The sequence below is a fragment of the Papaver somniferum genome, chromosome 4, assembly GCF_003573695.1.
Source record: "Papaver somniferum cultivar HN1 chromosome 4, ASM357369v1, whole genome shotgun sequence".
NCBI lineage: Eukaryota > Viridiplantae > Streptophyta > Magnoliopsida > Ranunculales > Papaveraceae > Papaver > Papaver somniferum.
The window spans coordinates 81,777,381-81,849,469 of record NC_039361.1 but is presented as its reverse complement, the minus strand read 5'-3'; the positions used below and the strand labels follow the sequence as shown (position 1 = coordinate 81,849,469).

At 37.7% G+C, this 72,089-nt stretch overlaps 2 protein-coding genes across 2 annotated transcripts; both read left to right on the top strand.

Annotated features, from left to right (window-relative positions):
- Positions 1 to 30,419: 30,419 nt before the first annotated feature.
- Positions 30,420 to 34,024, top strand: LOC113274031 (protein PTST homolog 2, chloroplastic-like). The gene is made up of 8 exons (XM_026523574.1): positions 30,420 to 31,080; positions 31,179 to 31,309; positions 32,161 to 32,349; positions 32,438 to 32,631; positions 32,873 to 33,018; positions 33,106 to 33,253; positions 33,484 to 33,552; positions 33,641 to 34,024. The coding sequence occupies exons 1-8, from the start codon at positions 30,536 to 30,538 to the stop codon at positions 33,734 to 33,736; spliced, it is 1,518 nt and encodes a 505-aa protein (XP_026379359.1). The 5' UTR covers positions 30,420 to 30,535; the 3' UTR covers positions 33,737 to 34,024.
- Positions 34,025 to 34,583: 559 nt separating this feature from the next.
- On the top strand, positions 34,584 to 38,334 carry LOC113276030 (LRR receptor-like serine/threonine-protein kinase FEI 1). The gene is made up of 13 exons (XM_026525623.1): positions 34,584 to 34,938; positions 35,035 to 35,170; positions 35,266 to 35,337; positions 35,436 to 35,507; positions 35,601 to 35,672; positions 35,753 to 35,824; positions 35,905 to 35,976; positions 36,150 to 36,265; positions 36,385 to 36,558; positions 36,650 to 36,982; positions 37,086 to 37,340; positions 37,490 to 37,623; positions 37,709 to 38,334. Exons 1-13 carry the CDS (start codon positions 34,857 to 34,859, stop codon positions 37,925 to 37,927), a joined length of 1,809 nt encoding a protein of 602 aa, XP_026381408.1. The 5' UTR covers positions 34,584 to 34,856; the 3' UTR covers positions 37,928 to 38,334.
- Positions 38,335 to 72,089: the final 33,755 nt, after the last annotated feature.

Sequence of the window (72,089 nt, the reverse complement as noted above, 5' to 3'; positions counted from 1 at the left end):
CAAGGATCAATCAATTTCAATCAACAACCAAAGGTTGGATTTCCCAATTGATCGATTCAACGCACAACCTGTGATATTTCAATTATATAACAAAATATAATGCGGAAAAGAAATAACACAGATACCAGAAGTTTTGTTAACGAGGAAACCGCAAATGCAGAAAAACCCTAAGACCTAGTCCAGATTGAACACACACTGTATTAAGCCGCTACAGACACTAGCCTACTATAAACTAACTTCGGTTTGGACTGTAGTTGAACCCCAATCAATCTCACACTGATCCAAGGTACAGTTACGCTCCTTACTTCTCTGATCCCAGCAGGATACCATGCACTTGATTCCCTTAGCTGATCTCACCCACAACTAAGATTCGCTACGACCCAAAGTCGAAGACTTTAATAAACAAATATGTATCACACAGAAAAGTCTACGGTAATAGATAAATCTGTCTTCGACAGAAATACCTACGAGTTTTTTTTTCCGTCTTTTGATAAATCAAGGTGAACAGGAACCAATTGATAACCCGGACTTATATTCCCGAAGAACAGCCTAGAATTATCAATCACCTCATAATAATCTTAATCGACTAGCGAAAGAAGATATTGCAGAATCACAAACGATGAGACGAAGGTGTTTGTGACTTTTTTATATCTTGCCTATCGGAGAAATCAATCTCAAGCCAATCTTATGATTATACTAAAACACGATAGAAACATCAAGATCAAATCACGCAACTACAAAGAAAATAGTTGGGTCTGGCTTCACAATCCCAATGAAGTCTTCAAGTCGTTAACCTACAGGGTATCGAGAAGAAACCTAAGGTTAAAGGAGAATCGACTCAAGATAATACAAATAGTATCACACAGAAGGTGTGGGGATTAGGTTTCCCAATTGCTAGAGTTATCCTTTATATAGACTTTCAAATCAGGGTTTGCAATCAATGTTAGCTTAGAACCAAAGCATTCAATATTCACCGTTATATGAAAACCTGATTAGATTCAAGCTAATATCTTTCAACCGTTAGATCGAAACTTAGCTTATTACACACAAACGAAATGCACGTTTATTTAGGTTTGTGTAACCGTACCCAAACATGTAAACTTAGTTGGTTCAACAGTAGTTAACCAAATGGTTAGCCATATGAGCACTTTCATATCAACCATATTCTTCTTTACCACAACTAGTTCAAATGACTCAAATGAACTAGTTAGAGAGTTGTTCAATTGCTTAGATCTTATAGAAGTATACAAGACACAATCGAAGCAAAAGCGATTTGATTCACTGGAATCAATTCATGAACTTTATAGCCACGGTTTGCAAGTATGCATTCATTAGTTTATATAAGTTTAAGTTCACGAATAACCGTTTTTAGAAAATAACCAACTTAAGTACGCATACTGGTACGCGGACTTAAGTACCCGGAATAAGTTTTTTTTTCAGTTCACAAACTCCAGCAGAAATTCACGGGACGGGAACTTCCGATAGTGCGCGTACTGGTACGCGGACTTTAGTTCCGGTATTCCAGAGCATCAAAGTACGCATACTTTTGTTCAAGGAATAAGGACTTACACACGTATGTGTTACCACACGATGTTTATATCCTTCAAAGGTTATATATTTGAAACTCTCAGTTCAATCATTGAAACATTCTTAGAGGACGTTGTATAGTTGTTGTTCACAAGCTATTTTTCGTCAAAGCGATTTTCAAATAATTGAAACTAATATGAATTTCGTCACTAGTAAAGATGAACTTGGCCAAAGTGAAAGCTTACCAACACATATTTCGAGAAATAGATAAGCTAGATAAACTCGGCTCGAAATAGCAATTTGTATAATCAAAGTCTATATAGCAATACGACTTTTTTCTCAATATAGGAGATAGAGTAGACAGACTTTTGATTGATAGATAAGTTCAAGTCTCCACATACCTTTTAGTCGATGAAGTTCCACCAGTTCTTTGAGTAGTTCTTCGTCTTTGTATGATGATCGCCATGGAGTCTTGATCTCAACTACACTTTCTATCCTAGTCCGAGACTTAGATATAAGTAGACTAGAAATCAAGACTTACAGTTTTGATCACTAACATTGACAAACATGCTTGAGATAGCAACGCATGCGAGTTCGACCGAGCAGTGCTTTAACACTAAATTGATCATACCATCTCAAGTGATTACTTAAGATCGGTTTCACTAATAAAAGTCATACAAATACAAAAGTCGGGACTTTATGAATAGTTTTACCAAGAACATAAACAAGTCATGAGCGGTTATACTAATCACACATATTGGTAGTTCAAAAGATATGCAATGAATAACAATACCAATAATGCCTGGCGATTTCTCTTTCCATTTACAAAACAAGTTCATGAATTTACTTCCTTAAAAAAAATGTAAAAAAATATTTCCTAGGATGATATCTTCACCTTATACCCATGCATAATCACAATAGCATTCAAACGACTATGTCGATGTCTTATCTACAAAGTTTAATGGTTAAGCAATAAACCTCGTATTGTATTCCTTAATACTATGTCTAACTAGAGTATAACCATTCATGCTTCGCAGTTTTGTTTTCAATATGCACGACTTGAAAGATACGTTAGGGAATGAAACAGTTCAAGTCAAATATCACTAACCTCAAGTGGAAGAATGATGTTGTCGTTGTAGCTCCTTACTTCTTGACTTCTTCAAGTCTTCGCAATACTTGTAATTTCTAATACTTTCAAGCTAACATGTACGAAGTTGACTCTAGTACATAATCAAGCGACTCTTAAAATGAGTTTTGGCTCACTAAAATATGACGACCAAACTTGACATACAAACGCTTAGTGGGTTCCACCGAGCTATGCTCTAACAGTCTCTCCCTTTGTCAATTTTAGTGACAAAAATCTTACATCATATGGATAAACAAATTAGAAGAATTCATTACACATACGCTTGATTCCCGAATTCAACAACACAATAACCTGTATACATTCAATCCATAAATGCCATTGTTGACATTATAATAACAAAGCTAATACTCCCCCTAAAGGTAAGATAGGCAGATTTTATCAATCCGCACGTCTTTTTATTCCCTTGTAGTCCATATAACTACAACCATCATATGATATGCTACTCCCCCTTAGTCTATGCTTTTACTCTTTCGTTAGATAAACGTTTAAGCACCATTGTCCTTTCCCTTAGTGATACCAATCAATATATCACTTGTTTACTCCATATATTTCTCCCCCTTTTTGTCACAAACTGACAAAGAAACGAAAAAATAAAGGACAAACCGAAAGGATCCTACAAATCTTAATAGACTTGCAACCTATAGAGTTAAGCACGAGGGTTCCACACACCATTTTTGATAACCAATATCAAAACCGAAACTACAAAGTAATTTTATTTTGATATGTTACCAAGAAAACAATTTCCCGAAGAAATTTTCCCTAATAGTTTAGCAAACTAAAAATCGACTAAGCACCTTAGTTTCTTTGCTAAACCGATTGTTCAAATACAATCGCTTGTTCGATAAAACCAAAATAAAGATAACTCTATTTTTCTCATCAGGTTCTAATTATCCATATAACTTAGACCTTTAACTTTTAAACAAGACAAGTACTAGGTTAGTTAACTAGTATTTCTTGTTAAGGAATTTGATTAGACTTGAATAACTGAAACCTCCTCTTTGATAAGTCTAACTAAGATCAGAATTAACTTAGTTTCTCTTATCCGGAATCGAATTGGACTAAACAATTCATCCCGTAAACCTTTTCTTTCGTTAGTCCATAAACAATTCATACAAACCAAATAAATCAACTTGCATAATTATTCACCTCAAACGGAAGCAATTGAAACAACAAAGACATTAAAGCACCGCAATTGCACCGAAATTTTGTACGCCTAAACGATTGATACCAAACAATAAAGCAAGGTAACAATAGTTTTTCTTAACTGGAAACAATTGAATCACACACACATCCATACACAAATAATAGAATAAAACATCAATTGTACCGAAATTTCTTTAAGCAAAAGTAATAAATATACGCAATAAAATTAGGCTTTTCTTAAACAGGAAAACGATTAACTAACAAACTCGTTACCTCGAATTTCGCATCCTCTTCTCCAATATGTTTGCATCTTCTTCCAAGGAGAATTGATATCTAAATATCATTATGTTGTCATCCTTATGCAAAACAAAATAATAACAACAACCAACCTTTACCAGAGAAAGGTTGAAAACCAGTTTTTAACTATTGCAAGAAAAAGTTGAAAACCCCGAAACATATATGCTTTTATGCTAAACCAAACGATTCAACATATTGTGACTTTTTCACATGTTGTTTATATCATAGCCCCTCATGATCCTTTGATAAATCCTACCAACATGGGCTAGAACTTAATCCGGATAAACAAAAAAGTCACCCAAACCATAAGGGTTCACAACATATGAGATCGAATATTAAGGTTATGAAGACCGAATGCATACATCTCATAAATCAATTTGCAATACACCATAAATATTCAACATAAAATCAAGTATTGCAATTACCTCAATCTTGTAAGGAATTGAATTACGAAACCAACGCAAAAAGAATGAGGTCATTCCGAGTTTGGACGAAGAAGTTACGGCAAAACAGTTTTACACTCCTTCGTATTGCACCTCTCACCTAGGATAGGTACACATGTGTTGCACCTCTCACTAGGATCGGTACCCATGTGTTGCTGTTGAAGGATCACAATACTAAACTTTTTTTTGGCATAGCTTTTGCATACGATGTCCGAATTCAGTGGGTTTTTTTTGGCTCGTTTTAACCGTAAAAACAAGAGCTACACATATATGATCAGTAGATATCAAAATCATAAACTCGAAAATATCGTTTATATCAAAGGCCAAATATAGATATAGAAGGTATGAGAATGGAAGAAGAGAAACCTCCTTAAAGATGTTAGTTAGTCATATAATAACCGAGAGATCATGTGCTCAGTTTTCATGTGCTTCCTCACCTTTCAAAAGATTGAGCACCAAGGTGAGCATGCACATTCTAACACAACTAGGTTGTGTTGAGTTGAGCCTTGCCTTGTTCGTCACGAGTGACTAATACAGAATCATCATTCTTGACCTCCTGCTTGGTTTCTTTTCTCTTGTCCCATCTCTTGTTTTTCTTCTTTGACTTGTGATGAAGAGTGTCATTATCACAACGTCCACTAGTACAAGAGAATTCAGACATGATGTCTCTCTTTAGTCTTTCAAGAAAACTCTTGTAATTATTGTCACCGACAATTAACAGCTGAGAGTCATTCTTGTGACTAACTTTTGGTCCCTTTTTGTCTATGGAGGATTTTGGGACCCATTTAGAGGAGGGTTTAGCTGAAGCAGCTTTCTCCTTCATACCATCAGGACGATTGTCCTTTTGAATACTTTTGTGAAACAAATTTTCTCCAATTTGGAACATCAGATCTTGTCTTAGCATTTACAAAGTCATCTCTCTTTCTATATTCAGATCTTTTATAAGATGACCTTGTCGAGCGATTTGAACTATCATTATAATAATTCTTTTGTCTAAACTTTGGAAAATGTCGATCTGAGTTCTTTCGGGGAGCAAACTTAGCCAATTTGTTTGATACAAAAGAAAGTGCATCTTGCATCTTACGAACTTTGCATCCCCATTGCAAGTGCCTTTTATTACCACAATAATAACAATGCTTGGTATAAATATACGAAGTATGAGTTTTAATGTTACCTTTTTGTGGATCCTCTTGCATTGGAGCTCGAAGAGTTTTCTTCTTCTTATCTTTGTTCAACGTTGTTGCTTTCTTGACATTGGCAGAAGTGCCTTCTTTGATTACTACTAGTTGAACATTATTCTTAGGCTTGACAGACTTTTCTTCTTTACAAGAAATAGTAGCATCTTTGTCATTAGTGGAAGCCTCTGATTGAGATAATTTGTATCTTTAACAAATTTTACCTCTTTGCTAATATTTGAAGCATGTATTCCCTTATAGCCCAATCCTCGTGTATCATGATAATTTCTACTTGCTTCTAACATTGAGGTTAACTTGTTTGAGCTTTCATTGGATTTTTTCAGTTCCAAATTTTCTTCTTCCAACGTCTTGATTTTATCAAAAACACCGGCTAGATCAGCCTCAAGGTGTTTTTCTCGTGAGAGATATACACCTTCTTTCTCTTCAAAACTCTTTTGTTGAGAGTTAATCCAACAAGTTTCTCTTCCAACAAGTGAATTTTTTCAAGAGCAACATCACGTTCTTTCTCTAACAATTTTGTTTGAGCAAGACTAACACTTGTGTTTTCTTCAAAACCCTGTATTTGTCGAGAATTAAACATTGCTTCCGATTCAGCAAGTTTCTTTTCCGACAAAAAAAATTCTCTTCGAAGATTTTCACATTCTAATTTCTTAGAATTTAGATCGTTTGTACGATCTTTAAGAAGATATTAAGCGGTGCGAGAACCACAATATTGTCCTTGAAAAACTTTTCTCAACTTCTTGTTCTGTCGACATAGAGGAGTTAAGAGATCAATGACATCAAAAGTTTTGAGTTTACTCTTTCCCAAAGGCTTCACTATATTGGAGTATTTTGAGATATCATCATCCACATCTCGACTGAGTCACCATCATTGGATATTTCATCCAACTAATTTTCTAGGCATGTTTTCCCAGTTATCACCAGTTTCTACATCATTAACAAGATGAACTTGTCTAGTAGATTCCCTTTCATGAAGGTCTACAGATAGTAAATCGTAGATGCCATCATCAAGTGTTAATTCAAAACTATTGATGTTTTTCTTTACGTTAACTTAATCATTATCAGGTTCTATAAAAACCATTTCAAGATTCCAGTCTTATAGGTTGGATCGCACCAAACACAGATTGTTAGACCTTTTCGTGTTTTCCTGCTCTGATACCAATTGAAAAGACGAGGGTACCCAAATACCTCAAACTAAATTTTTTCCACCTATAAGTCCTTTCTCTGAAAGTGATTGTCTATGGACTTAGTCGAGACAATACAACTGATCGTTTCACACTTCGTGTGATTGTCTATGGATACGAGATCGAGACAATACAACAACGAAGTATGTTTACTTGATAAACAGTTCGGACTTAACCAAACACAATAGGATCACTTATCAAGTAAATAGGAATTAATGTTTGTGTAATTTACTTTAAATTATAATAACAACAATTATAATTGCGGAAAATAAAAGTAAATGACACAGCAAGATTTTGTTAACGAGGAAACCGCAAATGCAGAAAAACCCCGAGACCTTGTACAGAATTGAATACTCTCAGGATTAAGCCGCTATATAAAATCAAACCAACTTCGTATAGTTGAGACCAAGCAACTAAACCTATAGTTCACCTAGTTCTGTCTGTATTCCCACGCCTCCGACCTGTAATAAGTCACGTACTTGGAACAATTTCTTTGGTTCGTATTCCAAACAGTAAAGGAACAACAAATATGTTTGGTGCCAACTCTTTTCAACCAAGTGATGTGAGTTCGACAAAAGGATCTTCTGTGTATCTCAATAAAATCTTTTGTCAGGTTCTTATATCTATCTTATTATCAACTAACAAAGTAATTTTTAAGATTTTGCAATCAATACTTTTAATCACAAAGAATTGTATTGATTCCGATCTACACAACTGATCAATCTAATATACCATAAGGATAAACCGATTATAGTTGGATCCTCTTTTACCGAAACAAGTATTGTGCACACCAAAGATTATGAACCAAATCAGAAATCTTCAAAGTCTTATTTGTATTCAAATCTTCTTAGATCTTCAATAAACACATGCACACAATCAACTTGAATCTCTTGTGATCAATCACGCACAGAACGAAGTCTATTAACAATTTATTATCACAAGACGTCTTTAGATCTACAAACAGTCTAAAGATCCCCGTCGAAACTTCGATCTAGTTTGAGTGAATCTTATATCAGAAGAGAAGATTCTCAAGCATAAACAAACTAGGTGTAATCAAAGTTCAACCACCGTTAGTCAATCAAATCAATCGAAAACAAAAGATAAACCGCATATTATCTAGTTTCCCACCAACGGTACTAATGAAGCTTCTCAATCCCAAAGAAGTCTTTAAACTGAACAGTCGTAAGAGATTTCGCCTAATTAGGTTACTCTCCTCTCCGAATAGGCGGCTTCACCAGTATCATCCCAACTGAGATAGTTTTGCTGTCTCTGAGGATTAGTTTGCATGAAATGCAAACTCTGATATTTATAGACCAAGGAAGTTTGGACACCAAGGAATTTCCAAAACCGAAAATATTCTCAAGATATGCAATATATTCCAAATTCGGTTTCCATAATTCCTGAAAATGCTTTGTCCAAATAATGACCGAAAATCTCTTAGAAAATCTCCAACTAGCAAATGCACATTACTAATTTTCATTTTCCAAAAATAAAAATAAAAACCTTAAATAAAATATTCTCAATTTATTTTATTCGAGACGGGATTTTCTTCCTTTAGCTATTAAGGAATAACTTTGAACAATTAAAGATAAGCATTACTGCACATGTTCAAAGTGTGTCGACATCTTTACTTTGTAAGTCCTCTTTCATACTTACGATCTTGAAACCGATTTTCCACACTTCTAAACAAGTTTAGAATTGGTTCATCTGACTTTCAAGAACTATGTGATTGACCAAGAACACCCAATCACCAAACATGGTTTCACGGTTCTACTAAAACAAGTTTCGGTTCTACCTCCATGTGAGTACTTTGCATAGTCACGCTAGTTACCAAAATTCGGTTGACTAGGTACTACGATCGGTTCCCCACATATATATGGTATCTAACTTGTACTTGCTGCACATGTCTATAGGATCGGTTCCCCTTTGCCTAAAAACGTGTTGCACATGTCCATAGGATCGGTTCCCCTTTATGCTAAAAACTTGTTGCACCTCATACAAGGATCGATCCCTTTTGTGATAGGTTGCACCTCTTACTAGGATCGGTTTCCCTTTACACAGAGTCGGTCATACCAATAACACTAAATCGATCATACCATCTCAGGTGATTACTTAAGACCGGTTTCACTAATAAAAGCCATACCAATACAAAAGTCAAGCATTTGTGAATAGTTTTATCAAGAACATAAACAATTCATGAGCGGTTATACTAATTACACATATTGGTAGTTCAAAATATATGCAATGAATAACAATACCAATAATACCTGGTGATTTCTCTTTCGATTCACAAAACAAGTTCATGAATTTACTTCCTTAAAACAAATGTAAAACATTGTTTCCTAGGATGAAATCTTTACCTTATACCCATACATAATCGCAATAGCATTTAAACGATTATGTCGATATCTTATCTACAAAGTTTAATGGTTAAGCAACAAACCTCGTATTGTATTCCTTAATATTATGTCTAACTAGAGTATAATCATTCATGCTTCGCAGTTTTGTTTTCAATATGCACGACTTGAAAGATACGTTATGGAATGAAACAGTTCAAGTCAAATATCAGTAACCTCAAGTGGAAGGATGATGTTGTCATTGTAGCTCCTTACTTCTTCACTTCTTCAAGTCTTCGCAATAATTGTAATGTCTCATATCCTAATACTTTCAAGCTAACCTATACGAAGATGACTCTAGTACATAATCAAGCGACTCTTAAAATGAGTTTTGGATCACTAAAATATGACAACCAAACTTGACATACCAACGCTTGGTGGTTTCAACCGAGCTATGCTCTAACAAATAGGCAGTAAGATCAGTGTTAGTATCGAAAGTATAAGATATACCATACCCGACAGTGTGTTGGATATATCGCATGATCCTCTTTGCAGCTACAAGATGAGATTCCTTTGGATTAGCCTAAAATCTAGCACAACAACCAACACTAAAATCAATATCAGGTCTAGTAGTTGTAAGATATAAGAGACTTCCAATGATATATCGATAAAGCTTTTGATCCATATTTACTCCTTTCTCATCTCGATGTAGTTTACCAGTAGTGGGCGTAGGTGTCAATTCCGGAGTTGACTTATCAAGACCGAATCTTGTCACAAGATCCTTAGCATATTTTTCATGAGATAAGTAAATTTCATCCTTATGTTGTTGAATCTGTAATCCTAAAAAGAATTTTAATTCACCAACATTGCTCATTTCAAACTCCTTACCAAGTGAGACTTGAAAATATTTTGCAAGTTTCTCAGAAGTTGATCCATAGATGATATCATCTACATAAACTTGAGCAATGACAACATTTTTCCCACTCCACTTGGTAAACAAGGTTTTATCAGCTCCACCTCTAGAAAAACCTTTCCTGAGAATGGAAGTAGTTAGTTTTTCGAACCAGGCACGAGGTGCTTGTTTCAACCCATATAATGCCTTTTTGATCTTAAGGACATGATCTGGGAAGTCAGGATTTTCAAATCCCCTTGGTTGAGCAACATAGACCTTTAAATTTCCGTTTAGGAACGCAGATTTTATGTCCATTTGAAACGGATTAACCTTAAGAAAACAAGCATGAGCTAATAGCAACCGAATGGACTCAAGGCGTGCCACATGAGCAAAGGTTTCGTCAAAAAAAATACCTTCAATCTGTGAATATCCTTGAGCGACAAGTCTGGCTTTGTTTCTGACAATGGTGCCAAATTCATCAGACTTGTTCTTGAATATCCATTTGGTACCAACAATATTGATATTAAAGGGACAAGGTACGAGCTCCCATACATCTTATCTTTGAAATTGATTTAACTCTTCATGCATTGCATTCACCCAAAAGGGATCGCTAAGAGCTTCATCAATATTTCTGGGTTCTACTTGCGAAAGATAACAACCAAAATTGCAAATATTTTAAAATTGTCCTCTTTTCTTAGCTGTAGAATCTTTTCTTCTAATAATACTGTTACTATCATGATTCCTTTGAACCCAGAGGTGTCGTGGAGGAACACGTTCTTGTTCAACAGGATTAGCCTGATCAATGCTCTTCTCATCGTCACTGGAAATATCAGGATCAATGACAGTTGGAACAACTTCAACTGATTCTGGGATTTCCTTGACTTTCTCAATTGTCTCAGTTGGAGGCAATTCAGTAGGAGGGTTATCATGACGAAAATTGCTCAGATCATCAATGATGACATTTGCAGATTCCATCATAACTTGGGTTCTGAGATTAAATACTCGAAAACCATGACTATCAGACGCATAGCCAAGAAAGATACCTTCATCGCTTTTAGAATCAAATTTCTCTTTCTGTTCTCGATCTTTCAGAATATAGCACTTACTTAAAAACACTCTGAGATAATGTATATTGGGTTTCCTACCGTACCACAAATCATAAGGAGTGTTTAAGGTTTTTGACCGTAGGTATACACGGTTGATCAAATAATATGCTGTGAAAACAACTTCTCCCCAAAACCTTAACGGTAAGTTTTTCTTATGGAGCATTACACTGGCCTTTCCTGAATGTTCATATTCTTCCTTTCTACAACCCCATTAGCTTGAGGAGTAATGGGTGGTGAGTATTGTTGAATAATCCCCAGTTTGTCACAAAATTGAAACACCTTAATTAGTATCCTTGAATTCAGTTCCACAGTCGCTTCTAACTTTCTTTAGTTTGTGACCTTGTTCATTCTGGATTCTATTAACAATAATCTTGACCTCACCAAGGGTTTCATTCTTATGAGTTAAAAAAGCCACCCAAGTGAATCTGGTGTAATCATCTACCATAACTAAAGCATACTTCTTCCCAGCAACCGTAGGTTGTTGAATAAGACCGAAGAGATCCATATGAATTAAATCAAGTGGAGCTTTAGTGAGAACATCTCGAGACGATTTATGTGGAACTTTCGTTTGTTTACCCTTTTGACAGGCACCACAGACACCATCAATCTTTGCATTTATTTTGGGAACGCCTCTAACAAGTTCTTTGTTTATGATCTTAGTTAGAAGGCGATAATTTATGTGACCAATACGCTCATGCCAAAGATGTGTATATTACACTTTTTTCAAATTGCAATAATTACTAAACTGAGTATCAAGAAGATAACATTTATTTTTACCACGAGTTCCCTAAAAAATTACTTTTCCGATTTTGTCTACAATGTCACATCCATTTGCATTGAAGATAATTTTATGTCCTTTGTCACAAATTTGACTAACAGAAAGAAGGTTTGCAGTCATACCTTTAACGTATACTACATCATGCCAGGAAGTTTTATCATCCCCTTCTTGCTTATGTAGAAACAACTCCCATCTCCGAATGTTACAGGACCTCCTTCAAAGTCGCTTGAATTCACAAACCACGAAAGATCTCCAGTCATATGTCGGCTACATCCACTATCAAGAAACCATTGAAAGGGTGATGTTGATTTTAGAGCAAAAGCTCTCATACTAACACTATTATCCCGTTTAGGATTTCTTGTTAGACTTGTACACCTTTTTAGAGAAGTAAACAGTTGTTCAGCTTTATTATGAAGATCACTCGCAACCTTTAATCTTTTCCTGAAAGCTGTACATGTATGTTGAAAATGATTATGAGAATCATAAAACATACATGGACCAACATCTTTAATCTCATCTAAGTAGTTCTTAGTTCCCTCAGGTTTTACAAAGCCTAAACCTCGCTTATCCCCTGACTTGCGATAATTCTTCAGAGAAGAATTAAAGGAGTTATTCAAATCCATTGAAGGAACTTTGATATGCTTCAAATCCTTACACTTTGCAATTTCTGAAATAAGATTTGTTCATCCAACTTCTTCTGGAGAATAATCATCTCTTCAGAACTCTCTCTAAGATCAGAGTTAAATCCTGGTGAAGCATTTATCGAGACTTTACTATCCATAGAGTCAGATCGCTAGAAACACATACTTATAAGGTCTTAAACGCGTTTACCTGCTCTGATACCAATTGAAAAAGCGGGGGTCTAACAACCAAACCCAATATTTCGCTTAGCAATCTGTATGGACCAACTCCAATATACTTTCAAGAGAATCAACTAGAAAGTCAGACTCAATCTTAAGAAAAGTATATCCAAGAGTGATATCTCAGTTTCTTAATTCAATCTGCAATCAAACAAATAGGAATTTGCGATCCCGATTGAATATAAGAAATAACTTGGACAGTATAAAAAGATAATATCCAAGTGTCAATCAATTATGAATCCAACCTTTGGTTGTTTATTAAATTGATTAAACTTACGCACAACCTGTGATATTTCAATTATATAAACAAATATAATGTGGAAAAGAAATAACACAGACATCAGAAATTTTGTTAACGATGAAACCGCAAATGCAGAAAAACCCAGGGACCTAGTCCAGCTTTGAACACCACACTGTATTAAGCCGCGACAAACACTAGCCTACTCCAAGTTAACTTCAGAGTGGAATGTAGTTGAGCCCTAACCAATCTCACACGGATCAAGGTACAGTCGCGTTCCTTACGCCTCTAGAACCACGCCAGATTCTGCGCACTTGATTCCCTTAGATGATCTCACCCACAACTAAGAATTGCTATGAATCAAATTCGAATACTTGATAAACTAATATGTCTCACACAGAAAAGTCTATTGAATAGATAGATCTGTCTCCCACATAAATACATATGAGTTTTGTTCCGTCTTTTGATAAATCAAAGTGAACATGAACCAATTGATATACCATACTTATATTCCCGAAGAATAGCCTAGTAATATCAATCATCTAACAATAATCTTAATCATATGGTAGTGAAACAAGATATTGTGGAATCACAAACGATGAGACGAAGATGTTTGTGACTACTTTTTATGTTGCCTATCGGAGATTAAATCTCGAGCAATTCTTAGACAAGATAGTACTCAATCACGATAGAAAACAACAAGATCAGAACACGCAACTACATAGAAAATAGTTGGGTTTGGCTTCACAATCCCAATGAGGTCGTCAGGTCGTTAACCTACAGGGTTTTGGAAAAACCTAAGTTTAAAGAAGAATCGACTCTGATCGCAACTAGTATCACACAGGAGGTGTGGGGATTAGGTTTTCCCAGTTGCTAGAGTTCTCTTTTATATAATCTTCAAATCAGGATTCGCAATCAATGCTACCTTGGTAACAAAGAATTCAATATTCAACGTTAGATGAAAACCTGATTAGACTCAAGCTAATATCTTTCAACCGTTAGATCGAACTTAGCTTGTTACACACAAATGAAAAGTGACTTTATTTAGATATGAGTAACGGTACCTAAACGTGTGCACCTTGTTGTATCAACAATAGTTAACCGAAGTTAGCCATATGAACACTTTCATATCAACCTTATTCATCTTAACCATAACTAGTTCAAGTGACTCAAATGAAACTAGTTCTAGAGTTGTTCAGTTGTTTAAAATTCTCATAGAAGTATACAAGACACAATTGACGCAAAATCGATTTTGATTCACCCGAATCAATTCATGAACATTATAGCCACGGTTTGCAAAAGATTGAATTCCTTAATATATAAATGTATTAGTTCATGAACAAACCGATTTTAGAACATAACCTACTCAAGTATGAAAACGGGTACGCATACCTAAATGGCTGGACTAAGTTTGGGTTCGCCAGTATGCGAACGGGTACGCATACCTTCCTAACTCGGTTGAATTTCCAGAAATTGAAACTCATGCCAATATGCATACCGGTATGCATACTAAGTTCCTGGACTTTCATTAACCAACCAGTACGCATATGGGTATGCATACTATGGTTCCCTGACTTGGAATAACTTGTGACAGTTAGCATACAAGTATGCATACTATGCTACATTCAATCATGGTTAATTGTTCTAAACTCCCATTTCAATCATTGAAACATTCTTGGAAGACGAAAATAGATGTCTCACACAATATTAGCTTCAAAACAATTTTCAAGTGATCGACTGATCAATACAAAACATTCCGGGTCTACATCAAATGGTTCTCATACAAATCATGTAATATGTTACAAGGCGATTTTCACATGATCATCTTTTGACTTTCGTTAAGAATATAAGATGAACTTGGTTAAATCGAAAGCTTACAAACACATATTTCGAGAAATATGTAAGCGAGTTAAATTCATCTCGAAAATCAAATGTGTATAATCGAAGTCTATATAGCTATACAACTTTTGTCTCAAGTAGGAGATAGATTAGATAGACTTTTGAGTGATAGATGAGTTCAAGTCTCCACATACCTTTTGTTGATGAAGTTCCACAAGCTCCCCTTAGTAGTTCTTCGTCTTCAATCGATGAACGCCGTGAAGTCTAATGCTCAACTATACTTATTATCTTAATCCGAGACTTAGCTATAAGTAGACTAGAAATCAAGACTTATAGTTTTGGAAACTAAACTTGACAAACAAGCTTGAGATATCAACGCTTGCGAGTTCGACCGAGCAGTGCTCTAATAATTGGTGTAATCGATCCTAAGTAATCACCATGAGATGGTTTGATCGATCCTTGTAATTGGTGTGACCAATCCTGGTATTTAGTGTGACCAATCATAAGTGTGTGCGACTGATCCTTGTAATTGGTGTAACCGATCCTAGTGACTGGTGTGACCGATCACAAGTAGATACCATGTTTAAGTAGAACCGATCCTAGAGATTGGTATAACCGATCCGAACCCATGTATGTGACTTGGTAGGACCGATCACAACTAACCATTGTCACATGGTATGACCGATCACATAATAGTCTTGGAATACTGGTAGAAACAATTTTAAACTTGTTTGAAAGTGTGGTAGAACCGATTCCAATAAGCAAATCCATGTAAATATGAAATAAGGATTTGCAGTGAAAAGATGTCAACATACTTTGAACACGTGCAGTAACTCTTATCATTTATGTTCAAAGATATTCCTTGGTACTCAAGGTGATCTTGTTCCGGAATAAATTAAGAATCTTTTAATTAAGGTTTTTGGTTTTATATGATTTAATTACTAGCAATTAATGCATATCTCTAGAGAATAAAAATTAGTAGTGTGCATTTACTAATTGGAGATTTTCCAATGAGAGATTTCGGAAATATTGGACCAACATTTATTGGAATTAGGAAAACTGAATTTGGGCATTCATTGCATATCTTGAGAATATTTTCGGTTTTGTAAATTCCTTGGTGACCAAACATCCATGGTCTATACATACTTAAGTTTGCATTTCTAGCAAATCGTCCTAAGAGCTAGGAAAAATTCATTTCTTGTTGTTTCTGGTGGATCCATCTTATCGGAGAGGAAAGTAATTTCTTACGAATGCTCGTTTATTATTGGTTTTCGATTTGATTTGATTGACTAACGGTTGTCGAAACTTTGATTGCACATTGTTTTTTTTATTCTTGAGAATATTCTCTTATGATATAAGATTCACTCAGACTATATCAAAGTATCGACGGGACCTTTAGAACTGTTTTTAGATCTAAAGACATCTTGTGATAATCCATTGCTAACAGACTTCGTTTTGTGTGTGATTGATCACAAGAGATTCAAGTGGTGTTGTGCAGGTATTTGAAGGCATATAGAAGATTTGAAGACGAAGAATAATTCTTATTAGTTTTCGTATCTTGTGAATTTAGTGCACAAACCTTGATCGGCTAGGATCCAACTAGAATCGATTTATCTTTGATAGATCTGATTGATTAGTTGTGTGAGATAAGGATTCTTTATATTTCTCTTTGAGATATATATTGATTGAATGTGAATCTAGACTTGACTATTTTGATAGTTATTGTATAGAATGATCTAACCAGACAAATGAGTTTATTAGATTAAACATAAGAGCGCAATTCATCATTATCTTGTAGCAAGATTGATTAGAGTGGTTACCAAACAGATTCTTCCTTTACTATTTGGAATACTATCCAAAGACTTGTTATTCACGTGCGTAACTCTAGAAGTCGAAGGCGCAGGGATACTAAGGAAACTAAGTACCTAGGGGTAGTCTTCTTGGTCTCAACTACATTAAGTTGGTATTAGTTTTTGTATAGCGGCTTAATTATGAGATCATTCAAAACTGGACTAGGTCCCGGGTTTTTTCTGCATTTGCGGTTTCCTCGTTAACAAAATATTGCTGTGTCTTTTACTTTGTTTTCCGTATTATAATTATTATTATAATTAAGTAAAATACACAAGTATGTTAACTTTGTAATACTTGATATTGATCCTGTAGAGTTTCATTTATTACCGAACCTATTATCAAGTACACACTGCTCGATCTTGTATCCATAGACAATCACACAAGTGAACTTGTTATCGTATTTTCTCGATCTCGTATCGATAGACAATCACACGTTGCGTGAAAAAAATTACTGTAGTGTCTCGACTCTGTCCATAGACAATCACATTCGGAAGAGGACTTATTAAAAACAGGCACCCAATATTCCGTTCGTCAATCTGTATGGACTAAAGTCCAATATAATTCCGATACCACCAACTTAAAAGTGAGTCTGAATCAAGAAAGATATCAAAGAGCTTTATCTCTTTCTTAATACAATCAGTAAATCAACTAGATATAAATCCATGAGACTGATTGTTATGAAAATAACTCGGATGGTACCAAAGACGAATGACCGAGTGTCAATCAAGTCCTATCCAACAAACAAGGTCGGATTTATAAACTATGATTGAATTACATACAACCTGTGATATTTCAATTATATAAACAAATATAATACGGAAAAGAAATAACACATACACCAGAAATTTTGTTGACAAGGAAACCGCAAATGCAGAAAAACCCCGGGACCTAGTCCAGATTTGAACACCACACTATATTAAGCCGCTATAGACTCTAGCCTACTACAAGTTAACTTCGGACTGGAATATAGTTGATTCCTAACCAAGTATCACGCCGATTAAGGTACAGTCGCATTCTTTACGCCTCCTGGATCCCAACCGGAATCTGCGAACGTGATTCCCTTAGATGATCTCATCCAAAACTAAGAGTTGCTATGACCCAAATTCGAAGACTTATCAACAAATCTATCTCCCATAGATAAGTCTATTCTGGTTGTTTTTTCCGTCTTAAGATAAAGATTAAGGTGTATAGGAAACTCAATTAATAATCCGGTCTTATACTCCCGAGGAGCAGCCTAGAAATATTAGTCACCTCACAATAACCTAACTGATTAACAGAAAAAGTTATTGCGGAATCACAAGAGTCTGAGATGAAGAACTGTTATCATTAATTTTTATATCTTAATTATCGGAGATAAATCTCAAGAAAAACTTAGAGAAGATTAAACTCAACACTATAGAAAAAGTAAGATCAGAGTACACAACAACAGAGAAAATAGTTGGATTTGGCTTCACAAATCCCAAATAAAGTCTTCAAGTTGTTAACCTAATAATGGTTTTGGAAAACCTAGGTTAATGGAGAATCGCCTCTAGTTTGAAACTAGGACACGTGAGAGTGTCGGGATTAGGTTTCTCAGATCCTAGAATTCTCCCTTATATAATCTTTCAAATCAGGGTTTCTTACAATCAAAGCTAAGATAGCCATAAGAACAATTTTGACTTAGCCGTATTCATCTAACACTTCTAGATCAAATATGATGATCAATCAATCATGCTAGATAATCAAATGAATCTAATTGTGTCTCAAATAGAGTTGTTCAATTGTACAACGTCTCACATAAATATTCATGAACAAATTGAAACGAAATAGGTTTGATTCGTGATTGTACAAAGTACTTATACAAGAATCAATTCATGAACATTAAGCCACGGTTTGCAAAGTTAATTTGCATTCCTTAAATAATAAATGTTTTAGTTCATGAGTATGAGAATCATACGTTACCTATTTTAGAAGTTAACCACTGTGTTCAAAAACTGGGTACGCAAACAGTAGCTCCGGACCTTGGCCTAGTCAAGTCGTTCGCAAACCCGGTTCGCGAACAACCGCTCCGGACCCAACTCAGATAAATCCGTTCGCATACTTGGTACGCAAACAAGAGTTTCGTACCTTCTCATGTAAATACGTTTGCATACTAGGTACACAAACAAGAGTTCCGGACTTGAATCATCAAAATATAGTTCGCATACTGGGTATGCATCCCGTGTTGTATCCAGACATGGATAATCGTTCTAAACTTTTATTTCAATCATTGAAACATACTTAGAAGAAGACAATGGTAATCTCACACATACCATTAGCTTCAAGTAATTTTCAAGTGATCTAATGATCAATGCGAAACTTCCCGAGCTAACATCAAATGACTGTCTCACACAAATCATAGAAGATGTTTAAGATAATTTTCACATGATCATATTTTGACTTAATATTTAGTTTCCAATAAATAAATTGTTTCCAACTAAACCCGACAAGAATACGATGAACATAGCTAAAGCAAAAAGCTTCCAACACGTATTTCGAGAAATAGACAAGCGAGATAAATCAACTCGAAATACACAAGTACGTTAACTCCGTAATACTTGATAGTGATCATATAGATTTTTGGTTATTACCGAACCTATTATCAAGTACACACTTCTCGATCTTGTATCCATAGTCAATCACATAAGTAATCTTGTTGTCGTATTGTCTCAATCTCGTATCCATAGACAATCACGCAAAGTGTGAACCTAATTGTCGTATTGTATCGACTCTGTACGTAGATGATCACATTCGGAATATGACTTATTAAAAACGCGGGGGTATAACAACCACACCCAATATTTTTTTCGACAATCTGTATGGACTAAACTCCAATATAATTCCGAGAGCACCAACTTAAAAGTGAGACTCAATCAAGAAAGATACCAAAGAGCTTTATCTCTTTATTAATACAATCAGTAAATCAACTAGATAGAAATCCATGAGGTTGATTGTTATGTGAATAACTCGGATGGTAGCAAAGACCAATGACCGAGTGTCAATCAAGTCCTATCCAACAAACAAGGTCGGATTTATCAACTATGATTGAACTACACACATCCTGTGATATTTTAATTATATAAACAAATATAACGCGGAAAAGAAATAACACAGACACCAGAAATTTTGTTTAAAAGGAAACCGCAAATGCAGAAAAACCCCAGGACCTAGTCCAGATTTGAACGCCATAGTATATTAAGCCGCTACAGCCTCTAGGCTACTACAAGTTAACTTCGGACTGGAATATAGTTGATCCCTAACCAAGTCTCACACCGATTAAGGTACAGTCGCGTTCCTTACGCCTCTTGAATACCATCAAGACTCTGTGCACGTGATTCCCTTAGCTGATCTCACCCGCAATTAAGAGTTGCTACGACCCAAAGTCGAAGACTTATAAACAAACATGTCTCCCACAAATAAGTCTATTTTGGTTGTTATTTCCGTCTTAAGATAAAGATCAAGGTGTACAGGAAACTCAATTAATAATCCGGTCTTATACTCCCGAAGAGCAGCCTAGAAATATTAGTCACCTCACAATAACCTAACTGATTAACAGAAGAAGTTATTGCGGAATCACAGGAGTCTGAGACGAAGAACTGTTGTGATTACTTTTTATATTTACCTATCGGAGATAAATCTCGAGAAAAACTTAGAGAATATTAAACTCAACATGATAGGAAAAGTAATATCAGAATATGCTAATTCAGAGAAAATAGTTGGATTTGGCTTCACAAATCCCAAATGAAGTCTTCAAGTTTTTAACCTGATAATGGTTTTGGAAAACCTAGGCTAATGGAGAATCGACTCTAGTTTGCAACTAGGACAAACGAGAGTGTCGACATTACGTTTCCCAAAAGCTAGAGTTCTCCCTTATATAGTCTTTCAAATTAGGTTTGCTTACAATCAAATCTAAGATAGCTTAGTAACAAAGTAATTGATATTCACCATTAGATGAAATCCTAATTTAAGATTCAAGCTAAGTCTGCTTAGAAATTAAGTAATCAATCTCTACTTTTAGATGGTATTAGCTTGATACACACAAATGAAATATACTTATTTCTAGATATGGATGAGTCGTATCTAAATGTGTATGACCGTTGACTCAATAATAGTTAACCAAAGTTAGCCATATGAACACTTATAGTTTAGCCATATTCATCTGACACTTCTAGATCAAATATGATGATCAATCAATCATGATAGATAATCAAATGAGTCTAAATGTATTTCAAGAGAATTGTTCAAATGTTCATCATCTCATAGAAATATATTTAAACCATTTTAAACTTATTCAGTTTGGTTTGTAATTGTATAAAGTACTTATACAAGAATCAATTCATGAAAATAATGCCATGGTTTGCAAAACAAGTTCGCACATCTTATTTCATTAAAGTTTCAAGGACTTTAGTTCGCAAACGAACCTGAGCTCATGAGTATGAATGTCATACTTACCGATTTTAGAACCTAACCATTGTGTTCGTAAACAGAGTACGCTAACCACAGTTCCGGACTTAGCCTAGTCTGGCCGTTCGCAAACAGAGTACACAAACCATAGCTCCGGAACTTTGGCATTTAAACTCACTCGCAAACACAATTCGCAAACAATAGTTCCGGACCTGAACTAGCATTCACAGTTTGTATACTAGGTACGCATACTGTGCTATATCCAGACGTTGGTAGTAGTTCTAAAACTCACATTTAATCATTGAAACATCCTTAGAAGACAACAACGGTAATCTTACACATACCACTAGCTTCAAGTAATTTTCAAGTGATTAATCAATCAATACAAAACTTCCTAAGTTAACATCAAATCATTGTCTCACACAAATCATGTAAGATGTTCAAGGTAATTTTCACATGATCATCTTGACTTAATATTTAGTTTCCAATAAATAAATTGTCTACAAGTAAACTCGTCAAGTAGATGATGAGGTTTAGCTAAAGCTAAAAAGCTTCCAACACGTATTTTGAGAAATATATAAACGAGATAAACTCGGCTCGAAATGTCAAATGTGTATAATGTAAAACTCTATATAGCTATATGACTTAGTCTCTTTAGAAGATAAAACAGAATAGACTTCTGAGTGATAGATAAGTTTTAGTCTCCACATACCTTTTATCGATGAAGTTCCTCCAAGATATTCAGTAGATATTCTTCTTCAATTGGTGAATGCCGTGAAGCCTAATGCTCAACTATGCACTTCTATCCTAATCCGATACATAGCTATAAGTAGACTAGAAGTCAAGTATATAGTTTTGATCAACTAAACTTGACAAACAAGCTTGAGATAGCAACGCTTGCGAGTTCGACCGAGAAGTGCTCTAACACTTATAGGTTGATAAATAAAAGATTGTGGTGTATTTGGGTACCTTCGTCTTTTCGGCTAGCAATCTCGATATCTTGCAGTGTCTCTATCCATCATACATGTGCACTAGTGCATGAGTTGGGGAAACAAAAAACACCAAGTAACTATAACATGAATGCTTTAGCAATTTCAGTGTCAGCTATAGGGTTATTTTGGTAAAATGGTTGACTACAAATGCCTTTAAACCGAATCTAGGAATTCCCCAATTGTTTACTCTCATATGCCTCAGATTACATAATGTATTAGCTGAAGTCCATCTTCATATTAGTCATTTACCAACCTACCTTCTTAATAAAATGAAACATCACCTCCCATACTGATAAGCACGTAAGTTCTATATTTTATACCCATATTTATATTAGCTAGGACTCAATACTTTAGCTAACAACACTATTTTAGTGCTTTTGTAGAAAGTACAAGCAAATTCAATCATCCGGAAAATAAACGTCTAAATAAGGAGCTTAAATGACATTTGCGGCAAATTCACCGAAGTGTCTCATGGGACCAGAATGAAGGGGAGCTTAACTAAATTTAGCTTTCGAGTTTGTCACGCCAGTTTTCCTGGATACATCATTTCAGAAGGCCAGAAGACAAGTCAGTTCAGTGGGCATGGGGTTTAACTTGTTTTCCCACTTGCCAAACAGTGAGAGTTCATGAAAAGAGAAAGACGTGGCATCACTAAAAGTGGAGATGCATGCACAAATATATTGGCTCGATTTGTTTGGTTTTGAGCTGCTAATGATAGCCGAGAGGTTCAGAGAATGGAAAGAAGTGTGTGGCCGGTTTCTGTTCTTGGGAACTTGTTAGTATAAGTGGTGATGGGGAAAGAACGGAGAATAGAGCCAGTTGCAATAAGAGGTGATGTCAGGTGGTCGGATCTTGGTAATGGGTCCGTTGTTGATTGGCTCGAGTTCATTCTCTCGAGTTCGTTACAACAACAACGATGGTAGAAGCTCTCGGCAATCAGATGTAGGCAGTGATGATAGTTTGGCTCGAGTGTGAAGTTGGGTCCTGGTGTTGGCTGGTTTTATTATCCAGGAAAGAGGTGCAGACCCTCAGTCCCTGGGTTATGTAGGAAATGATCTTGGTTAGGAGGTGGTTGTATTACAGACCCTCAGTCCCACGACGTGAATTGCTGTGGTTCGAACAAGAGAAGGAAGCGATCACTGTTGCTGCAATCTTACAAGGGATTTTCATGCAGCAGATGGATTGAGTGTCAACAACATTAGTGGTGCCGGTCGTTCGCAGAAAAGAAGGATTCGTTTGAGAGAAATTAGGTGATGGGGATCGACGGACAAATGATGGAACAGTGGTATTGGACTGGGCCTAATGGGTAGTTTTTGCTAGGTCTTTTATTCGCAGCAACACATATAAAAACGAACAGAAGCAGATTCATGAGGAGGCCGGTTTTGGAGTTGCGGCTGCAGAGCCCAAACCAGAGAAGAGAAAGAGAGGCCGACGGCCAGAGAAGAAGAGCGCTGTGACGGTGAGAGTTTTGAAGCATACAAAACAAGGAGAGAAGAAGAGGATCGATTTCCAGTGACGATGGTGATACGGTTTAATTATCTCTTTTTTGTTATTATTTTTGATAGGTTTTGAGAAACCCACAGTTATGTTTTGCTAGACATTTGTAACTAAGGTTTAATGGATGAAATCACATTGGGTATTAGGCTATTTTTATTTGAATTGATTGATTGAGCGAAAGACCATTATGAATTGAATATGATTAATTCTTAATATTGTTTATCGATTTATCGAAATATGAGTTGTTGCTTCACCGGTTTTGTAGAACCTTTGTGCATAATTGTTAGGATAACAAATATATTTGTCTCATTGTCTGATATTTCATGCTTGGGTTAATTCCTTTGATGGGATATGCTTAAAATAGCCAGGTATTATTTGAGAACCTAAAATTTAGTTTCGTATTATTTTCTCGCTAACGCAATTGATGGTGCATGCTTTGGTTTAGTCTTTTGATGTGCCATGCTTAGGGTGTTCCAGTGATATTTGCGACTCTAATACATATAATAGGTGATGTCGATAGAACAGACGATAAGCAATTATTCATGAGTTATGTTTCATTTCAGTAATTGAATAAAAATAGTGGTGGATACAATAAACCTTGGTTACTGATTCTCCCAGTGCACTTATTTTATTTGTCTAGTTTAATTTTATTATTTCCTTTTCAATTCTAAAAATCCAAAAAAAATATTGGTTCTGATTATAGATATTGATTATCGTTATTTCCACCGCTCCCTGTGGGTTCGACTCGTACTTGCCTCTGTCTACTAGTTAGACACCGTGCGGTTGCAGTTATCACATATAGGTATCTCCGAAGTCCTATCAATTTTTGGCGCCGCTGCCGTGGAGCGACTATGGAATATTGTAATTAGTATTTCTGATTTTGTAATTATTGTTAGGTTTTTATTTTTATTTTTGTAGAATATTTTTATTTTATTTTAGGATTTCTTTCTCCTTTTGACTTGTTTTGTGTTGTAGAACTTTATTTCAGGTACTTTTTGAGGATGATGACTCCTTCTCAGGAGACTTCATCTAAGATGACGCTTGGAGAATATATGCATCGAAGTTCACATTATCAGGAGACGTCATCTGAGATGACGCTTGGTGAGTATATGCATGGGTCACGACATAAGGAAGTTTTTTCTCCACATATGTTAAGTGAAGAATCACCTAAAGCAATATATGAGAAGTATTACAAACATACACTGCCTAGTTTGGAACAAATGTTAAGATTTCTAGCATGCCAAGAGTTATATGCAGATGATGATTTAGAGGAACCTGTTTATACAGAAGATACTATTATTGAGTCTAACGACTTAGAGACAGTAGACGTTCATAATGAGGTACCTTCTAGTCATTTGAATTGTGAGATTCCTATAGGTCACTTGGCTGTAGATGATAATGAGTCGCTTACTCATGATATTGTTGCTCCATTGAGCTCCTATTTTCCTGACCCATCTTATGATTTCCTGATTGCTGATATGAATGTTGAGGCGATTGGTATTGGTCAGGTAACTGCTGATTTTGAACCAATCTCTGTTTGTTTATCCCACTTTGCAGATTCTGATGATCCTATGCTTATTGACATTGTCAATGCATTGTGCCCTCCAATGTTTAATCAAGGTAACTCAACAACGGAAGTTATTTCCGCGGACTTAGAACCAGATTTAGGAGTTACTGATTTTGATAAACTTGAACCATTAGATACAGGTTTAAACTATTGTGCTGAGTTTGATAATTCTTTGCCCTTTCACATTGTCAATATATTGCTTCATATGATTTCTGGTGAAGATAATATGTCGATTGAATGTATTTCAGCTGATTTAGAACCTGATTTAGAGTGTGCTTCTCGAATAGAAACTAATATACATTCTATGTTTGTTTTCCATGTGAGTGATTTATTAATCTCGACCAAGGACTGTTTTCTATTGGGAATGGATTTACATATCTTTTTGGAGGATTATAGTGTTTGCAGGTTCATATTCACAGCTGACTTGATTTGTTGGGTTGATCCACAACTTTTCAGACTTTATATATATGCTTTGCTGCTTACTTTGGTGCAACCTCACCTTGTTTGAGGTTTTTTATGTGCGCAAACATGGAAACAAAGATTATGCTTCATGGGAATCAACCTATCAGATTTGTTTTCTTTCCTCTATCTTTTATTTGTTTGCTTGAATTTTCCATCTTAATTTTTACGTTGGATGACTCAATTACATTGAGGACAATGTAATATTTAAGTGTGGGGGAGTGGCATTTTCGCTAGGCTTTTAAAAAAAAAATAAAAAAAAATGCATATTACGACCAGATGTGTAGCGGGTCTAAAAGAATTAAAAAAAAATGATCAGTTGTTTAGCGGGTCTTTAAAAAAAAAGATTATCGTTATGATTTTTTAGGGTTATGACCAGCTGTGTAGCGGGTCTTGTGTATGGTATTTCAAATTTTCATTTTGTGACCAGCTGTGTAGCGAGTCTAACTCTTGCTTATGATATGACTAGCTATGTAGCGGGTCAATTCCTTGTTTTGTTCGAGGACTAGCAAAATATAAATGTGGGTTGTTGATAAGCACGTAAGTGCTACATTTTCTACCCATATTTATATTAGTTAGGACTCAATACTTTAGCTAAAAATACTATTTTAGTGTTTTTGTAGAAAGTACAAGTAAATTCAATCATCCGGAAAATAAACGTCTAAATAAGGAGCTTAAATGGCATTTGCGGCAAATTCACCCAAGTGTCTCATGGGACCAGAATAGGGGAGCTTAACTAAATTTAGCTTTCGAGTTCGTCAGGCCAGTTTTCCTGGCTACATCATTTCAGAAGACTAGAAGACAAGTCAGTTCAGTGGGCATGGGGTTTAACTTATTTGCCCACTTGCCAAACAGTGTGAATTCATGAAAAGAGAAAGACGTGGCATCAATAAAAGTGGAGATGCATGCACCGATATATTGGCTCGATTTGTTTGGTTTTGAGCTGCTAATGATAACCGAGAGGTTCAGAGAATGGAAAGAAGTGTGTGGCCGGTTTCTGTTCTTGGGAACTTGTCAGTATAAGTGGTGCTGGGGAAAGAACGGAGAATAGAGCCAGTTGCAATAAGAGGTGACGTCAGGTGGTCGGATCTTGGCAATGGGTCCGTTGTTGGTTGGCTCGAGTTCATTCTCTCGAGTTCGTTACAACAACAACGATGGTAGCAGCTCTCGGCAATCAGGTGTAGGCAGTGATGATAGTTTGGCTCGAGTGTGAAGTTGGGTCCTGGTGTCGGCTGGTGTTATTATCCAGGAAGGAAGTGCAGAATGGGTTATGTAGGAAATGATCTTGGTTAGGAGGTGGTTGTATTGCAGACCCTCAGTCCCACGACGTGAATTGCTGTCGTTCGAACAAGGGAAGGAAGCGATCACTGTTGCTGCACTCTTACAACGGATTTTCATGCAGCAAATGGATTGAGTGTCAGCAACATTAGTGGTGTCGGTTGTTCGCAGAAAAGAAGGATTCGTTTGAGAGGAATTAGGTGCTGGGGATCGACGGACAGATGATGGAACGGTGGTATTAGACTGGGCCTAATGGGTAGTTTTTGCTAGGTCTTTTCTTGGCAGCAACACATATAAAAATGAACAGAAGCAGATTCATGAGGAGGCCGGTTTTGGAGTTGCGGCTACAGAGCCGAAACCAGAGAAGAGAAAGAGAGGCCGAAGGCCAGAGAAGAAGAGCACTGTGACGGTGAGAGTTTTGAAGCAGACAAAACAAGGAGAGAAGAAGAGGATCGTTTGCCAGTGACGAAGGAGATACGGTTTAATTATCTTTCTCTTATTATTATTTTTGATGGGTTTTGAGAAACCCACAGTTATGTTTTGCTAGATATTTGTGACTAGAGTTTATTGGATGAAATCATATTGGGTATTAGGCTATTTTTATTTGAATTGATTGATTGAGCGAAAGACCATTATGTATTGAATATGATTAATTCTTAATATTGTTTATCGATTTATCGAAATATGAGTTGTTGCTTCACCGGTTTTGTAGAACCTTTATTCATAATTGTTAGGATAACAAATATATTTGTCTCATTGTCTGATATTTCATACTTGGGTTAATTCCTTTGATGGGATATGCTTAAAATATCTAGGTATTATTTGAGAACCTAAAATTTAGTTTCGTATTATTTTCTCGCTAACGCAATTTGATGGTGCATGCTTTGGTTTAGTCTTTTGATGTGCCATGCTTAGGGTGTTCCAGTGATATTTGCGACTCTAATACATATAATTGGTGATGTCGATAGAACAGACGATAAGCAATTATTCAGGAGTTATGTTTCATTTCAGTAATTGAATAAAAATAGTGGTGGATACGATAAACCATGGTTACTGATTCTCCCAGTGCACTTATTTTATTTGTCTAGTTTAATTTTATTATTTCCAAAACCCAAAAAAAAAAAATTGTTTCTGATTATAGATATTGATTATCGTTATTTCCACCGCTTCCTGTGGGCTCAACCCGTACTTGCCTTTGTCTACTAGTTAGACACCGTGCGATTGCGGTTACCACATATAGGTATCTCCGAAATCCTATCACATACCACAAGGTATCCCAAGTATAGGACGAGCAAATCTAATAGTGTTATCATGTGAAAACATTAACATTCTTAATTTCGTTAACATTTTCCTGTTGATCGCATATAAACTGTAAATTAAAATATTTAACGTCTCTATTGCGAAGTCTTCAAAACATTTTAAACCATCTTCATCTAAATGAGAACTAAGATGATAATGAACTTTGTACATAAAATTGTGAGGGTTAAGAGTCACTTCGTGAAAGACAACATCACATATGTCATCCCACATTATCCAACCCAGATCATTAGAGAATACAACCATTTATCCTTTGCATTAGTGTAGTTGGTAGAGAACCAACTGGTAACCCATTCAGATACGCTTACACAATGACTTCTGACCGAATCAATATTGATATTAATGCCCCTCTAGACTGCTCTAGCATGTCTGGATTCAAATAATAGATGCTCAATGGTTTCCTCACGATATCCAAATGTATCATAGTGAGTTTCCATACTAGTATTATCAATAGTCAATCTGCATGTAGTAGTATTTAATTTGAGTATGCATGTCCAGGAAAATAATTCGATTCGAAGAGCAGTATTGCAGCTCCAAAAAGATTTCCATACCGAAGACTGTATAACTCTCCCATTAACTTGAACTTCTCCATTACACATTGTAAGCATCTTTTAGGTGCTTTTAACTGAAAATTTCCTATCTCTAGCAGGCATCCACTTCATAACATTTTCTTTAGTAGCACTATATATAAGCTTTGAATTCTGGTCCATATATCAGCATCAAACAATTGGTTCAGGAATGAATAACTCTGAAATTTGTTGATAAAATCTGGAAAGGTCAAGGAATCAAGGGACAATATGCAAATGGAGCACAAAATCCATAAACAGGGGAATGCATGGTTCTTCGTCAATCCTTGTTATGGGCAAAAGAAAAGTGCTAACAAAAGCCCATGTAGAAGCTGATGCAAAATTAGTTTATACAATCGATTACTGAAAACTCTCTGCTCATTCAATAGGAAATCAGAATATTTTGAAGGAACTCAAACATTTAAGTTCCAATTTTAGTTATTGCATTTTTTCTTTCGTTAGTCGAGATGATAATCAGATTGCTGACTCCATAGCCAAGTTTTTGAAAGAGACGGCTACATCAATAGAATGCCATGATAATTTTTTTCCAGCCATATATAGTTTCTTGGCAAGAGACCAAAATTATCTTTCATGCTGATTAATAAAAAATTCGTTCACTAACTTATGACTTATGGGATTAACAACTACTTTATCTCTGGTATCAATACACACTCTTAGCGGTAAAAATTGAATCGAGTAGCTGAGTCTCTATCGGACAATTAGTCGAGTCTTTATAGATTTTTCTCATCAAATTCATCACTAAGTACTTAACAAATCCATAGTGGCTCAAGGGTTCAAGGGCATAACTCAATGGTATCTCATCAACTCCAGTAAGGAAAAAGTCAGGGATTCGATCTCCTATCGTAAATGTTTATATTTAAGTAAAGGTTTGTATTTAACTTAGTTGTATAGCCTAAAAATTAAGATTTGGGTAGGGACCAAGGTCCGCTATAGCCTAGAAATTAGGATTTGGGTAGGGACCAGGGTCCGGCTATAGCCTAGCAAGAAATAAAAGAAAAAAACAACGGTTAGCTAGCTCAGCTGCTCATTCCCATTCCTCAAAAGTGATACGCTCCGGAGGTCCCAGGTTCAAGTCTCCGATGTCGTAACATTGCCGAAATTGACATGAAAGATAGAAATTAGCTCGCCCCCTTGCGACATAATCAATCCCTATCCGCTTCGGCAGGCTCGCTGATAAACTAGCACGACAACCTGTTCAACTAATGTAATAGCATGTTATTGGAGCTTAGATTGTTAGGCTTCCAACTAGTTCCCGTAATCATACTCTTTATCCAATAATTAAAAAAAAAATGAAAAAAAAAATCCATTGTGGCCCAAGATCAGCAAATTCATGGGTTTGCCAATTCTTATGTTTTACCTCTACCTTGAGTACATGTTTAGATTCCCTAACGGCTTAACAACCACTGTATAAATTTCCGTTTTTTGTTTACCCAAATTGGTCTTGGTTTTGTTCGTTACTTGAAGGTTCTTTTTCTTCTGTTCCAAACATAGAATCTTACAAAATTTCCACTTCTCATTTGCTCTTAAAAATCTCGGTGAAAGAAAAACTTCTGGTTTCGAAGAAGAAAATGCAGAAATAATGTCTCCCCTAATAATAAGAACTAATTTCAGTACATCCTTCTTCTTCTCTCCCCATTCTTTAACAAGAAATCGACACTCTTTATCTCTAAATCTTGTTTTAATGAAACCCATTGGTTCGTTAGGGTTTGGAAATACTCTTCTTTTGCTCAACGGAGGTAATGGTGCTAACTCTAGGTCTGTTCTCTACAAGGTTAAGTGCAAGGGTTTGGAAAGAAACGATGATGATACGAATTTAGAGAAAGAAATTTTAGAATTTATGAGAAATTCTAAGAATCCAAATGTGTTTCCTACTAAGAAAGATTTGATTGAAAGTGGGAGAAATGATTTAGTTGAAGCTATCGAAAAACAAAGGGGTTGGCTTTCTTTAGGTTGGGATTTGGATAATCAAGAAAATGAAGAAGTTTCAACACAAGACAATGAAGAAGATTTTAGTGACGGGGTTTTGGAAAATGATTGTAGAATGTTTCAACAAAGATTTGATAGAGGTGAAGAGAATGATTCTTTGAGTGGGATTGATGAAGTTGGTACTTCTGGAAGAGCAATGTGAGTAATTTTTTAATTCGTTTCTTTGTTTTTGGAACAATGTTAGGGTTTGGTCACTTACTCTTGTATATTGATAAATGTATTTCTTGTTTGAGTAGGCAAATGGAAGTAGAGAATGAGTCTGGAATTGAAGGTATTTTGAGTAGATTGGACAGAGAACGGGTTTTGGCTTATGGGATTGGTACTGGTCATGTCAAGAACAATGGCCGTAAACAAAGCATCTCAAATGGTAAGTTGGAATTTACTTGATTTTATGATTATTGTTCTTGATTTGTTGTTTTCGTGGAATTTGTTGTAATTTGAATGTAATATAATATTATTATTATGGTCCTATTTGCTTTTCAATTCTTGAAATAGTTGATTAGAGAATTAGAATATATCCTTGTTTTTTGATAAAATTCAATTGCTTTAAGCTATATGCTCTTTAAATTTAACCTATAGGGTGCATATATGCAATTCCTGGTCTGTTGGTTGATAGTACAGTAGAACACTAACTTTTTCGAATGGATGCAGTAGCACACTAAGCGCTAATATGAATCAACTCTTATAAATTCATATGTGTTTTACCATTTCCGAGATGTTCTGTGTTCAGGTTTTCCATGTAATAGTGAAAGTTATATTTAGACTGCAACTGCCATGTTCCTTCGGCTTTTCTGTATTTGTCTTCTTTAGGTGTCTAGCTTACCTCATCAGAACTTCTTGATTAAAGGGTTATTTTAGTAGGCTGACTAAGTCTTGTCGAGGATAAACTTAATGCAACCATATTCGCGGCTAATGTTCTGAGGCCAAGCACTATGGGCTCTCAATTCTCTTGGCTTGACTATAATATAGCCAAGCCAAGAGCCACCAAAAACCCATCCCCTATGGGGGAATAACATCCCTTGGCTTAGTTTGATGGAAACTGCCAATAGCGAAGAGAATTGAGAGATGTTAGTGTTTGGCCTAAGATATCAATAGATATTAGTGTTAGAGTTGCCGTGTACGATTATTATTTGGTTTTTGCTGTTCTTTTCCTTGTAACATTCTTCTAGTTAATCCAGACTGGGACTAAGATACTTCTCTGATAATTGAGCCCAACAGGTTCTGGTCATGATAGAGAAAGCAGATCAACGCCACTGAACTCTTCGAATGGCATACTTGATGACTCCAAGGACACAGATTCTCGGAGAGGGTCCTTCACCAATCATGATAGCATGCGCACCTCACTTCAATCAGACATGAGACCCCGGGGTGCCCAAACGAGGGGTCTTTCAGAAATTGTAACGGAAGGTATCCATTTTATGCTGGGATTTCTATTTAATTTTTTTTGTATTAACTCTTGTGACTGCTAACCTCTTATTCTGTTTACATGTCGCAGCTGCTGAAGGCAGAGAACATTTTCCTAGTGATGATGTTATGGTAACGAGAAACATAAGGCCCACAGACTATGGAAGTAAAGATTTCGATGAAAAGCAAATCCGTTCTCGTCTTCAGCACCTTGAGTTAGAGCTTTCTTCTGCACTGAGCGTGCTAAGTTCAAGAACTGAACTAGCTGATATAGTTTCACATGAGGTGAACCATCAATATCCATGTTTACATTTTCATAAGGCTCTGATGGACATATCCATAGTGGTATATATATATTTGTTGTTATAAGTTTCGTAGGAATGAAAAGAATTAAAACATCCGAGCTCAGAGCATTTGTTATAGGAAGCAAAAAGGCAGAGCGGTTATGTCTAAACATTTGAAAGCGTTGTGTTTTCTTATGTAGACTGCTCAAATAATGCATATTGTTCTTCATATTCTCTGTCAGGGTAGCAGGACATTGCCAGAAGAGACGCATGAGCTTTCCGATGCCTGGGAGTTTCAAGAGACAGAAATCATGAGGGCCCGAGATAAACTGCGGTCAACACGTGCAAAACTGGCGGTTTTGGAGGGAAGGATGAGTCTGGCAATCATGTAAGCAGAATTCCGTGACATCTGTATGTCTCTTGCCTTGCATATATGTAGATGTAATTCAATAATATGTTGAACATCCTTTTGCAGTGAAGCACGTAAGATTGTGGAGGTGAAACAGAAAAAGATTGATGAGGCGCGAAAGGCTCTTTTCCATCTCAGGTCTGCCTGCATGGTTTGGCCTAGTTCAGGTTCGGAGGTTCTTTTGACTGGGTCATTTGATGGATGGAGTAGCAAGGTATCTAGTTCTTTTATCCTGGTGTTACGATTTACTTTCGTGTTGTACCCAGCTTCATAGTTTACTCCTTATTTCCCTTTTAATCATGTTATTAACTAGGATCCTTGTTATTTAGGGTAGTCCAGTACATTAATTAGTATACGTTTGGGGTTCCCTTTCTTTCCAAAATAAAGCATTTAGGTTGCTTGTTGTTTGTAAATAAAGCATCAAACTTGTGGCATGTCTTGCAGAGAAAGATGGAAAAGTCGAGTTCGGGTATCTTCTCTTTGTCCCTAAAGCTGTATCCTGGTCGTTATGAGGTAATGCTGATTTCCTTTCGATCATGGATCTTACAGCTTTTCAACATGAATTCACTAGTAAATAAATCTGAAATCTTTGTAATTGCAGTTCAAGTTTATTGTTGACGGTGAGTGGAAGACTGATCCATTGCGACCCATTGTAAACAGTAACGGCCATGAGAATAATCTCCTAATCATCTCTTGAAGACAGATGTATACACACATTAACTAAGAGGAATACAAGAGTAATTTCATCATCAATCCCCACTAACCAGAAGATGAAGCAGATTATAAATGGGACTATCATTCTTTAGACTCTCTATATCTCACAGTCGGACACAGTGAGTACTTGTTAACCAAAATTCATTTTTGTAAAAACATCTATACATAAAGGCATTTTTTTAGTTGATCGAGTTGTAACTTCATTGTACACGGCGAATTGACGCAAGGATAACCTCTTGTTAATTGCTTGTATAAATTCACTTGTTCTCCATAATCCATACAGTATGAGTAACCACTCTTGTACCTCCAGTGTCCAGTCAGTCATATCATCTGACCTGTTCTTGCTTAACACACTCCAAAGTAGCCCATCCTTATCTCTTTGTTAAACATTGTTTAATCAAAATACGAAAAGTATAGATACACCTAAGGAGAATGACCGAGGTGGGTACCGTACGAGGGAGGGGTGGGCTCCAGATCCTTCCTCGTGTCCGTGCGATTCTCCTCGGTACCCATCACGGTGCTTAAATTCGGTGTGTATCAAAGCTCATCAAAATATGGTTTGAATTATTTTTGAAGATACTGTGGGTTCCACCATTTTACTGTTTGAAGAAGTTTGAACAGATAAAAGTGTTGGCTTTTCATGATGGTACATATCATCAAAGAAGAGAGATCTATGATTTTGTACATAAATTAGGCTTGCGGGACCATGAATTACGACCATCAGATGAGATTTCAAACCACAAAAACATAAATTTTCAAAAAAAAAAGATATATATAAAAAAAAAATCAAATTGACACAGTGATCCGGCATTTACTGATGCAGAGAGAAAGTATTCCGTATCTCGAAAAAATATTAACTTTATAATTTTCAAAATTAAATTTGAACAACGGCTATACTTATGTCGTATACTGGTCTGGAAGTCTGACTTCCCACTGCACAACTTTCAACACACACTCTCACTCTCTCTCTCAAGTCTCAAAATCCAAGACAAGCAAATGTGAAGAGAAAACCCAAGATCTTAACAGGATCACACTCAGTGCCCATCTCTCTCCCTCTCTAAAGTCTAAACCATTTGAAGAGATCTCTTTAAGGTTTTTGAGAAATGAGCATGGGGTTTATGTTGATTTGGGTGTTTTCAACAATAACCCTTTTAAGCACTTGTTCTTTAGCTCTCACTGAAGATGGTAAACAAGAAAAAGACCCACTGCTAAATTACTTTCTTTTTCCTTGTTTTCATTTTTTTTTTTTTAATGTTTAACTAAAATCTGTGATTTGTTCAGGTATTACATTGTTGGAGATCAAAAGATCTTTCAATCATACTAAAGGGTTTCTCAATAACTGGAGACCTACGGATGATTCTCCTTGTGGTTGGACTGGTATCTTTTGCAATCATAATGGCAGCAGAGTCAGCTCAATGTATACAATCTCAAAACCCTACCCTTTTTTTTTTTTCAAATTTCATTTTATCTCAATCTCCATTTTTCTGAAGTTTTATGTTTGGGGCTGTTCAGAAGCCTGCCTTACATGCAACTTGGAGGCATCATATCTCCAAGCATTGGAAAGCTCAGCAGTTTGCAAAGATTGTAAGTCCCTGAAAAACCAAAAGACAGTTTTTTTTTTTTTTTTTTTTTTTTGATTTTGTGCTGGATTCAGGATGTAAATTGGTACAATTTGTTTGCAGGGCCCTCCATCAAAATAGCTTGCATGGGTTAATTCCTCCTGAAATTGCTAATTGCAAGGAACTCAGATCAATGTTAGTGTGAATCCAAAATTGGGGCTTACCACATTTGTTTAATTTACTGAAGATTTTCGCTGTATTGTTTATATAATTGTATGCCTTATGTAGGTACTTGAGAGGTAATTACCTTCAAGGAGGCATACCACCAGAATTTGGAAAACTTTCTTACCTCACGATATTGTAAGGATTCGTTTTTTGTCTACTCATCCTTCTTGATTCTATTCAGTTGTTCTAGTGGTTGAATTTTGAATTGAATGCAGAGATTTATCCAGCAATTCGCTCAAGGGAACCATTCCACCTTCTATTGGTTATCTCAGACAATTGCACTTTCTGTAAGTACAAGGTTGTTTAGTTTGCTAATAGTGGTGTGCACTACAATCTGCTATGTACCTAACCGTGTAATGTATCTCAGGAACCTATCGACAAACTTTTTTTCTGGTGCTATTCCGGATGTTGGAGTCCTAAGCACTTTCAGGAAGAACTCGTAAGTTATTATCCTATATACTTTACCTACGAATATAACTATGACGCTATATCATGTCATTTCAAACTCTAGTTGCTGTTAAAATGATACCAACGTTGCAATTTTGGCTCTGATCACCTGTAAATTACATGTGAGAACCTAAAACTCAAGCTATGAACTTATGTTTTCTGCAGTTTTATTGGGAACTTAGATCTCTGTGGCCCTCAGATTATGAAACCATGTCAAGGTTCACTGGGGTTTCCTGCAGTGTTACCACACGGTCCACACGCTGAAAGTGAAGAAGCACCAGGTAAGTTGTAGATTGTATTACTCAGCATCTCAAATAAGATATGCTCTAACTTGTTTTACATTGTATCTCAGTTAAGTGAGCACGCAGTTAACATTATTTGTATCATGTTTTTGTTGCAGCCCCTACTAAACAGTCCTTTCGTTATCTTAAAGGGATCCTTATTGGAGCAATGTCAGCAGTGGGTCTAGCCATTGTTATATTATTTTGTTTCTTTGGTATTCGCTTACTTTCAAAGAAAGAAAGAGCAGCAAAAAGATACAACGAAGTCAAAAAACAAGCAGCAATGAATGAACGTAAGTATCAAATCTTTGATGTGCCTTTTCAAAACCTAATTACCAATCTCTTTATTCACTCAAATCTTCTTTGTGATTTTGGTTGTTTTAGGCACTAAAGTGGTCACATTCCATGGCGATCTTCCATATTCTTCGAGTGATATTGTAGAAAAGCTCGAGTCACTTGATGTTGGGGATGTGCTTGGATCTGGAGGATTTGGTACTGTATACAAGATGGTGATGAATGATCGTACTACATTTGCTGTAAAAAGGATCGATAAATGTCTTGAAGGTTCAGATCAAACTTTTGAGAGAGAGCTTGAGATATTGGCTAGCATTAAACACGTAAACCTTGTCAATTTGCGAGGTTATTGCAAGTATCCTTGTGCCAAGCTTCTGATATATGATTATCTAGCATTGGGCAGTTTAGATCATTTCCTGCATGGTACGCTTATACATCTAGAAATAACGTCTGCCTCTTTTTAGTATCTAAACTCATGGTCCTTATTGATGTATTTTTTCTTATTATAATTCTTTTTTGATTTTAGAAACCTTTCAAGGGAAGCAACCCTTGAACTGGAATACTCGTTTAGGAATAGCTCTTGGCTCTGCTCGAGGACTGGCATACTTACACCATGATTGTTGTCCACGGATTGTTCACCGAGACATCAAATCAAGCAATATCCTCCTTGATCAAAACCTGGAGCCTCATGTTTCTGATTTTGGTCTTGCCCAGCTTTTGGCAGATGAGGACGCCCATGTAACCACTGTAGTTGCAGGCACTTTTGGTTACTTGGCACCAGGTGAGCTCCCTGTTTATTTCTTATTTAGTTGCACTGAATCAAAACTTTTTCAGAGCCCCAATCCCTAATTCATGAGTTATCACTAAAAACTTTCGGACTGAACAATTTAATCTAACCAGACCAATTTAATTACACTTCTCATGATACAGAGTACCTTGAAACTGGTAGAGCTACTGAGAAGTCGGACATTTATAGCTTTGGAGTACTATTGTTGGAACTCATAGCCGGAAAGAGGCCAAATGATTCAGCTTTTGTAAAGAGAGGCTTGAATATTGTGGGCTGGGTAAGCGATTTAGTATCTTCTATCTGTATTTATCCTTTCCATATTTGTTTCATTGTTTCTCATTGTTGGACTATTTTATATTCAGATGAACACTTTAGTGGGAGAGAACCAAATAGAGGATATAGTGGACAGCGAGTGCACTGATGCAGACATAGCTACATTAGAAGCCATTCTTGTCATAGCAGCAAGGTGTACTGATGCAAATCCAGATGATCGCCCCTCAATGAATCAGGTCTTTCAAATGCTTGAGGAGGTCACTTCACCTTGCCCTAGTGAGTTCTATGAGTCTCATTCAGATGAATAAAAATGAAGCTGAACAGAACAAATACACGTCCTCCTCGTCTCCCACCTCCCTATAAAGGCGTTTGATATATTATTATATTATCAAACACTCTCATCCAAGAAAGATAGTGTTACTCTTCCTGTAACTAACTGTGGGAGATTCATTAAGAAGTTTGGGGACCATGTTGCTTGCATGGTTTAAACTTAATCTGATAATGTATATACTTGAGTGTTTTCACCAATAACAGTTCACTTTTGAAAACCTTCCAGTTTTTGTCAGTCTTGGCAAGTTTGAGTTGTGGATTCCATGTCGTCTTGTTTTGGAGATCATCTCCGAGTGCTTTATATAAATTTGTAGTGTGGGTTGTATGAATGGTTTAGAGATGTAATACAGGTAGATTTATGTAATAGCTATGATACGATTTTTCTTTTAACTTTTTTAAAGAAAGATTCACAAGTTGAAGCCAAGGGAAACTCCTATGGAAGTCCATATTATTGTGAGGCCTATTCCTATGCACATGCCAAAACATGAAATTTGACATATATGCACCCATCATGGGTATGCCAAACTATTAAACTCGTATGCTTGTATGCCAGTCAGTCTTGGCATATAGGCATACACGACAGAGTTTCCATCGAGCGATAGAGATTCCATAGCTCGATGGTCTTTTCATCGCCAGCGCTGGTCTTTCCATCGCTCAATAATTTTATATATATATAAATTATTCTTCTCTCGTACTTTTTCATTATTCTAATATATTTTTATATTTAAAGGGTCCCACTCAATATATTATAATACTATAACTTTTATAAATACCCACCTAGGGGTGTAAATAATACCCGAAAATACTCGGCCTACCTGTATCCGTCCGAGCCCGCCTGTACCCGAAGTAGCCCAAAGCCTGTTATGGCCCGTCATGGACCACCCGGCCTGGCCTGGATTAATTTATTGGGCGGTCTCGGGCTTTGCGATTAATTATGATGCCCGGCCTGGTGCCCGGCCTGAAAGCCTTCTATGTGCCATTAATCATTTAATATCCTCTTAAAAGACTTAAAAGTTACAATATTATAATTGTCAATTTTGTGTCAAGAAAAATAAAATATATAATTGCTTTTTTACTTATAATTAACCTTTTCAAAACATTAATGGTAATATATTTTCTTATTAGAAAGTTTATTGTACTCTAATTAATTATTTATTATAGGCTAAAATTAAATATTTGTCAGTGTAATTTAAATATAAAATAATACTGTCACTTATGATATGCGATGTTGGAAAGGAAAGGATATTGTATTTAATACCGTTCATTTGAAAATTTAAACTTAAAAAAAAAAAATCAAAATAGTGGCCTGTCCGGCCCGATCTGGCCTGCCCGTATAAAAAGCGGGCTTTGGGCGGTCTTTGGGTAGCAAATTATCTACTTGTGCCCGGCCTGTCCAGCCTGAAATTGTTTACGGGCTCACAAATATTAAGCCTGGCCTGCCCGGCCTGTCTTAGTTTTTGGGTCGGGCGGCCCGGCCTGCCCGAATTTACACCCGTATACCCACCACATAAACACAAATATATATTTTATTCATTAGGATCCCACTCAATATAATTAAATATATGTTTTTAATCAAATTTGATATATCTATCATAGTGGGAAACTCATTTGCCATGCCACATGGCATGCCAAATAGCATTTTTTTGGCATGTCCATAGGAATAGGCTTGATGATCTACATTTTAAGATCAAAAAGTGCTATTATGGGTGAGTTTATCATGATCCTACCCCTCAAATTTGAGGGTTCCTTCCGGAGGATTTATAAGGTGGATGACCGGATATAGAAGAACTTTTTTCCTTAATTTTTTTCCATCCGGTCACTTAATGAGTGGATTGTTATAAAATAATTATATATGGAGATGAACCACCACTCTACTGATTCATAGTAATTAGACATTTAATACAAGTTCATGAATGTTAATTTTATAACTCTTGTAACTCCCTTATTGTAGGTGTAATTGATGATTTAATGGTATAGTTATTTCTGGAATAAAGCCTATATAAAAGGTCTCTTCCTCCTTTGTAAATACACAACAAATCAACAAAAGGTCTCTCTTCTTCCCCTACTGTATTGCTCTCATATTTGGTCCTTTATCTGTTTGTTTTATGTATCAAAGGTCTTCTTCCTCTTTTGTATCAGCATGCTAGCTCTCCTTAGCGGTAAGATACAAAGATATACTAATTTTTATCTTGCAAACTAACTTTTATTGTTAATTTGTTACTCAATTTTTTTTCTTTCACTTAAAAATTAAGAATCTTTTTTTTTGTCAAGCTGCAGATAACATGATTTATTTTTTTAACTATTTTGAGCATGAAAGTATTGGTACATCATTTTTTATATATATTATTATATTATTTCACATATTAAATTGATAACATATATATTATTATATTTTTTTAACATATATTAAATTGATAACATATTTAACGGAAGAAATCATGAAAGCAGAGCTATGACAGTGGAGGAGGTCTTAATGTTGATTAAACAAAATATTGTGCTTTAGTGTTCTGAGGAAGATGTGTTTGATAATGTTAGTGTAAACCAAATTTTATTTCAGTGGGAGACTGTTCTTCATGTATGATGTTATGAACAGTTCCATCCCTTGTACTCTTTTTTTTCCTTCTTAATATAATCTTTCCTTTTCAAAAAAAAAAACACGATGAAATTCAATTATATAGAATATAGATTAGTGCCCATAATTGCTAATGACCATTCACAATGAATATGTACAAAAAAATACACATACATCTAAGATTTTATTTTTTTGTTGTTTCTTGGAATTTTCATGTTCTCGGACTATGTCGAACATCTCAAAATTGGAATTTGTTGCTCTTACCTTGTCGGGGGAGAATTACTTGTCATAAATTCTTGATGCTAAGATTCATCTCAATGCCATGAATTTGGGAAACATTATCGTTGAAGGAAACGACGAATCCCTGGAGGATCGTTCAAAAGCCATGATTTTCCTTCATCGTCATCTTGACGAGGCATAGAAATCTCAATATTTGACAGTGGAAGATCCATACTCATTGTTGTCTGACTTGAAAGATCGCTATGACCACCAAAAAACCGTGATACTCCCTCGAACTCGACATAAGTGGATGAACTTGCGTTTGCAAGATTTAAGACAGTTAGTGAGTATAATTCTGAATTTTTCAGGATTGTTTCTCTTTAAGATTATGCGGAGAAATCGTTAGTGAATATGATCTTTTGGAAAAGACTTACTCAACTTTTCATGGTTCACATGTTCTCCTGCAACAACAATACCGCGAGCGGAGATTTGAGAAGTACTCACAATTGATTTCTTTTCTTCTTGTGGCTGAGCAAAACAATGAATTATTGATGAGAAATCATCAGTCCCATCCCACTGGTACTGTAGCAACACTTGAAGTGAATTCCAGTTCATCTCGTGGACGTGGGAAGGGCCATTGGCATGGTCCCAAGCGCCACAATAACAAGAAGAATGATGGTCATAATAACGCCAAAAGGGGAAACAACAACAACCTCCCCAAAGATAAGGGGAAAGGAAAGAGTTCACAAAACAAAAGAGACTGGTTGTTTCCGTTGTGGCATGAAAGGACATTGGTCCCGCGTCTGTCGTACTGCCAAGCATCTGGTTGATCTGTGCCAGACATCTTTTAAGACACAAGGAAATAATGTCAAAATGAATTTTGTTAATTTTGAGAATGGGGAGACTACCCACTTTGACATTTCAGATTTCTTCTCCTAGAGAATAACAATCAATCTTGATTACATGGATTGGCACTCCATTTTATTTTCAGTAGGATTTCCCGTTTCCCTAAAGACAATTTTACTATTATTAGCAGTGATTATTGCTAGTTATTATTTGTTATTCTGTAATGTTGTATTTAATTTTTCTGTTTAGTTGAACTTTGCTTTCATGTAGTTTTGCTTCTTAATGAGTTTAAGTTTAATTTTAAGGGATGCTTAAATTTTTCTTGTTTACATTAATTTTTGAATTATGTATTTTTTTGAAGATATGTATATTGCTAAAGGCTTGAGTACTTTTAGTGCAAGTGATAAGGTTACGCGCATTGTAGATAATGCAACAAACACATACAAATCTCCAATATAAGAGATTTTTCTCAAGTCTAAAACTAGCAAATCTAATGTTAGCACCATTTCGGGAAAATTGACGGTTCCGAAAGAGCTGTTATATTATTACCCAATGGTACAAAATTAAATATCCAAGATGACTTATATTCTAGCAAATCCATAAGAAATTTGCTTAGTTTTAAAGATATTCGTCAAAATGGATATCATATTGAGACTATTAACGAAGATAATATTGAATATCTTTGTATAACTTTTACTGTCTCAGGTAAGATATGTGTGTTAGAAAAGCTTTCGTCTTTCGCATCTTGATTATACCATACTAGTATAGCAGAAACACATCTTCCAATATCTGATCCAAAGATTTTTAAACTTTGGCATGACCGTGTTGGTCATCCAGGATCTACGATGATGCACCGGGTTATAGAAAACTCACATGGTCATTCTTTAAGGAATCACACGATTGTTACTCCTCGTGATTTTCCTTGCAATGCATGCTCTCAACGAAATTTAATAATCAGACCATCTCCAACAAAGGTTGGTATTGAGGCACCTAATTTCTTATAAAGAATCCAAGAAGACATATGTGGACCTATCCATCGTCCTTGTGGACCATTTAGATATTTTATAATTTTAATTGATGCGTCAACCCGATGGTCTCATGGTTTCCTAATTTCAAGTCGTACAATAGCTTTTGCAAGGCTAATTGCTTAAATCATACGACTAATGGCACAATTTCTAGATCACCCCATTAATACTATTTCTTGATAATGCTGGTGAATTTACATTTAAAGCATTTGATGATTATTGCTTGTCAATTGGAATTGACGTTGAGCATCCTGTTACTCGCACATATACCCAAAATGGTTAGCAGAATCTTTTATTATACGATTACAAATAAGCACTCGACCATTAAATTTTCGATCTAAATTACCAATTTCTGCTTGGGATCATTCAATTTTACATGCGGCAGCGCTGGCGCGTATCTGACCTACCAGTTATCAAAGCTATTCACCTATGCAACTTGTATTTGGACAACAACCAAATATTTCACATTTAAGAATTTTTTGTTGCGTTATATATGTCCCAATAGCCCCTCCGCAAAGGACTAAGATGGGTTCACAACGCGACTTCGATTTTACGTTGGTTTTGACTCTCCATCAATAATCAGGTTCCTGGAACTATTAACAAGAGATGTTTTTAAGGCACGTTTTGCAGACTGCCATTTTGATGAGTCAAATTTCCCGTCGTTAGGGGGAGAAAAGCTAAAACTTGAAGAACGTCGTGAAATTTTATGGAATACTCCCAATTTAGCTCACATTGATCCTCACACTAGTCAATGTGAAATTGAGTCCCAAAGGATCATACATTTGTAAAATATTGCGAATAGAATGCATGATGCATTCACGGACACGGGTAGAGTAACAAAATCATATATACCTGCTGCAAATACTCCAGCGAAAGTAATCGCCTCCGAAGCACAAAATGATGTGTATAAACCACGCTTGAAGTGTAGAAGACCTCTTGGTGCAAAAGATTCAGATTCGCGGAAGAAAAGAAAGGATATTGGGATTTCGGAAAATACCACATCCGCAAAATCAATGATTGATGAATCTGAAATTATTGCACATCAAGAGGAAGATGTACCTGAAAATAAAGAGTACTCTATAAATCATGTTGGTACAGAAGGACTATTGGATCGGAACAATATCACTCCTGATCATATATTTGCTTATGCAATTGCCTTGAATTTATTAAAAAATACTGATGATACTGAACCACTTACCATCGAACAATGTCGACATACAAATGATTGGCGAAAGTGGAAGGATGCAATCCAAGCATAACTCGAGTCATTAGCAAACATAAAGTTTTTGGTCACGTTGTTCTGACACCAAATAATGTAAAACCCATCGGATAAAAATGGGTATTTGTACGTAAACACAACGAAAAGAATGAGATTGACAGATAAAAACTTGACTTGTTGTACAAAGTTTCTCGCAGAGACCTGGTATTGATTACCAAGAAACATATTCTCCGGTAATTGATGCAATAACATTTCGATTTCTGATAAGTTTAGCAGTTTCAGAAAACTTGGGCATGCATCTTATGGATGTGTTCAAAACATATTTATATGGCTCACTAGATGGTGACATATACATGAAAATACCTGAAGGGTTTAAGATGCATGTAGCAAACAAATCAGTAGAAACAAGAATGTACTTAATAAAGCTGCAAAGATCTTTGTATAGACTAAAGCAATCGGGGCGAATGTGGTATAATCTTATTAGTGAATACTTGTTGAAAGAAGGATATATTAATAATGTTATATGTCTATGTGTTTTTATCAAAAGATCAAGTTCTGGTTTTGCTATCATTACAGTTTATGTTGATGATTTAAACCTAGTTGGGACTCCTGAAGAACTCATAAAAACTGCTAACTATTTGAAAAAAGGAATTCGAAATGAAGAATCTTGGTTTGACTAAGTTTTATCTTGGTCTACAAATTGAACATTTGTCAAATGGTATCTTTGTTCATCAATCTACATATACAAATAAAGTTTTGGAGCGGTCTCATATGGACAAAGCACATTCATTAAGCTCTCCAATGGTCGTTAGATCACTGGATGAAAACAAAGATCCATTTCTTCCCAAAGAAAATGGTGAAGAACTTCTTGGTCCAGAAGTGTCATATCTAAGTGCAATTGGGCCATTGATGTATCTTGCAAATTGCACAAGACCTGACGTTGCATTTTCTGTCAACTTACTACAGTTCTGCACCAATTAAACGTAATTGGAATAGTGTTAAGCATCTCTTACACTACCTTAGTGGAACAATTGATTTGGGTTTATTTTATTCAAAGAATCTAATGAAAAATTAGTAGGATATGAGATGCAGGTTGTCGTTCTGATCCCCACAAAGGTCGATCACAAACAGGTTATTTGTTTACATATTGTGATACAACTATATCTTGGCGGTCAGTAAAGCAAACACTAGAAGCTACCTCTTCAAATCATTCTGAGATTTTGGCATACCATGAAGCAAGTCGTGAGTGTGTCTGGCTATGAAGTATGATTCATCATATCTAGGATTCATGTCGGCTTCCGTCGACTAAAAATACTCCAACAGTATTATATGAAGACAATGCCGCTTGTATTGCACAATTCAAAGATGGTTACATCAAAGGTGATCGAAAAAAGCACATTTCTCCTAAATTTTTCTTCACACATGAACTTGTATAGGACGGAGAAGTTGAAGTAAAGCAGGTAAGATCATGTGAGAATCTTGCTGATTTATTCACTAAAGCATTACCAACCTCCACATTCAAGAAGTTGGTTCACAAGTTTGGAATGAGGCAACTCAAATACTTGTCAAATTAAATGTGTTATATAAGATGTAAAGAGGGGGAGAAATTTTCTAAACTACATTCTTTTTCCTTCGCTATGGTTTTTCCCAACAGGGTTTTCCTAGCAAGATTTTAATGAGGTAGTTTTATCAACATTCACCACATATTGCACTGTTTTTCCTTCGCTATGGTTTTTACCAATGGGTTTTTCTTGCAAGGTTTTAACGAGGCAACGTTTTTACGTGGTAGACATCTAGGGGGAGTGTTATGAAATAATTATATATGGAGATGAACCACTACTCCACTAATTCATAGTAATTAGGCACTTAATACCCATTTAATGGGTGTTAATTTTGTAACTCTTGTAACCCCCTTATTCTAGGTGTAATTGGTGATTTAATGGTGTAGTTATTTCCCTAATGGAAGAAAGCTTATACAAGAGTGAAAAAATGGGGGTCTAACAACCTCACCCAATATTTCGCTTAGCAATCTATATGGACTAACTCCAATATACTTTCAAGAGAATCAACTAGACAGTCAGACTCAATCTTAAGAAAAGTATATCAAGGAGTTATATCTCAATTTACCGATTCAATACTTACTCAAGCAAATAGCAATCTGCGAGTTTAATTGAATACAAGAGAAATTAACTTGAACGGTACCAAAGACCAGTGTTCAAGGATCAATCAATTTCAATCAACAACCAAAGGTTGGATTTACCAATTGATCGTTTCAACGCACAACCTGTGATATTTCAATTATATAACAAAATATAATGCAGAAAAGAAATAACACATACACCAGAAGTTTTGTTAATGAGGAAACCTCAAATGCAGAAAACCCCGATACCTAGTCCAGATAGAACACACACTGTATTAAGCCGCTACAGAGACTAGCCTACTACAAGCTAACTTCGGCCTGGACTGTACTTGAACCCCAATCAATCTCACACTGATCCAAGGTACGATTGCGCTCCTTATGTCTCTGATCCCAGAAGGGTACTACACACTTGATTCCCTTAGTTGATCTCACCGACAACTAAGAGTTGCTACGACCCAAAGTCGAAGACTCTAATAAACAAATCTGTATCACACAGAAAAGTCTACAACAATAGATAAATCTGTCTCCCACAGAAATACCTACGAATTTTGTTCCGTCTTTTGATAAATCAAGGTGAACATGAACCAATTGATATACCAGACTTATATTATCGGAGAATAGCCTATCAATCGCCTCACAATAATCTTAATCGACTAGCAAAACAAAATATTGTGGAATCACAAACGATGATACAAAGATGTTTGTGACTACTTTTGTATCTTGCCTATCAGAGAAATTAATCTCGAGCCAATTTTACAATTGTACTAAATATGATAGAAACAACAAGATCATATCACGCAACTATAGAGAAAATAGTTGGGTCTGGCTTCACAATCCCAATGAAGTCTTCAAGTCGTTAACCTACAGGGTCTCGGTTGGAACCTAAGGTTAAAGGTGAATTGAATGTAGCTTATAAAACTAGTATCACACAAGAGGTGTGGGGATTAGGTTTCCCAGTTGCTAGAATTCTCCTTTATATAGTCTTCAAATCATGGTTTGCAATCAATGCTACCTTGGTAACAATGAATTCAATATTCACTGTTAGATGAAAACCTGATTAGATTCAAGCTAATATCTTTCAACCTTTAGATCGAATCTTAGCTTGTTATACACAAATGAAATGCACGTTCATTTAGGTTTGTGTAACCGTACCTAAATGTGTACACCTAGTTGGTTCAATAGTAGTTAACTAATGGTTAGCCATATGAGAACTTTCCTATCAACCTTATTCATCTTCACCACAACTAGTTCGAACTAGTTCGAGAGTTATTCAATTGCTTAGATCTCATAGAAGTATATAAGACATAATCGAAACAAAAACGGTTTTGATTCACTCGAATCGATTCATGAACATTATAGCCACGGTTTGCAAATACGCATTCCTTAGTTTATATATGTCTTAGTTCACGAATAAACCATTTTTAGAAGATAACCCAATCAAGTACGCATACTTAAGTACCCGGATTGAGTTTGCTTTCAGTTCACAAACTCCAGCAGAAATTCACGGGATGTGAACTTCCGGCAGTAGCGTACGGGTACGCGGACTTAGCTTCTGGACTTCCTGAACCAGTAAAGTACGCATACTTTAGTTCAAGGATTTTGGACTTACACAAGTATGAGTTCACATACAATGTTTATATCCATTCAAGGTTAAATATTCTAAACTCTCCTTTCAATCATTGAAACATTCTTAGAGGATGTTAAATAGAGGTTATTCACACACTATTTTTCATCAAAGCGATTTTCAAGATATTGAAATAATCAACATGACTTTCGTCACTTGTAAAGATGAACTTGGCCAAAGAGAAAGCTTACCAACACATATTTCGAGAAATAGATAAGCGAGATAAACTCGGCTCGAAATAGCAAATATGTATAATCGAAGTCTATCTAGAAATACGAATTTTGTCTCAAGATAAGAGATAGAGTAGATAAGCTTTTGAGTGATAGATAAGTTCAAGTCTCCACATACGTTTTAGTCGATGAAGTTCTACCAGTTCCTTGAGTAGTTCTTCGTCTTTGCATGATGAACACCACGGAGTCCAGAGCTCAACTACACTTTTTATCCTAAACTTAGCTATTAGTAGACTAGAAATCAAGACTTATAGTTTTGGCAACTAAACTTTACAAATAAGCTTGAGATAGCAACGCTTACGAGTTCGACCGAGCAGTGCTCTAAAAATCTCCCCCTTTGTCAATTTTAGTGACAAAACTATAAACACATATAGAATACAAAATAAATAAACTTTGCAGCTTCTCTTCCACATGCATTATATCCTTGGTTCTTCAACATTACTCGAAATCTTCGTCACTTCCAAGTACTCCAATGATTCCAAAGATATTCAAATCAGCGTCATCGTTGTTGAAGATCCGTAGCCATAACGATGAGAAAACAAAATCTCTCAATCATTGTTACACAGTGTCATAATATTATTGTACAAAATCAAAGTTCAATTGTATCACAACTTTGAAAACAATACTATGGTGATATGTATCACTCCCCCTTAGTCAATACTTCATCTCACATGAAAACCACCTCCCTTACATAATGATCCGAAAACCATATGTATTTGTCGTGTGAACTACACATTAATTCTCCCCCTTTTGTCAATAAAATTGGAAAAGGTAGGAAAACTAGTGGGATCTTAATGAAATTTCCATAGAGACACTTCATGACCAAAAGAAAGCACATATCAACTTTTTAGATGCAATCATATAGCCGAAACTAAATGAATTCATCAAGGAGTTTATAAAGATACAAGATAACCCCTATAATATTCCATAACCGCACTCCCCACAAAGATTTGGCAATTAAGCACAAGTTCAATTAAGAACTCTCCCCCTGTTTGAGGGTGAAAACCGTTTCTGCTGATTTTGGTAATTTTGGGTGTATGGATGAGAAACGAATCTAAAGCCTAAACAATGCACTGCGCGGGAGTACTTTTAATTCGAGAGATCAATCTGTACAATCCTGGCCTAAACCAAGAAATGGCCGTTCTAGGCTTGCTTCGGTCACAAAGTGAAGGGGAAAGGTTGGTCTTAGGGAGGGAAGCGAAGAGAGTGTTGAGACCAGAATAGTTGATTCTGAAGGTATGGTTGTCTATGACTTGTATCTGCAAGTAGAACTGGCTAGCATAATGGAAAGCTACCAGGTGATTTCTAGATACTGTGTTGTTGCCGACCCAAACTTGTTGTTTGGGGGAAGTAGGTGAAGCATATTTATACAAGTCATATTGAAACGTATCCTGGTCTCATAGGAAGTAAAACGATTGAGTGGTGGAAGAAAAGTATAACATGTAACCGTCAGACGTTATGCTTCCATGATGAAGGAAGTGAATTCGTGTAACCGTCAAACATTATGTTTCCATGATGAAGGAAATGAATTCGTTTACACCGTTACTTTTTACCACCACTAATTGTCCCACTTCATGACACTTTCTTGTAACGGTCGCATTGCACGCCGCACACTATAAACCACCAAACCAATACCCTGATGAGCATCCCCCAGTTTGTGACGTGTTTGATGTCTCGCGTGTTTTCGTGGAAAACATGTAACACTTCTTTATGTGCGGCAAGTCAAAGTCAAGGGACTTACCAAAGGAAAATAGCATGTAATGCTATTAGGCTCGTTTTCGCTGGTCGCCTAAAACTTTCCACAAGTTTGTCAGTTCGGTGGCGAACTTCGATGGCTGAGATCGCATCTCATGAAGGAGGGTAGACGTTGATTATGGCTACCTTGTGTTGGTGCCCGATGACGGCGCGGTGGCGTTTTGGTATACATCAGTGGCAATGTGGCATGGCTGGCATGGCTCGTGCATGCCAGTGGCACGGTGGTGCAAGTGACGCCTGGCGTAGACATGGCTACTAGATTTAGGAAGCTGGTAGCCTGAAACTTGCCACAAGTCTGTCAGTTCGGTGGAGAACTTGGATGGTCAAGATTGCATCTCATGAGGAAGGATGGACGTCGATTATGGATGCATCTTGTTGTATAGAGGAGTGGCGCCATTGGCATAGTGGCATGTTAGTGGAACGCCAGTGGCGTAGCCATGGCATATCGGCATGCTAGTATCCGCGACATAGCGATGTGCTAGTAGCCGTGGCATAGCGGCATGCCAGTGGCGTTGCGGCATGGACAAGGCTAGGGTTTGGCGCCGTGGTGTTCGACCCACATGTGGTAACATTGCCCCTCTTGCCACATCACTCCCACTGCTCTGGGAAACATTATTTGGCTTTGGTTGACGTAGCAATTTTGCCCAAATTAGGGTTTGGCATGTCGAAACCCTAATTAGTGCGTGTGGCATGCGGCATGGCGACACTTTTGTGCAAATGGCGCCATGTGCCAACGTAACTATGGCAAGGTCATAGTGTGGAAACGTCCACAAGAGTAGGGATTGCCGTGTGTGGGTATGACGTGGCGCCAACCCTAGGGCTTCCTGGGTCCCACATGGCTCGTTGCATGTTGGGGGGTCGAAGTGGCATAATTTGTGCCACGAATGGAAATGAGGGCTTTGGTTAATGCATAGGCGTGCTTTTGACCAGAAAACCCTTAATCTTAAGCTTTTCATGGCGTTGGCCACGAACAAGAGGTAAGTTAGCACATAGGGAGCTATTTATGGCAGGTTTCCAGTAGAGCGGCATGTTGGTATGTTACCGCAGTAGAGCGGCATGTTGGCATGTTACCGTGGCAGAGTGGCATGTTGGCATGCCGATCAATATGTTATTGTGGCAGGGTGCGTTTGGCTTGCCAGTTAGTACGGTGACGCGGCAGGGTGCGTTTGTCCTTTAATGTATGGTGGCAAGTTTGGAGCGACTTGATTGTCCAAGAAAAGGGGGTCGGCCAAACATAAGTCGCGGCTACACTTATGGTGAGAGTGTGGAGGATTTAGAGCGACCTGATTGGTCGATTAAAAGAGGGCCGGACAAGCATGGGCGTGGCTACACTTCTGGCGAGAGTGTGGCGGCTTTTAGAGTGACCTGATTGGTCGATGGGAAGTGGGGACGACAAGTATGGGCCCAGCCACAACTTATGTGCGCGTGGCAAGTTTAAAGCGACCTGATTGATCGAAGGAAATATGGCCGGTTTAGGATGGGGCGCGGCCAATGGCAAGTGGCGCCAACTAGCCTAATGAATGGCCACGCCTCCCTTTGCTGCTGCGGCTCCCTGTTTTTCTGATTCTGGGTAGGGTTTTGCACCTACTAATCAAATGCGGATTAATTTCCTAGTTTTCCTAGGCTTACTTTCGTCAAGCAAGGTCTGGTATACTAAGCGAGGCGCGAAAATCCTAACTTGTGCATGTTAGTCAGGCCAATTGATTGAATTCTATGTGTTGACACAAAGTTATTTTAAGTTCATTGTCAGAGAGCAGCATGCTTTTCTGATTGAATACCTTATGCAAAGACCTTATCCTTGATATTTGGAAATTCGTGCTACTCTGCTGCGAGTGAACACAAATCGTCATGCCATATCAACATTAAGGGTTCACCTGGGTAACATAGCATAGAAGGCATTCACAGGAACTTATATTAAGTGAATATAGGCAAGGCGCCGAAATTTACAGAACATCTGGGATGGTTGCTACATTCGCCAGTCTGGATAAATTTCATGTAGATATATTGAACGGCTCAATAAATATGCCAGCAGAGAGGTTAGCACTCATGGATTTGTTTCCTTACAGAATGACGTCACATCAGATGCAAGGTTTTACGATTTTAACCCTAAGCTAAAAACCACCATCAACATTAAGTCCCCTGCTTAGTGATGAGTGCTAAAAAGTGCATATTTCTATATATTTTTCTTGGCATTTAACTCATCTTTTGTGCATTAATTCTACATTTTATCCTATATTCTGTATTTTCTTTGTTTTCAAGAATAAATATTTTTATTAATTAATTTTGCATTTTTAGGTTGTAAATAAAATTTGGATGAATTGCGGAGCGGAAAAGAGCTGAAGAGTAGTGAAAAGTCGGAAGAATTACGCAAGGAAGCCGCAAAGAATGGAGCGCAAGACCAAAAAGCTAGGAATGGGATCAAGAAGGAAGAATTGTTCTTAAAGAAGATATGGGCTTGGCATACCCAAGGCCCAAAACCCTTACCCAAACCCATTTTAGAGGCAGATGTATGGACGAAAAACACTAATGGTTTTGACAAAGTAGGATTTTCATGTATTTGTGATGATGATGATTATGATGATGTTATATTAGAAGAACATGTCTATGCTGAAAATGTTATGGAACCTTTGGGTTCAAATACATTAGGCTTTTCTGCCCCGACCTTCATGAATGATGTTTCTTCTAGTATTCCATATACATGTGATGAGGCTACTGATTTAGATATTGTGCAGTTATCCTGTGAAGAGCATGACTTAGGTAATGTTGAATCTTCTGTTGACACTAATGATCCTATGCATGAAAATATAGTTGATGTGTCTGATTCCATACTTAAGCCACAATATATTGCTTCTTTTGATGTTAATTTGGATATTTCGGATAACCATGATTCTGAATTTGGACTTGTGAAATTGTGTTGTGATGATGAGCATGCTACACAACTTGATTATGATTTAGAAAATGCTGATGTGACTGATAATATTGGTACTTTTGATCTCATGCATGTGAGAAACTTAGATGTCACCTTCTTGCCTAAGTCACAGATTGAGATTATTCCACCCAACCTAGATTTGGTTTGTAACAAAAATTTTAAACCAACTTTTCTGAAGATTCCCAACCTAGGATTGGAACTGTGTGCCTCTCAAGTCCTCTTGGACTATTTTTCATCTAAATACAATACTTTTAAGGAGCCACAGTTGGAATATGCATGTTTGTCCATCCCAAACAAAGTCCATTTTCAGTTAGACCTTGTGAATCCTGCACCCCTAAAATTGTTAGATTTTGTGCTTAAAAGTAAACCTGTTGAAAAATTTAGGTTTAGGGGTGATTCATCCGGTTTTTCACTCTCGCTCTCATTTCAGTCCAATTTTAGTGTTTTGAAACTGTCTATGTTTCAACACTTTGTCTTTTGGGTTGATCCTCAACTCTTTAGATTGTTAGTGTATGGTGAATTTTTGTATATAATCCAGTAGATAAAAATTTTAAAAACCCTTTTGTTCCTTTTGTATATATTTTGCTAATCCAATATGATCTCGGCTGACATATGTTGGATTCTTGCCCTGAATAACGGATTTCTAATATTACTTTAGCCGAAATCGGGTATTCTCTTTCCTTTTTCTCTACTCAACATGATCCTCTTCATATATTGTTTTATAATTCTTTCCATATTTTGAAACATTGAGGACAATGTTTAGTTTAGGTTTGGGGGTATAGAGTAGATACCACGATAATATGCCATAATTGAAAACAAAACTCCATCTTTTTGAAAAAATTGAAAAATTCCAAAAAAAAAAAATAAAAAAAAATTGAAAAATCAAAATAAAAAAATTAAAAATTGAAAAAACAAAACATAAAAATCGATCTCATTTACCTTGAAATGTTGACTCTTGTGCAAATATGTAATTATTAGGAGTCTTAGTCTAGATATTTAGGCACCCTGATTCTAGCACAATTCACATAGTGATAAGAAACTTGCACGCGCACGATCTACCAATACATGTATAGCCTCGATCTTCAAGGTGTTTGATAGGAAGTTAGATTGCCAATCACTTTAGAATACTGAATGAGACTTGACTAGCTTGTTCTTTGGTTGGCTGGGATAGAAGTTGGAGGATACGTTAAGAAAAGCAACCATAGAATTTGACCGGATGCATTCGATAAGGGCCACCTCTTGCTAAGAGTCATGTAATTATGTTTTTCTTTTTGTTCATGTATCAAAAGTGTCACTATGTTGTAAACATCAAAGTTATTTCTTCTTTAAAAAATCAAAAAAAAAAAAAATAATAATAATAAAAAAATAAAAAAATAAAAAATAATTCAATCAAGTATTTATTTATTCCATGTTTTGTCATGTTAAAGACAATAGTTCTCTCTTGTTCCAAAAATAAAAGAGAGTAATCAATGTAAATAAGAGTCATGTAAAGAGTCATCTTTTTGTTGTAAATAGTCTTGTAATAAGCAAGGAGGGTACATCCATCGATGTATAACGCGGGTAAACTGAAATATCACCAACTCATTGGGTGAACATTCACAATTCTCGTAAATCCGGACAACTAGCTTGGCTTAGAATTCGGTTCTTAGCCTAAAAACTATCTCTTGGTGATTAGTAGTCATAACTTCAGATCTTTCTTTACACATGTGTAGATACACTTTACACTCTTATCACATGTCTTTTTTTGTTATCAGTGCTAGGATTGTGCCTTTGATAGCTAGATTGACATCTCCATTTTGCTGTGAGCTTAAACTGACTTGCATATGTCACATTTGATGGAATCTGAGCTTATATTTTGACCTAGAACTTTGTAGGTACGTTCTAAGCAAACCTTCACGAGACTTAACTCGTCCACTAGGGACACTTAGTGGTTTAAAAGGCTTAGTGCATATGCTAAATGCATTCGAGAGACCAGCGACAGTGGTATAGTTAGGATTTCCTTAGTTTTGTTTTACTTGAGGACAAGTAAAATTCAGGTTTGGGGGTATTTGATGAGTGCTAAAAAGTGCATATTTCTATATATTTTTCTTGGCATTTAACTCATCTTTTGTGCATTAATTCTACATTTTATCCTATATTCTGTATTTTCTTTGTTTTCAAGAATAAATATTTTTATTAATTAATTTTGCATTTTTAGGTTGTAAATAAAGTTTGGATGAATTGCGGAGCGGAAAAGAGCTGAAGAGTAGTGAAAAGCCGGAAGAATTACGCAAGGAAGCCGCAAAGAATGGAGCGCAAGACCAAAAAGCTAGGAATGGGCTCAAGAAGGAAGAATTGTTCTTAAAGAAGATATGGGCTTGGCATACCCAAGGCCCAAAACCCTTACCCAAACCCATTTTCTATATCCATACCCGCCTCCATTCTCAGCCGTTAGATCGGATCCATCTCATCATCTAATGGTCGCTTCTTCATCGTTCATCAAAATCTGAAGTCCCTGCAAAACACCATAGTACCTAAATTCCAAGCCTTCAGATTAGATCACATTTAGATCCTACGGTCGCTTCTTTGCCTGCTCATCAAATCTCGATACTTCCGCTTAACACTACAACACCTAACCTCGATCTTCGCCGTCAGTTTTGATGTATCTCGTCATCCAACGGTCTCCACTCATCCATTTCAATCGCGCCGTTGGATCATTCCATCATCCTATAATCCTACGGTCCAGCTTCGCGAAACATCAAAATCCTCTACACCTGCTAAACACCCTAGTACCTAATATCTATACCCGCAAAACAAACAGCCCCTTCCTCAAACCCCATCAACTCCATCTTCTCTTCCCCCCCTCTCTGCAACAGAACCACCATCCCCTGCCGTACCACCACCTACTCCACTTCCACAACCACCACTATCTACTCCTCTACCACCACCACACCTCCACCATCATCACCCCTACCTTCCTACAGCTATTACCCATCTTTATAGCCCCCTAATTCGTCAATTTCTCCCCTGCCGAAACCCTAGGTGAGTGGTTGACGAATTAGTGAAGCTAGAAAAGCAATTGAAGGCATGGAGAGGAGCAGGAGACCGAGGAGAGGAATGGGTTGAAGAGGGAAGCGTCAAATCGCAGGTTTGGTAAGAAAAATCCCTAACCCTAATTTTTCTGATTTGGGAACTTTTTGGGGGAAATCAATTGTACGTCTAATTGAAGCATGGGTTGGTTGATTGGGTTGTTATCAGTGTGTTAGGTGAGTGAATTTTGGATTTTTGGGTACACCCTAGCTTCACTGATTTTTGGGGATTTTTCTTATATGTAACTATAAATAGAGTTGTGATGTGTGTGAAAGGGGTTATGCCTGGATTAGCCAGAGCACCACCTCAGAGGCCTGGACTAGCCAGTGCCCTCAATTATCCATGTTCTGTGAATTTCTATTATAGTTCTTAATTCAATTAATTTCCATTTCAAATGTTAATTATGTTTATCATGTTTTTGTAATTGCTCACCATGTGTGTGTTGTTTGAATTACCTTGTATGATGTTTATTGTTGTTCACAAGATTAGCATGAGCTAAGTTGCACTGGCTAAGGCTCAAATGAAGCCTAGTGCACTGTTAAATGATGAATTGCTAGGATAGTCGTCTTAATGCTTGTCTTGCTTGAGTAATGGGAAGAAGTCAGTGCTCTGATATGCCTGTGATTGGCTGTGCTGTCAAAAGACAGTCAATACTAGGGGCATATCAGTGAGCAAGCTGATTCTCCTCCCATTCTAATGTATGCTTAAGATCTTAATTTCAACCTAGAATTGCATTGCTTGATTAGGACACAAGGTGGATTCTAAGCCCTTAGCTTAACCACAAATCCCTTTTACAGTCACTTATAAATTCAATTCTGTTTTGCTCCCTGCTCAGCTAAATTTCTTAGCTATCTTGCTGTTTATTTCTTGTATTTTGAAGCTTGCTGTGCACTGAAATCAGTGCACTGCCTTCCCTGCCCTTGGCTCATAGCCTTGGTTCCTTGCTGTTTTACCATCTCTGTTTCACTGTCACTGCAACCTTGTGACCTTGCATTTAGTTTTGCATCAATTATCAGCATAGTGAAACTTCATAACACCCCAAGTCCCTGTGGAATGACCCTGTTCTTGCACACAAGCTACAACTGACCCTGTGCACTTGCAGGTATCACTGTAGGCTGTCTTTTGCTCTTATTTTATACATATCCCAAAGCCTACCACTTAGCACGTAACAGTGGCATTGTTGCGGGGTAAGCATGAGATGGTGACATACAAGAGTAAAATAGAAAGGGCAAGACGTGAAGAGATTGCCGAGGAAATTCAACTAACCTTTAGCAGAAGGCATGACGAATCCGTGATCCCTGTGTTGGCGGCTCTTCGTAATTCTGACTCGGCCATAGGGTGTTGGCGTCAGCGCTGAAACTTTGTCTAGCACAAATGGCACTACGATTTGGTCCGTGGAACAGGCGCTGGCTAGCTAGGTCAAGGAACGTGCGGAGATGATGCTGCTTTGAACGACGGAGATGGCGCTGCTTCGGCTAGTGAAGATGGCGCTGCTTTGGACGGCTAAGATGGCGCCACTTTGGCTATGTCCGTGGAATGGTGGAAACAACACTTTGAACTTTGGCTATCAAACAGTGAATATGGAGCCGGTGTTTTTGCAGAATGGGCAGAGATAGTGCGGCTTTGATTGTGGGGTGCTGGAGTCATGGCGTTGCTTGCTAGACTGTGGAGCAGGCGGAGATGGCGCTGCTTGTCTGATGGAGCGCGAGGAGATTGTGCTTCTTTGAGCGGTGAAGAAGGCGTTCTTTTGGTTAGGTCACGGAATGGCAGGGAGAGTGCATGGACGGTCATTGCGAGTCCGCTTGCCTTCTTTTGTGCATGACCCGAAAGAAGAAACCTTCTTCTACTCAAACTTCAAAATACAAAGTATATAAAAGGTGTTGTCCTCCCTTTTATTTTCGTATCATTAAATTTATCTCTGTAGTGGCAAGCCTTTTTCCATCAGCAGTCCAGGTGAGCTAATTATTCTTTCTTTCGTATAGATCATCATAGAATCGCATCCACCATCTTCACAGGTATTGTCTCGTGTCTTTTCTTATGGGTCTCCATTTTGTGTTCTTTATCATGTAGATTGCCGATGCAAACATAATGTAGAAAAGATTTTTTTTTTTTTTTGTAGTGCACAATGGGATCTTCCGGTGATGATCATACCTCTGACTCTTCAGAGAAGATTTTTGAAGTCGACGAACCCAGGATTTCTTCACATGAGGAGATATTAAACCAAGTAAACCCTTTGTTCCATGCAGCCGACCAGATTATACAAGGCATGTCTCCCACCCATCTACGCATCGTGCGGGTGCGCGCCCAGGCTTTCATGGCTTTGATTGACATGGAGGAGAAGTGGATACATGATGAAGCATCCTAGCAAGTCGGGAAATATCAAAGTGATGAAGCTTCTCCACAACCCAGTGCTAGTGCTGAACGATTCGCCTCTCGATTGAAACGGCGAAGGACTGAGTCTAAGAAACTTCCAGATGAGAGTCAGTTTAATTACTGTGTCCACAAAGGTATCGTAATCCTCGATTATGAGGTGGACGAACCAGAGCATTCTAAAGAGGCCGTGGTTTGCGAGACTGAAGCAGCTTCTGAAGTGGATGTCGAAACTGCTGTTGAGGAAATCAAAGCGACCGTTGAGGATGTTGTCGAGGCAGATGATGAAACGGTGGAAGCATATGTTGGGGTCGTTGGAGAAGCTGTGGGGACATATGCTGGAACTGGTGTCGTAACGGATTCCGGATGGGATGTTGAAGCTGCTGCTGAAACGGCTTCTGGATGGGATGTTGAAGCTGCTGCTGAGATAGCTTCTGGATGGAATGTTTGCTGTCGGAGAAGGTGCTGGGGCAAGTGCTTGAAAAAGCTCTTATGGAGGCGTCATTGACCAAGGTATTTTTCATTGACAACTGGTTTTCCCGTTTTGCGATTTCATCAATCTTTTCGTAGCTTGTAGATGTTTTTTTTTGTTTTGTGCGGCTGAAGCCATGTCTCACCGAGTGACATTCCCGTTTTGATAATTTCATATTTTTGATTGAACGAATAAAATCTCCCGGAAGAACCCTAAAACCCCTTTTGCGAAGAACCAGTTCTTTCATCCCCATAACAATCCAGCGGAAAGAGAGCCAGAATGCAATAATGCTAATAGGCGTGTTATCTTCTTCTTGTTTAGCCACTTTCATAGAAACACCTCGCATATCGTTGGCAACAATAACTCAAGACGTGGGAAAACAGTAGCAACAGTTAAGGATGTGACCAACCTTTTATTGGATTTCCCCTTGCAAATTATCCAGGGCTTCGGTGGCATGCCGTCTGGGTGCGTAGAAGTGTGAGCTTCCACAAGCTGGATAACACGTCATGAGAGAAATAGAGAAAAACCATCAGGTGAAAGCCGTGGCTAGAGATTCTTGAAGGAAAGTGTCTGCGTCGTTGCTTGATGATCTTCTTTCTTGCATTATTCTTTTCTTCAGTATTTTTTTTTGAATAAGATATTTTTGTGGGGGTTTGATTTCTCTGGTTTTCAATCGACGGGTAATGATTCTGTGAGAGTTTGGGTTCACTTGGTATTTTTCCTTTAAGATGGTTCAGAAAAACCTTTTTTTTTTTAAGGAAAGATGTTCTTTAATTGAAATTGAGAACTCTAATCATGAATGCAAGCAGTGCAATCATTTTTAAAGAAGTTACAAACATTGAATGAAAGGGGAAATTGCTGAAGGAAATATTGAAAGGAGAACGCTGGAGGAGAAGGTAGCACAACGTTTTAGGTATTGAAGGGCTTGAGCCATCGCGAGTGAATCGTCACACCTTCCAACATATCGGCATTGATGAGTTTGCAGTAACCACCCAAGATAGCATCTTCCACCAGATATGGCTCGTCTTCCTTTTCTTTAGGCGAATCGGTTTGAGTGGCCATCTTCACTGTTACATTTCTAACTTGAAACGAGGTCACCCTGACTACCATATCTCCAATTTGAAACGGGTTTGGGCGTTGTGTAACCACTTGATTTTTGAGCTCGTCATCTTTGACTGCGGAAGCTTCCAAATTTTTGACAAAGCACTTGAAAGGCCCAGAATCCTATTCACATCTCTTAATGACGCCCGAGTCTATAACTAGACCGAGTCTCCATGACTGGCCGAGAGAAGAAGTGACAGGGTACAGAAAGGGTTGGTTAACCAGATTTACTTGTGTTCAGAATTTGCGGATGAATGTCGACAGGCTTTCTCCAGATAATTGATTTACATTGGTAAGTTGTTGATACGACAACATGTAATCTTCAAAGGTGGACGTCTTGTTGGAAATTCTTTCGGGTATCGGCATCGGCAGAGAGGATACTCCCAATTTCGCTTTGTTTCCATGCACCCATGAGCGCCCAGAATCATGTCGTAATTTGAGAGTTCTTTGACAATATGGAATTTGCCATGTGTTAGAACGTCTCCTACCTTAATTTCAATGTTGATGTAGCCATATGCGTCTATTGCTTCTCCTTCCAAGTTTTTGACCACCATTGGGGAGTGGGTATCCTCCTGCTTTGAAATTCCCGCAGCTCTCAGAGTTTTGATGGTAACGATATTGAAGTCAGAAGCCGCGTCGATCAATGTGTTATCAAGCTCAGCGTCCTTCAGATAAACCGTGGTCAGCAGTCCCCAATTATATTTTCCAGCACCGCTTCCCGAGAGCGTTTGGGGTTCTGGCGTGGTTTCTTCAGTAGGAAAAAGTCGTTTGCCCGACACAACTCGATTGAGGGATGCAAAAATATATCTTGACACTGCGCCTTGGAGAAATAGAGAACCTCACATACACGCTCCATGATGGATTGCACGGTTTTGTGAACAGAGTCCCAAGAGAGCATGCAACTCCTGACTGGAAGAGGATCTCTGTGAACTCCCTCGTTGCCAGTTGAAGTTCCCCTTCCTCCACTTTTTCTTTGAAGATACGACTTAACTTATTGCAGTCACTGGTCGGGCGATGGACAAATCTGTGGTAGCGGCAATACTTAGGATTTGCCATTTCCTCTTCAGTTGGTGGGATCCTGATAGGAGGTATCCTGATGGCATCATCTTGGATCCATGCTTCCAAGAGTTCAATTACCTCTTCGATTGGGAACGGGAAACCCAAGGCCTTTTCTCCGGATTCTTGATGCTGCGCAAGAACCTTAGCTGCGGTCTTTCGTAGGGGAGACTCCTGATGTGATGGCATTGTGCGCTTGGATTGTTGTTCTGCCGCCGGAGCCTTCCTTTTTCCTCTTTCACTTACCATGCTCACAGAGGGGCCAGTGTTATATTGATTGTTGATGAGGCATCTGTTTCCTCGAGATTCGCGTGCGTCTTCAACCTTGGCTGGCCTGGTTCTTTCCAACAATGCTGGTACTTTTGTGGCTGACCTTTTAGCAGCCTCATGGAGTTCAGAGAACGTATGGAATCGTAGATTCTACAGTAAGGCATGGTAGATGGGAACCATACCATTGATGTAAGAATGTACTAATTGTTGTTCGGTCACATTTGGGTCGTGACAGTCCAACGCTTGAATCTTGAATCTTTTGACATAATCATTTGGATGTTCATTATTTCGTTCGAACATCCTCCCCAAATCTGAGAAGGTAATTTGCTCAGACACGAAGAAGTACTTCTTGTAGAAAGTCGTAACCATGTCACCCCAGTTAGGTATGTTGTTTGGTGGAATGCTATTGTACCAGGTGTATGCTCTTCCGATAAGTGACTTCAAAAACTCCCTCAAACGGAGAACATGGTTGTATTCGTGCTCGCACAAGGATTCTAAAAATCGAGAGACATGTTCACACGCATTACCGGTGTCGTCATACAAGGATAATTGAGGAGAAGAGTACCCTCTCGAAAGAGGAATTCTTTGTATTTCAGGAGGATACGGGGGTTGATATTGATGCATGTCTACAGAATCACTTTTGTCTCGGTTTCGAAGAAGTTGTTCCAAATCTTCTCGTGTGACAAAATTGGATGGCTGATTCCTCTTCGTCGGAGCCCCTGAACGAGTCTCTTCATCTACAAAGGTGCGCGTTGCTGAGGCATCGGTGCCAGGAGTATTGAAGGTGTTCATCATTGGCTCTTGTTGGCGTGGTTCCTGTGGTAGTCGCTCTATTAGTGTCTTCATAAAAAGAAGCACCTCTTTCTGAGTCGAAGCCATGTTCGTTTGAGTCCTAGGAAGAACTTCTTGTCTTTCCATCAAATCAGTGATGATAATATAAGGTCGGCTCACTCAGGATCCCCCAGTCTCTCGTACTGATGGTGGAGTAGCAGCGGCTCTGGTTGGATATGTCACGTTTGAAGAAACGTTGAAGGGGGAAGCAGCGGCCCTGGCTCTGGTGACTGGAGGTGTAACACCTGAAGGAACATTTTCCGCGGCAGCGGCTCTGGCTCTGGTGATCGAAGGTCTAACACCTGAAGGAGCGTTCTCCATGCCGCTGGTGTTGAGAGGTGGCGTATTAACGCCACTGGAAGAAACGTTAATACCAAGAGTAATCTCAACGCTAGTGTTTTCAGGGTTTGTTGCTGATCCGAACCTGAGTTCTACCATCTTGAGATCGCGATTGAAAAATAGAAATCAGAAATTGGTATTGCAACCGAGAGATGAACCTCCCACTGTGGTCGCCAATTTTTTGAGGGTGAAAACCGTTTCTGCTGATTTTGGTAATTTTGGGTGTGTGGATGAGAAACGAATCTAAACCCTAAAGAATGCACTGCACGGGAGTACTTTTGATTCGAGAGATCAATCTGTACAATACTGGTCTCAATCAAGAAATGGTCGTTCCAGGCTTTCTTCGGTCACAAAGTGAAGGAGAAGGGTTGGTCTTAGGGAGGGAAGCGAAGAGAGTGTTGAGACCAGAATAGTTGATTCTGAAGGTATGGTTGTCTATGACTTGTATCTGCAAGTAGAACTGGCTAGCAGAATGGAAAGCTACCAAGTGATTTCTAGATACTGTGTTGTTTCCGACCCAAACTTGTTGTTTTGTATAAATAGGTGAAACCTATTTATACAAGTCATATTGAAACGTACCCTGGTCTCATAGGAAGTGAAACGATTGAGTGGTGGAAGAAAAGTGTAACCGTCAGACGTTATGCTTCCATGATGAAGGAAGTGAATTCGTGTAACCGTCATACATTATGTTTCGATGATGAAGGAAATGAATTCCCTTACACCGTTACTTTTTACCACCACTAATTGTCCCACTTTCTTGTAACGGGCGCATTGCACGCCGCACGCTGTAAACCGCCAGACCAATACCCTGAAGAGCATCCCCCAGTTTGTGACGTGTTTGATGTCTCGAGTGTTTTCGTGGAAAACATGTAGCGTGCGGCAAGTCAAAGTCAAGGGACTTACCGCAGGAAATAGCATGTAATGCTGTTAGGCTCGTTTTGGCTGGTCTCCTAAAACTTGCCAAAAGTTTGTCAGTTCGGTGGAGAACGTCGATGGCTGAGATCACATCTCATGAAGGAGGGTAGTCGTTGATTATGGCTACCTTATGTTGGTCCCTGATGACGGCGCGGTAGCTTTTTGGTATATACCAGTAGAAATATAGTATGGCTGGCATGGCTCGTGCATGCCAGTGGCACGGTGGTGCAAGTGGCGCCTGCATAGCCATGGCCACTAGATTTAGACAGCTGGTCGCCTAAAACTTGCCACAAGTCTGTCAGTTCGGTGGTGAACTTGGATGGCCGAGATTGCATCTCATGAGGAAGGATGGCCATCGATTATGGCCGCATATTGTTGTATAGCGGAGTGGCGCTATTGGCATAGTGGCACGCCAGTGCGTAGCCATGGCATAGCGGCATGCCAATAGCGTAGCCGTGGCATGGCGGTATGCTAGTAGTCGCGACATAGCGGCGTTCTAGTAGCCGTGGCATAGCGGCATGCCAGTGGCGTTGCGGCATGGCCAAGGCTAGGGTTTGGCCCCATGGTGTTGGACCCACATATGGCAACATTGGCCCTATTGCCACATCAATCCTACTACTCTAGGAAACGTTATTTGGCTTTGGTTGGCGTAGCAACTTTGCCGAAATTAGGGTTTGGCGATACTTTTGTGCAAATGGCGCCATGTGCCAAAGGAACTATGGCAAGGCCATAGTATGGAAACGGCCACATGAGTAGGGATTGTCGTGGGTGGCTATGACGTGGCGCCAACTCTAGGGATTCTTGGGTCCAACATGGCTCGTGGCATATTGCGGGGTTGAAGTGGCATAATTTGTGCCACGACTGTAAATTAGGGCTTTGGTTAATGCATAGGCGTGCTTTTGACCAGAAAACCCCTAATCTTAAGCTTTTTATGGCGTTGGCCACGAACAGGAGGTAAGTTAGCACATAGGACGCTATTTATGGCAGGTTTCCACGAAGTGGCATGTTACCGCGGCAGAGCGGCATGTTACCGCGGCAGAGTGGCATGTTGGCATGCCGATCAATATGTTGTTGTGGCAGGGTGTGTTTGGCTTGCCAGTTAGTATGGTGATGCGGCAGGGTCGTTTGGCCTTTAATGTATGGTGGAAAGTTTGGAGCGACTTGATTGGCCAAGAAAATGGGTCCTGACAAACATAAGGCGCGGCTACACTTCTGGTGAGAGTGTTGCGGCTTTAGAGCGACCTGATTGGTCGATTAAAAGAGGGTCGGCCAAGCATGGGCGTGGCTACACTTCTGGCGAGAGTGTGTCGGCTTTTAATGCGACCTGATTGGTCGATGGGAAGTGGGGCCGTCAAGTATGGTCCCACCCACAACTTATGTGCGCGTGGCAAGTTTAAAGCGACCTGATTGGTTTAAGGAAATAGGGCCGGTTTAGGATGAGGCATGGCCAATGGAAAGTGGCGCCAGCTGGTCTAAGGCATGGCCACATCTCCCTTTACTGTTGCGGCTCCCTGTTTTTCTGATTCTGGGTAGGGTTTTGCACCTACTAATCCAATGCGGATTAATTTCCTACTTTGCCTAGGCTTACTTTCGTCAAGCAAGGTCTAGTATATTGCGCGAGGCGCGAAACCCTAACTTCTGCAAGTTATTCAGGGCAATTGATTGAATTCTATGTGTTCACATAGAGTTCTTTTAAGTTCATTGCCAGAGAGAAGCATGCTTTTCTGATTGAATACCTTATGCAAAGACCTTATCCTTGATATTTGGAAATTCGTGCTACTCTGCTGCGAGTGAACACAAATCGTCATGCCATATCAACATTAAGGGTTCAGCCGGTGAACATAGCATAGAAGGCATTCAAAGGAACTTATATTAAGTGAATATAGGCAAGGCGCCGAAATTTACAGAACATCTGGGATGGTTGCTACATTCTCCTGTCTGGATAAATTTCATGTAGATATATTGAACGACATAAATATGCCAGCGAAGAGGTTAACACTCACGGCTTTGTTTCCTTATAGAGTGACGTCACATCAGATGCAAGGTTTTATAATTTTAACCTTAAGCTAAAAACCACCATCAACACCCCCATAAAATTTCATTCCCGAAAGAACAACATGAGCGACCTTACTTTCACAAGAAAAGAAGGATTTCTTTGGACATTACGAATAACATGAAACATGAATTTGTATCCAAAATGCTCAATTAAATTAATGATCGGTTGTCAACCTTCAAATATAATTTTACTTTCTTACTTAACTACAATAATATAGTAAGTCGTAGGAAAGAGTTCGATCCACAGAGAGGCTTTTGTTGTTATGTAATTTTCAGTTTCTAAGATAACCAAGGGGGGATTTTTGTTGTTTTAGCAAAGCAAATAAAATAATTGAAAGCAATAAAGATAATTTGAATAATCAATAAGGAGAAGATATTGGTCACGGGATAGTATCATTCACAAACATGTGTTTTCATCAATGATTAGAATTGATATTTTAATCTCTCATCTATTAAAAGCCATAGGATACTTGATCGCAAGAATATACCGCTAATTCCCTAATTTCATCACAACCACATTAAAAGATGCAAATGTGAATTCTTCCTAGAAAGTAACCCAAAGTGTAAAAGTACAATTAAGTTTAACTCCCTAAAAGCTTTAAGATTTATGGAATAAGACTAATCAAAGCAACCAAACGTGTAAAAGCACTAATTCGATTTAACCAAGGTTATGATTCAAATGTGACAAGTAGGATATATCGCTACAAGCACTACCCACAATTATGCTACTTAAAATAAGGGCCAAATAACTTTTTCGTATCGAAAACCCTAATATAGCTTTAGAGATGAATGCAAATCGGATTGATTCCGGACTCAACCAATCAAACAATCAAATCTTGTAACAATATAGACCATGAACCATAAACAATAAAATATTGAGACAAAACTAATCCATAGATTCAAATAACATATTTGAGAAATCAACTTTTATCCCATAACCAATAGTAGTATTTAGTTACTCATAATAATGAAGTTCATCATAATCATAATCAATAAAATAAAGAAGATGAAAACAAACGAAAGCAAACCCTAGAAGAAGTTCTCTCAAAAGCTCCAAATAGAAAATAATACGTGATCCATGAAGTTGTAGAAGTCTCTCTCTCCTTTTGTAGCTTTCTTGTGTCCAAAACTAGGTCATATTCTCAAAATTCCATTAGATAGAAGTCCTCCAAGCCCATGTGTCGGAAGAACCCATGTAGAAATTGTACCCAAAAGTTGTCACCAGAGATCCCACAAGGAAGCCGGAAGTTGGTCGGAAGATAACCGGAAAGTAGTTCAGGTGACCGGCATAGTCCATCCGGGCACCGGTCAAACGAGTCAATCGATCGGGTCAACTCGGTCAGGCCGAGTCAGGGTAATGAGTCAGATAGTCAGGACCAAGTCAGCCATTCAGGTAAATTAACTGGGCTGACTTGACTGAGTTGCCATGGCATAAGCCATTAGCACTGGCCTGCACTTAATGTTGCGCCATGATGGTCTACACCTTCTATGCAACTTGTGTTCTTTCTAGTCTTGTCATTCTGCAACTCCAATTCACTCATGTCTCAATCCCTGCTTTAGAACCAGCACCAACTCCATTAACCACATTGGCAGCTCAGTTCTGTCACAACCATTGCAACAGTACAGCAACTATCCCTGCAACATAAGCCACCAAACACCACTATAATTTCTTTGTAATTCTCAACCACACTTCGTTCTGCACCATTCAACTCAAAAAACCATACTTCGTTGCTGCACTTCCCCCTTGTCTACTTGCCATCTGAGCAGCACCAGATCCTGTAACTCATATGTATAACAACAGCTACTCTTCCGCTCTCCATATCACTGCTTTAGCTTTCATCACAGCAACATAAGCACAACCACCTCTTCTAACTTCTTCTTAGGCACTGCTCCATTGCCACTGCAGCTGCAAAATCATCTCAGCATCTCCATGAGTTCGACAACACCAGTCTCGGCACATTCTGCAACAACCCAATAACCCTTTTCACAGTCCACCTGCCATATCAGTTAAGCCGCAACCAAACTGCTCAGACCTGCATTGCTCATTCACCTACAATTCCATAATCATAGACTGCCATTTCCATTTCTCCATCACAAACTGCAACTGCACCCTTGTAGACAACACCAACAATATTGACCTAACTGCAACTTCATCTTATAATCCCATTCTTTCTGTAGCTTCTGTAATAGCTGAAAATTTGTAGCTTGCCCAGCAAGAACATATAAAACTTCTCATTCATTGCCTCGAACTTCACCTGCAATTTCCTGCCCTAACACGCATCTAATCCCAGCGCCATCTTCTGCAATTGCAATTCAAACTCAACCTCATTCTACCACCACCACACAACACCAACAACAATGTCAATTCCATGATTTCCAGTACCACTTACATTCTTCATATCAGTCACAGAGAACCCAAATCTCATCCATATCCATTCTTCTCATCTGCACAGTACACAGCAAAATCGCCTACCACACCTGCTCAGCTCAAGAATGAGCTCCTATCTTGTTAATAACCAGCTCTGCCTTCTAGTACCATGTCTTCAATTCTTGTGTCCTTTCTGCTTCAAGTTCATACTTCAGCTGTCTCTTGTGCTCAATTCATCTCTCATAAACCAGTGGCAGTAACCACTTTAATCTCCCATGAATTTCAACACAACTGAACCCTGTAGAAACCCATTTCTTCTATGAGCTTCACCATCAGAATCATCACCATCTCTTCAATTACATCAGCAGTTCACAAACAGAAACTCCAGTTCGTCTCAGACCCATCTTCTATTCCTTCTCAATTTCTCATCAAGGTTGTCTAAGATTGAAGTAAACTGGAACCCATCTCTTGAACTCACAGAAACATCATCCTACAAACCCTGACATCCTTCTCATATTCAATTAACAGAAACATCATCATCTTACCCTAATTTCTCCACCATTTCTTCTAGATCGACAGCAACCACTAGCTAATTCCTCCCAGATTATTTCTGAACTTTGTTGATTTCATCACAAACAGATCCATCTCTTCTCATCTCTGCCAGCCGCCTTACTGGTTCCTCTCTTTTCTCAATTTCATACAAAGATGTAAACGAGAAAAGGAATACTGATTTTTAGGTTTTGTATTGGAATGGGAGTGACTATATCCACTCAAGTGAAGTAGATAGGGGTACCCAGAATGACTCCAGGCACCCGTGAATAGGATAAGGACCAACCAAATAGTAGCCCTTATGTTAACTTGTATTGGTGACGTCGACTGCCCTGTATCCTCCATTGCGCTCCCGATAACACTTGCTCGCAATGAAATGACTCTTTTTCTCTTCTTCGAATTCTTCCACCAACAACAACCGTCTCTTACTTCTCATATCCACTTCTACTCTTCAAGTTTTCATCACTAAAGCTGTCATGCTTTTCAGACATATGAATTTGCATCACTAAAGCCGACATGCTTTTCAGCCAGAGATGAAGAAATAGAAGCAAATAATGAGAAATAGTTCCGCCTCCAACAACAGTTGCAACATTTTTCCTTTTAAGCGACATTTCTTCTTCTTTTGTTCCAAATGACTCCAAAGTACCTAAAACTCAAAAGCAAACATAAGATACATAATTTACAAGAAAACTAAGCAAAGAAAGTATAAACAATAGATAAATATTAAGGTGTTTTAGACACCTATCAAATTCCCCCACACTTAGACTTTTCTAGTCCTCGAGCAAATTAAACAAAAGAATTCTAAAACATACATACAACTCCGTCTCGTCGAGCCTACGGTCACTTTTAGCATAAATAACAAGCCTTTAAACCCCTAGGTGTCCCTAGTGGACGAGTTATAGCCTCGTGAAGGTTTACAAGAGGTTTGCCTATAAAACCTATTTTTCAAACTCCGTCTACCTGTGACAAATCCATAAATGAATCCAAAATGGTTGCAAAAGGAGGTACCTTATTATGAATCCAAATTAATATATATAAATTAAGCTCTGTTAAGAAAGTCGAACAAGCCACAATCTCGGAAACTAACAAACCACAATCACAAATGAATAGATAAAGAAGATGGAAATAGATATAAATGGTTGCGATGTTTACTAAAGTGATCGATGTTTCCCATATCTGTCTGAAGGTCGCTGCCAATGATGAACCTATGAATCCTATTGGATTGAGCTACTGGTCTGAATTCTAATATCAACACATTGGCATACACAAGGGAACCAGCAGTCAATAAACTTAAATCTAGATCGACTCACTGAAATATACAAGGGAACCAGGAGTCGATTTTATTGCACCATAACAACTTTTTTTTTTTTGACATCATGATTGGATCTTGTGGATCCAAGCGCATGTTTCTTGTCAGCAGATTACATGATAGTTCCCTTGGATCCTGCACTCCACGCTTGCTAAGGCGACGGAGACAGGGAGAACACGCACATATTGCTTTATCCAAGTGTCAAATTTATTCCATTTGGTCAATTGGTCGGTCTCTTTTTTTTTTCTCTTTATGTAGTAACTCAATCACACTATTTCATCCTAACAGCAATAACAAGTCGATGTTAGTGACCCACCAAATCACATAGATATAACATAAAGGTTGCAAAAGTAAAAACAGAAAGTGATATGGTGATATTCCGAGCTATGGTAACAACTTTAATATTATTTCTAACACTTGAATAATTTTGTCCCTTGTAGTTAATGGGTTCCTCAACTCCCGCAACCAAAACGGTTTCATCCACATAGATTGGTAGTGTCATCCTAAAGGCACATATTTCTATGTTTTGGAGTATCATTTATGTATTTTTTTTCTTTTTTTCTTTTCATTTTTCAGTTTTCTATTTTATTTTATTTTTACTAAAAAGCATCAAACTCTAAAAACATATAAATGCTCCCCCACACTTAAACTTTACATTGTCCTCAATGTAAATTAACTCATCCAAAATGAAGTTCAAGATGGGAAATTACGCAAATAATATGCAAAAACAAAGATAAAAATACTTAAAAATAAATAAAAAGATAAAGGTAAAGATACAAAACCGGTGGGTTGCCTCCCACTTAGCGCTTGTTTTAAAGTCGTCAGCCCGACTATCTCCTTGCTTTCTATGACTCCTCCAGAGGGATTGCATCCACAAAATTAACTCCTTACACCACTTCGGGAGAGAAGTTCTCATAGTATGGTTTCAACCGGTGCCCATTAATTTTAAATTCCTTGCATGTAGCTATGCTACGAATTTCGACTGCACCATGAGAAAACACATTAGTAACAATGAAAGGTCCAATCCAACGTGACCTTAATTTACCCGGAAATAATTGCAAGCGAGAATTAAACAAAAGCACTTTCTGCCCAACACAAATTGTTTTCTAGAAATCATAGTATCATGAAATGCCTTCGTTTTCTCCTTGTAAATGCGTGAGCTTTCAAATGCATCATTGCGAAGCTCTCTAGCTCTTGGAGTTGTAACTTCCTTTGCTTTCCAGCACCATCCATCTCCATATTGCATTGCTTAATAGCCCAAAACGCCTTATGCTCAATCTCCACGGGTAAGTGACAAGGTTTACCATACACAAGCCTAAAAAAGACATCCCAATAGGTGTCTTGTATGCGGTTCTATAAGCCCACAAAGCATCATTAAGTCGCATGCTCCAATCCTTCCTTGTTGGATTCACCGTCTTCTCAAGTATGGATTTCACCTCTCGGTTGGAAACCTCGGCTTGTCCATTTGTTTGGGGATGATAAGGTGTTGCAATCTTGTGCGACACATTGTACTTCTTCAACAAGTTTTGTAAGAACCTGTTTTTGAAGTGAGAACCCCCATCGCTAATTATGGCTCTTGGAATTCCAAACCTTGCAAAAATATTAGCTTGCACAAAATCTGAAACCACTTTAGAATCATTAGTTGGGGTGGCCTTAGCTTCCACCCATTTAGAGACATAATCAAACAAGTAAGATATAAAAATTCCCATGGGAGTTGACAAAAGGACCCATAAAATCAATACCCCATACATCGAAAACTTCAATAAATTGAATAAAAGTTTGTGGCATTTGATTTCGAGCACCTAGATTGCCTGTTCTTTGGCACCTATCACAAGTTGTACAAAATATATATGCATCCTTAAACAAGGTTGGCCAATAGAAACCGCTTTCAAGCACCTTGTGAGCGGTTCTCTTACTCCCAAAATGTCCTCCGCAAGCATAAGAGTGACAAAAAGACAATATAGAATTAAATTCATTCGGGAACGCACCTTCTTATTACTTGGTCGCTGCAATGTTTCCACAAGTATGGATCATCCCATATGTATTGGTTTCCCAAATTCTTAAGTTTATCCCTCTCAGCACGAGACAAGTTCATTGGAATTTGTTTATACACCAAGCAATTGACAATATCAGCATACCATGGTTCTCCAAAGGCAATTGAGAATAGTTGCTCATCCTGAAAGCTTTCACGCAATGGGATAACTTCATTGTCTACAGCAAGACGGCTCAAGTGATCCGCAACGGTGTTCTCAATTCTTTTCTTGTCTTTGATTTCAATATCAAACTCTTGCAAGAGTAAAATCCATCGTATGAGCCTCGGTTTCGCTTCTTTCTTCATTAGCAAGTACCTAAGTGTTGCATGATCAGAAAAGAAAACAACTTTTGTACCAATTAGATAAGAGCGAAACTTTTCCAAAGCAAAAATAATGGCTAACAACTCTTTTTCAGTGGTTGTGTAGTTTTACTGGGCCTCATTTAACGTTCTAGAAGCATAATAAATAGCATGAGGTATCTTCCACACACGCTGCCCAAGCACCGTACCAACTGCATAATCACTAGAATCACACATAAGCTCAAAAGGCTTGATCCAATCCGGTGGTTTAATGATAGGGGCTGAAACCAAAATCTCTTTCAAGCGATTGAATGCCTCCACACACTTTTCATCAAAGTTAAAAACCACATCTTTTTGCAATAAATTACAAAGTGGTGACGCTATCTTGGAAAAGTCCTTGATAAACCTATGATAAAAACTTGCATGTCCAAGAAAAGAGCGTATCTCCCTCACCGTAGTGGGAGGGGTTAGAGAACGAATAAGTTTTATCTTAGATTTATCAACTTCCAAGACTTTAGAAGATATTATATGGCCTAAAATTATGC

Excerpts from the sequence above, each read along its gene's own strand:
- LOC113276030 (XM_026525623.1), top strand. The coding sequence starts at position 34,857 with ATGAGCATGGGGTTTATGTTGATTTGGGTGTTTTCAACAATAACCCTT. Across the intron at positions 34,939-35,034 it reads TTTAGCTCTCACTGAAGATG|GTATTACATTGTTGGAGATC; the intron begins GTAAACAAGAAA and ends TGATTTGTTCAG. Across the intron at positions 35,171-35,265 it reads GGCAGCAGAGTCAGCTCAAT|AAGCCTGCCTTACATGCAAC; the intron begins GTATACAATCTC and ends GGGGCTGTTCAG.
- LOC113274031 (XM_026523574.1), top strand. The coding sequence starts at position 30,536 with ATGTCTCCCCTAATAATAAGAACTAATTTCAGTACATCCTTCTTCTTC. Across the intron at positions 31,081-31,178 it reads GGTACTTCTGGAAGAGCAAT|GCAAATGGAAGTAGAGAATG; the intron begins GTGAGTAATTTT and ends TTGTTTGAGTAG. Across the intron at positions 32,632-32,872 it reads CTGATATAGTTTCACATGAG|GGTAGCAGGACATTGCCAGA; the intron begins GTGAACCATCAA and ends ATTCTCTGTCAG.